Source organism: Gossypium raimondii, chromosome 3 (genome assembly GCF_025698545.1).
Source record: "Gossypium raimondii isolate GPD5lz chromosome 3, ASM2569854v1, whole genome shotgun sequence".
Taxonomy (NCBI): Eukaryota; Viridiplantae; Streptophyta; class Magnoliopsida; order Malvales; family Malvaceae; genus Gossypium; species Gossypium raimondii.
In genome coordinates this window covers 1,518,702-1,579,649 of record NC_068567.1, presented here as the reverse complement: position 1 = coordinate 1,579,649, position 60,948 = coordinate 1,518,702, and the positions used below count along the sequence as shown (strand labels likewise).

At 33.2% G+C, this 60,948-nt stretch overlaps 4 protein-coding genes and 1 long non-coding RNA gene across 6 annotated transcripts; 4 read left to right on the top strand and 1 right to left on the bottom strand.

Moving 5' to 3' along the window:
- The first annotated feature begins 239 nt into the window (after positions 1-239).
- LOC105796409 (uncharacterized) lies at positions 240-2,389 on the top strand. Its single transcript, XM_012626122.2, has one exon. It carries the CDS (start codon positions 240-242, stop codon positions 2,202-2,204), a length of 1,965 nt encoding a protein of 654 aa, XP_012481576.1. The 3' UTR covers positions 2,205-2,389.
- A 2,014-nt stretch (positions 2,390-4,403) lies between these two features.
- Positions 4,404-12,111, top strand: LOC105796408 (uncharacterized). 2 transcript variants are annotated; one of them, XM_052627904.1, is made up of 2 exons: positions 4,404-4,604; positions 9,137-12,111. In XM_052627904.1, the coding sequence occupies exons 1-2, from the start codon at positions 4,504-4,506 to the stop codon at positions 11,781-11,783; spliced, it is 2,748 nt and encodes a 915-aa protein (XP_052483864.1). In that variant the 5' UTR covers positions 4,404-4,503; the 3' UTR covers positions 11,784-12,111. The 2 variants fall into 2 exon arrangements, with proteins under 2 accessions (XP_052483864.1, XP_052483865.1); XM_052627905.1 differs by lacking the exon at positions 4,404-4,604 and having other exon boundaries at positions 8,843-9,203; positions 9,483-12,111.
- A 2,544-nt stretch (positions 12,112-14,655) lies between these two features.
- LOC128039656 (uncharacterized) lies at positions 14,656-16,409 on the bottom strand. The gene is made up of 3 exons (XR_008194106.1): positions 16,310-16,409; positions 15,793-15,867; positions 14,656-14,853 (listed from the first exon to the last, which is right to left on the bottom strand). It is a non-coding gene; the product is annotated as an uncharacterized LOC128039656 (long non-coding RNA).
- Positions 16,410-31,757: 15,348 nt separating this feature from the next.
- Positions 31,758-34,504, top strand: LOC105796403 (uncharacterized). The gene is made up of 3 exons (XM_052628359.1): positions 31,758-31,871; positions 31,925-32,317; positions 32,417-34,504. The coding sequence occupies exons 1-3, from the start codon at positions 31,758-31,760 to the stop codon at positions 34,502-34,504; spliced, it is 2,595 nt and encodes an 864-aa protein (XP_052484319.1).
- Positions 34,505-39,409: 4,905 nt separating this feature from the next.
- LOC105796407 (uncharacterized) lies at positions 39,410-41,452 on the top strand. The gene has a single exon (XM_012626120.2). It carries the CDS (start codon positions 39,410-39,412, stop codon positions 41,450-41,452), a length of 2,043 nt encoding a protein of 680 aa, XP_012481574.1.
- Positions 41,453-60,948: the final 19,496 nt, after the last annotated feature.

The following is a 60,948-nucleotide window of genomic DNA, read 5'->3' as shown; positions in this document are numbered from 1 at the left end:
ATTATTGAATTTTAATTATCACCACTTTATTACTAATAAAATACAAATAAAATTAGAAAGTTAAATATAAAAATAAATATAAAAACCCACTCATTCAAGCAAAGTATCAATGCAAAGAGTCATGGAAAGAAATATACTTTGGAGTCTCTCTCTTCCATATTTCTGCTTTACTTTGATTATTGAGTTTCACTGTTTTTTTCTTCCTACGTTAACGAAAAGAAGCCAAAGAGGAAAGAGAAATGGAGGAGTCAAACAATTATGGGCACCAACATCCCCTGCTTCTTATGTTGAATCAAGACCAGCTGATCAACTATGGCAGTGGAGTAGCTGACTGCTCGAGGTGTGGGGAGAAGGTGTCTGCACCATGTTTTTGCTGTGTGGAGCATTGTGGGTTTTATCTTCACAAGGTATGTGCCGAGGCACCTTTGGAGCTTAATCATCCTTTTCATCCTCATCATCCTCTTCTTCTTATGCAAAATGCACCTTATTCTTCTGGACGGTACATTTGCAATTTTTGCGGTGAACGCGGTAATGATTTTGTTTATCACTGCTCTTGCCCTTTTGACTTTCATATTAAATGTGCTTTGTTTACATTTAATATTGCTGAGAATAATTTGAAAGAGCTTGACCATGTTGCCCTTCAACATCCACTGGTTTTCACTGAAAATGGTGATGAAGAACTTGAAGATGTTGCTAAGTGCTTTGTGTGTTGGGAACCATTAGCAAAGTATACACACTTTTCTCCTGACTGTGGATTTAATTTACATGAGAAATGCGCTAAACTTCCTTTCAAACTGAATCATATGTGCCATCGTAAGCATCCTCTTGTTCTACAATTTAATAGCGAAGGACTCTCTTGCAAGGTATGCCAAGAAACTCGACAGATAAATATTGGATTTGTGTATGGTTGTTCGCCTTGTAATTTCTCTATTCACATTGAATGTGTATCACCATCACCTATTATTGAAGATAAAAGTCACCAACATCCATTCTCTTTGATCTTGAGACAAGCTCCATTCATTTGTGATGCTTGTGGCACCGAAGGAAATCATGCTGCCTATGCATGCTGCACATGCAACATTATCGTCCATAAAAAATGCATTTCATTGCCACACATTATCAAAAGCAGGTGGCATCACCATCCTGTTTCTCACACATACGTCCTTCACAAAGAACATTTTGAAAGACTGGATTGCATGATATGTCATATTGAGGTCAACACAGAGTATGGAAGTTACTACTGTGTAGATTGCAATATCATCTTCCATGTGAATTGTGCAACTAGAGATCTAGATTTTTTTTATGTTGTTTCACCAGAAAATGAAGATGAGAAGCCTCTTGATATATCTTTGAACTCCATCACTAATGTTCTTGAGAGGAATGATGCAGGAGAAGCCACAATGATAGAACATTTCAAGCATAACCACTACTTAACCTTAAGCGACAAAATCAGGGAGTATGGTAATAAATGTTGTGATGGGTGCATGTTGCTGATCTCAGATTCATTCTACTATTGCTCTGAGTGTGAATTCTTTCTTCATAAAGCTTGCGCCGAATTACCAAAGATGAAGCCTATTTGGTATCATTCATGCCAATTAGCAACCCTTGTCCTGACTTCAGACCACATTTTCAGATGTGAAATATGTGATTTCCTTTCTAATGGTTTTGCCTACAAATGCAATGAATGTGGAAGCCACACGTGCCTTCGATGTCAAGCTATTCCTCCTGATGCTCTATCATGTCCAGGACATGAACATCCCCTTCTTTTCTATTTTGATTTTGGTGGGCGGTGTAGTGCTTGTGGTTTGGATATAGAGCCCGCATATAGCTGCAAGGATTGCAATTATTCTGTAGATCATTTTTGTATGCTACTACCAACTAGAGTCAGTCACAAATGCGATGAGCATCTTCTTGCACTCACTTATCACGACATTCATGATTATTCAAAACATCATTACTGTGACATTTGTGAGCAAAAAAGAGATCTGAAGCGCTGGTTTTATCATTGCACAACTTGCGACACATCTGCCCATGTGAAATGCGTTCTCGGTGAATATCCATTTATCAAAACTGGGAGCATCTACAAAGAAGGGGATCATCCGCACCCTGTCACATTTGTAAAGAAGATAAAGCACTACCCTAAATGCACCAAATGTGGAGAGCCCTGTGAGGAGCTGGCTCTTGAATGTGCAGAACCAGAGTGAAACTATCTCGTTCACTGGAAATGTATGAACCCATATGCCTCTGGAAGTAGATTCTGGGAAGGTAAAGATTTTTAATTGTTTTTTCAGTTGTAAGTTGAAATAATGTAATTTAACCAATTGATTGGGTTGAAACTTGTGTGGTTTGGATTGCTTATTGTTGGTTTTTATTCTTTAATTCCAGTGCTTTCACTTTAGCTCTTCTCATTCCTCTTTCACTTTGAATCTATGTTACTCGGATTTGGGCAAACACGAGTATGTGTTTGCATAAATATGTTCATGTTTTAAAACTATTTTTCATATACAAGTATTTCTGACTTGGAGCAATGGCCGGAAACACAAGATTTAGGGTAAATTCCTACTTTTCTGAATGTTGCATGTTTTGGAAATCTAGTGAAGACAAAAGGCAATGATTGTTTAGACAATTAGGGCAAAACTATGCTATTTACAATCATATGAGCAGAGCTTTCTTGCCATGAAAGTAAATGAGGACATTGATGAATTATTATTGAAGGCACACATTTTGCAACCCCAAACCTGTTTCCATTGCCAAGTGCATTAAATGTGATTTTAAGTGTTTATTTTTTAATTTATAAATTAATATATTTTTACAATCATGTTTTTACTAATTAAATAAAGATTAGCCTCAAATTTTAATATTCTTTGCATATTTTATTTTCTTTCTCTTTGATTTTCTTCACATTAAAAAGTTTCCATATAATAAACTTTGTTATTTGAATATATATTTTAAATAAATTAAAATTTTATGATTATCTATATGACACTTTTAGAAAAAAATTGATTTATTATTATTTGTAATTAATTCAATTATATTCAATGGTTTTGTAAGTTTAAATATTTTATTAATAAATGGTATATAAATAAATTATTACATAAACTAATGTTACTTTTTTATTATCACATTATAATTAATAGTGGATCAAATATTATTTAATTATTTTTCTTTACCATAAAACAACTCTATTTTATTTTTCATGAATTTTTTGAAGTTTAATTATTATTTTTAATTGTCAACATTTATTTAGAGTAGTGGATAAATTTCTTTTTTTGTCAATAATTTTTTCTCTGTTTAATATATTTTGTACTTAAAAGTTAAAAGATTGTATTAGAAGGGAGAAAATATTAATGTTTTTTAAAATCGGATTGGTGGTCGAATCGATCAGACAATTGGTTCATTGGTCTGGTCGGTTTAACCGGTTCAATTAAAAAATTATTAAAAATTCAAAAAATTTAAAAAATATATTCAAAATACTGATTTAATCGGTTTCCAGCTGGTTCAATTGGTCCAACCGTTGGTTCAATCGATTTTTAGTTGGTTCAACTAATTCGTACTGGTTCCCGATCTAACTACTCAAAACCACTTTTTAGATTGACTGGTCCGGTTCAAGCAACATTGAATATTGTTATTAAATTAAACTTTGAAAAGTGTAAAAGTGTCAAAATTAAAATTATTCAAGTGAAAAGAAATGAACAAAATTAAAAAAAAACCAAAGAAAATAGAAGTGAAGGAAATATCAACCTTAAATTTAAATAATATTTTAAAAAAATTAAATATATATACATTGATACATGAGTAATGAAAATTATTTTGTTGTTTAAAAAAAAAGTGAATAGTTTATGAAAAATGATGTAGGTTTTAGGTATAAAAAAGACATGGCGCAGGCACAGGCACAGGCACAGGCACAGGCACAGGCACAGGCACAGGGTACTCAGCTCAAAACCCAATACCCAATCCCTAATGCATAACACTAACGCTAATTACAATCACTTTTTTATACTGATATCACTTTGACCAATGCTTATTTTATAACAATTTGAGTTTTCACACTCAAACTTTTCTAATTGTAAGTTTTAAGTAAAAAAAAGACATGGCAGTGGCACATGGTACTCAGCTCAAAACCCAATACCCAATCACTAATTACAATCACTTTTTTATACTGAAATCAGTCAATTTAACGTTAACCATTGCTTATTTTATTACAATTTGAGTTCTAATCTTGTTTTAAAAAAATTATTCGACTCAAATATAAATTTAAATAATAAAAAATCATTTAAAGTTAGTTATAATATGTATTAACTTTAATATAATGTATTTTATTACTTTTATACAATGAAATAAATCAAGAGGTTTTGTATAGCGGAGCTTGATTCGGGATCTTTACTATAAGCTCCCCTACTTCCTGAGTCATTATCTTTCTTCGCTTGTAATCTTGTTTTCCCATTCAAACTTTGCTCCCAAAGTCGAGCTTTTCCTTTATTTATATTGCTTGGGGAAGGAGAAATGGAGGAGTCTAACAATTATGGCCACCAACATCCCCTGCTTCTTATCTTGAATCAAGACCAGCTGATCCACAATCAAAGTGGTGTAACTCATTGCTCCAGGTGCGGGGAGGAGGTGTCTGCTCCATGTTTTTGCTGTGTGGAGCACTGTGGGTTTTATCTTCACAAGTCATGTGGCGACGCACCTTTGGAGCTTAATCATCCTTTTCATCCTCATCATCCTCTTCTTCTTCTGCAAGAGCCACCATCTTCTTACACAAGGTGTATTTGCGATTTCTGTGATAAAACATGTGAGAAATTCATTTATCACTGCTCTTGCGGATTGGACTTTCATATTAAATGTGCTTTGTTTACATTTAATGTTGCTGAGGATAATTTGAAAGAGCTTGACCATGTTGCCCTTCAACATCCTTTGATTTCCACTGGCAATGGTGATGAAGAACTTGAAGATGTTAGTAAGTGCTTTGGATGTCGGGAACCATTAGCAAAGTATACACACTTTTCTCCTGACTGTAGATTTAATTTACATGAAAAATGCGCTAAGCTTCCTTTCAAACTGAATCATAAGTGCCATCACAAGCATCCTCTTACTCTACAATTTAATAGCGAACGACTCTCTTGCAAGATATGCCAAGTAAAAAGGCGAAGAGGATTTGTTTATGGTTGTTCTCCGTGTAAGTTTGTTGTTCACATTGAATGTGTATCAGAATCTTTAGATCTTGTTGTTGAAGATAAAAGGCATGAACATCCTTTCACTTTGTTGCTAAGAGGATCATCATTCATTTGTGATGCATGTGGTACTGAAGGAAGTTACGCTTCCTACATATGTTGTACATGTAACATTATGGTCCATAAAAAGTGCACTTCATTGCCACGCATCATCAAAAGCAAGTGGCATGATCATCGCCTTTTTCACAAATATTTCCTTCGCATAGAAGATTTTAGAGTTTTGGATTGCATAATATGTCATGATGAAGTTAGTACAGACTATGGTAGTTACTATTGTTCAGAGTGCGATGTTATATTCCATGTGAAGTGTGCAATGAAGAATGAAAATTCATATGAAATAGTAGAAAATGAAGATGAGGAATCTGCTGATGTTAGCTCCATAACCAAGGTTCTTGAATGGAATGATGCTGGAGAAGCCACAGTAATAGAACATTTCAAGCATATTCATTACTTAATATTAAGTGACAGAGTAGGCGAGTATGATGATAAATGTTGTGATGGGTGCTTGTTACCGATCGTGGCTTCATTTTACTATTGTACACAGTGTGGTTTCTTTCTCCATAAAGTTTGCGCCGAGTTACCAAAAGTAAAGCATGTTTGGCATCGACGTTGCCGACCAGCATTAGTCCTTACTTCAAATGAAGTATTTGAGTGTGTACAATGTCTTTGGTTGTCTAATGCTTTTGCCTATAAATGTGAAGAATGTGAGCAATGTACATGCCTTCAATGTATAATTGCTCTTACACCTGGTGCTCGCACATGTCTAGGACATAAACATCCTCTTTTTTTCTACCCCGAATATAAAGGGCGATGTGTTGCTTGTGGTGAGGATGATATCAAAGGGTTGTTCCGTGTAAGGATTGCGATTTTTCTTTGGATCATAAATGCTTTTCGTTGCCTATTACATCCCAACACAAAAATGATCAACATCTTCTTTCACTCGCTTACTGTCATGATAACAGTTATTCAGAAAGCCATTTTTGTGATGTATGTGAAGAAAGTCGAGATCCAAATCTTTGGTTTTATCATTGTGCAACATGTGATACTTCTGCTCATGTCGATTGCGTCCTTGGTAGATATCCATTCTTCAAACTCGGGAGTATCTTTGAACTACCTGAGGTTCATGAGCACCCTCTCACTAATGTTAAGAAGATTTATTACTATCCGAACTGCAGTAAGTGTGGTGAGCCCTGTTTAGATTTGGCTTTGGAATGTACTGGATGCAACTTCATTGTCCATGGTGAGTGTCTGTGATAACAAGTTCACTTCTTGAGATTCGGAGGACTAAGGTGGCGTTGAGGTGACTATAGTCCAAAACTACAACTTAACACAGAGAATGGTCCTGACATTATTACATGTAATGCTGATTGTAATTATTATGCATGGTAGGGTTTCCTATTGTAAGGGAAGCATGTTTTGAGTTGGAATATGATTGCCTTTTGATTATTCAAACTATAGTACTCTGATTTCTGTGTGTTATTTACTTAAAATGTATGCATGCATGCCTTGTGAAGTAAATGCTTTGGAAAGTTTTTTATTTAGATAAAGGAATGTCTGAAACCCATAATTGGAATTGCCACCAAATCTCATTTACATCTGCCAAAAATTGGGAAATTAGAAGGAATACAGTAATGCTACACAACATTTTGATAATGCAATAATAAATAAAAACATAAATTGCAAATTAAATAAAACTATAACATTCTTTTTCATATTTATATTTCTATTCAATAAGTAAAATTAAAACAATTTAATGTATTATGTTAGAAAAAAAGACATGGCAGTGGCACATGGTACTCAGCTCACAACCCAATACCCAATCCTAACACTAATTACATTCACTATTTTATACTAAAATCAGTTAAATTAACGTTAACCATTGCTTATTTTTTTTACAATTTGAGTCCTAATCTTGTTTTCTTAAAAAATTATTCGACTTAAATATAAATTTAAAGAACAAAAATTGGATAATTTATGGGTAATATGTAACTAAACCCAGAAAATACTCATAATCTTATTTAAAATACCTTGATCATTTTACAATAAAAGTTTTCCATATTTCAACACTCATCTTTTTATTTTGTTTCATCGAATTTAAAAAAAAACAATTAAGCTTAAATCCCACTTTAGACTAAATTCAATTTCCACTTTAGACTAAATTCAACTCTCTAATTTTACTCAAATCCCTAAATTTTTAATTTTTACAATTTAGTCCCTAATACTCAAAACTTATAATTTATTTTACAATTCAATCCCTTTTCATTTCTAACTTAAAATCTATCAATTTAATCCCAAATACTTAAATTATTCAACATGAGCAACATCTAAAAATTCAGTATTTTCTAAAATTTCAACATAGGTTAAGTAGTATTTAATACTAGGATTCTAAAACATAAAAATTACAAGAAAAGGACTAAATTGACTTACCAATTAAGCTTTGAACCCTTGAAAACCCTAATTTTTTCCTCCTTTTCTTTCTCTCTTTTCTTCTCTATTTCGTTCTACTTTGTTCTTTTTTTCTATTTTTTCTTTCATTTATTTTATGTTTTAATTATTATAAAAATATAATATAATAATATTAATAAGTAAGTAATAGTTATTATAAATGTTTGTATTTAAATGTTACACATTTCATTACCAATACCACACACTTGTTAATTTGAGGTTTAATTGCTTATTTAGTCCATTCACTTTTCTTTAATCTATAATTTAACTTTCTCCCTATATGCAATCTAGTCTTTACACCTAATTACTCTTAAATTAAGCAAATTCACCTAATCAAAATCTAATTAACCACACAACTAGCTTCGTAAATATTTTTATTAAATATTTACGGATCCGTTTTTTGAAAACGAAGACCCAAAAATACACTTTCGATACCCGTGACTATCGGGTCATTACATTGCATACATAAATAATCATATTTATCTAATATAAAAATAAATAAATTAATTTATTTTTTTAAATGTGCATGATTAAATTAAAAATTAAAGTTTGAAGTTTACATTTGAACCACAATTAGAGTTTCACGTGTATAATTACATCAAATTAAAGTTCATATATACAATTACACATTAGATCAAAGTTCATATATAATTTTAAGATTTATTCCTAAAAATATTATATTAATTATATATATTAAATAATTATAATTATATTTATATTAAATCACCAATCTAATAATAATTAAATCCATTATATTTATGATAGTAATTTTTAATATAAATATTTTTGAATGCGTTAGAAAACCTTTTTTAGCTTTTTTAATGTATTTAATATATTTATTACACGTGACTCCCAATAATTTTTCAATTTGATATTTTTGACAAAAACAATCCATACAGAAAAAAAAAAAAAAATCTCAGATAGTAAAGAGAGATTTAAAGTGATTTTATTAGCCTTCCCATTTAATCAAAAAAGTGAAGTTTGTAACAAAGTAAAGAAAGAAAAAGATAGCCAAACTTTTCCCGACAACTCATTAATTGCTCTTGTATGTATTCGCTGAAAGTTGGTAGAGTTGTTCAAAGTCCTTGTTGTGTTGTGATTATTTAATATTTTTGACATGATTGGTTCACTACAATATTATAAATCTCATAAATATCAAATCAACCCACCATGAACAGCATGTGTAATCTTGAATAAAAGTATTCACTAGCTAATTGAGTTGACCTCTGCCTCTAAATATCAAATGCTCTCCCATTTCCTGAATCATTATCTTTCTTCACTTGTAATCTTGTTTTCCCATTCAAACTTTGCTCCCAGAGTCGAGCTTTTCCTTTATTTATATTGCTTGGGGAAGGAGAAATGGAGGAGTCTAACAATTATGGCCACCAACATCCCCTGCTTCTTATGTTGAATCAAGACCAGCTGATCCACAATCAAAGTGGTGTAACTGATTGCTCCAGGTGTGGGGAGAAGGTGTCTGCTCCATGTTTTTGCTGTGCGGAGCACTGTGGGTTTTATCTTCACAAGGTATGTGCCGAGGCACCTTTGGAGCTTAATCATCCTTTTCATCCTCATCATCCTCTTCTTCTTATGCAAAATGCACCTTATTCATCTGGACGGTACATTTGCAATTTTTGCGATAAAGGCGGTAATGAGTTTGTTTATCACTGCTCTTGCCATTTTGACTTTCATATTAAATGTGCTCTGTTTACATTTAATATTGCTGAGAATAATTTGAAAGAGCTTGAGCATGTTGCCCTTCAAGATAAAGAACTTGAAGATGATAATAAGTGCTTTGGGTGCCAGGAACCATTAACAAATTATACACACTTTTCTCCTGACTGTGGATTTAATTTACATGAGAAATGCGCTGAGCTTCCTTTCAAACTGAATCATGGGTGCCATCGCAAGCATCCTCTTGTTCTACAATTTAATAGCCAACGGCTCTCTTGCAAGATATGTCGAGTAACAAGGCGAAGTACGGAAAGTGGATTTTTTTATGGTTGTTCTCCTTGTAAGTTTGTTGTTCACATTGAATGTGCATCACAATCACCATTACAAGTTATTAAGAGTACAAATCATGAACATCCATTCACCTTGTTTAATGGGCACCAACATCCCCTGCTTCTTATGTTGAATCAAGAGCAGCTGATCGACAATCAAGGCGGTGTAACTGATTGCTCCAGGTGTGGGGAGAAGGTGTCTGCTCCATGTTTTTACTGTGCGGAGCACTGTGGGTTTTATCTTCACAAGGTATGTGCCGAGGCACCTTTGGCGCTTAATCACCCTTTTCATCTCAACCATCCTCTTCTTCTTATGCAAAAGTCACCTCATTTATCTGGAGCGTACTTTTGCACATTCTGCCATGAATTTGGTGACAAGTCTGTTTATCACTGCTCTAGTTGTGAATTGGACTTTCATATTAAATGTGCTTTGTTTACACTTAATATTGCTGAGAATAATTTGAAAGAGCTTGAGCATGTTGCCCTTCATGATCCATTGATTTCCACTGAAAATGGTGATAAAAAACTCAAAGATGTTAGTAAGTGCTTTGGATGTTGGGAACCATTAGCAATGTATACACACTTTTCTCCTGATTGTGGATTTAATTTACATGAGAAATGCGCTGAGCTTCCTTTCAAACTCAATCATGTGTACCATCGCAAGCATCCTCTTGTTCTACAATTTAATAGCAAACGGCTCTCTTGCAAGATATGCCAAGTACCAAGGCGAAGAGGATTTGTTTATGGTTGTTCTCCTTGTAAGTTTGTTGTTCACATTGAATGTGCATCACAATCGTCATTACAAGTTATTAAGAATACAAATCATGAACATCCATTCACCTTGTTTTTGAGACAAGTTCCATTCACTTGTGATGCGTGTGGCACTGAAGGAAATCATGTTTCCTATACATGTGGTACATGCAACATTATAATCCATAAAAATTGCATTTCATTGCCTCGCATTATCAAAAGTAAGTGGCATGACCATCCCCTTATTCACACATATTTCCATCACATAGAAGATTTTAGGGTTTTGGATTGCCTAATATGCCATGATGAAGTCAATACAGAGCATGGTAGTTACTATTGTTCAAAGTGTGATGTTATATTCCACGTGAAGTGTGCAATGAAGGATAAAGATTCATATGAAATAGTAGAAAACGAAGATGAGATGCCCCATGAAAGTTCCATCAGTGTTATTGAGAGGAACGATGCTGGAGAAGCTACAAAAATAAAGCATTTCAAGCATATGCATAATCTAATGTTAGGTCCCTTTGTTGGAGGATATGAAAATAGTTGCAACGGGTGTATGTTGCCACTCTCGGATCCATTTTATTACTGTTCAGAATGTGTTTTTTTTCTTCATAAAGCGTGTGCCGAGTTAACTAAGATGAAGAATGTTTGGCATCATCATTGCCAAGAGCCTCTTGCCCTTATTTCTGACAAAGCTTTTGAGTGTCAAGAATGTTGGCACATATCTAATGCCTTTGCTTATGAATGTTGTGGATGTGAGGAAAATAAATGTCTCCGATGTGTGATTGCTCTTACTCCTGGTGCTCGAACATGTTTGAAACATGTTCACCCCCTCTATTTCTACAGAGACTACGAAGGTCAGTGCAATGCTTGTGGTGATACAACAAGGGGATATGGGGCATTTTGTTGTAAGGACTGCAATTTTGTGCTAGATCTTGGATGTTTTTCACTTCCAATTACAGCTCGTCACAAATGCGATGAGCATCTTCTTTCACTCACTGATAATGATGATAATAGTTATTCAGAGAGTCATCATTGTGATATCTGCGAAGAAAGTCGAGATGTAAATCGTTGGTTTTATCATTGTACAACATGTGATACTTCTGCTCATGTTGGTTGTGTTCTTGGAAGCTATCCATTCCTCAAACTCGGGAGCATCTATGAAGAAACAAATCATCCACATCCACTCATCATTGTGAAGAAGAAGTATTACTATCCTGATTGTGATAAATGTAGTAAGCCTTGTGAAGATGTGGCTCTTGAATGCTCAAAGTTGGAGTGCAAATATATTGTCCACTGGGATTGTGTAGCACCCTATTTTCTACGGCAGTGGTGGAAGTGGGGCATGTAGCAATTCAGATGTAATCATATTTGAAACGTGCCACTTCATTTGCAGGAAAACTCAAGATTGGAAAACAGGGTTTGAAACTTTGATCTTTGCCTTATTACTTGTGATGTTAGTTGTTGCTGTCATTATAATTTGAGTTTTTCAACTTTTTATGTTGTAAATAAATGTCATGTAACAATCTGAAGCGGAAACTTGTGTAGTTTGCATTTGTGTTTGATTGTTGATTTTAGAATTTCTTATAATTTGGCAGTGTGATTGTACTTACCTGTGATTGATGCTTCTCTTAATAGCTCTTTGTTTGTTTATATAAGTTTTACTTGTTCTGAAGTCATTTATCTCTTTTGCTGCACATTCAAATTATGTTTAACCTTTGATTATGTATTTGTTGTGGATGCTTCAGCTCTAAGTATTTGATAAAGTAACAAGGACTTGTCTCTTTCAAAAAAACACAAACCTGTCTTTTAATGATATATTTCGCATATTAAAATTTTATTGCACAAATTATTAGAATAAAATATTGGAGCATAATTACAGAATTTATGAAGCTTCATCATACCTTAACCCTTTTATTGCCTTCGCAAATAATTTTGAAAAGACAAACTTCAACAGGCTTCGTCAATCTTGCTATTGCTGCTTCTGTAACAGGTAAAGTGATATTACTACAATTCCAAATAAAATTGAAGGATTAGTTTTTTTTTTCCATAAAAATATATATATATTATAGGGAAGAATATTAAGACAAAAAATGCAAAGCCGAGAAAGGTCATCATGATCCACACAATTTCACAACAGCTCAAACCAGTAATCAATGGAAGGAGTGATTATGGCCCAAACACTGCAATAACTTAACCAAGAATGACAATAAACATGGATCCCAGCTGCCAGCTTCTACTTTGGGATTCCATTCCTATTAGTAGCCATCCATCTTTGAAAAGTCAAAAAAATCCCACAAATTAAGGCACTAATAATTTGGTTTGAAATTGGCATGGAATAATTGTAATTTTTGGTCCCTAATTGTATAAGGACTTTGCAAATTGATCCTTGAGCTTCAACTATAAATAGGCCTAATTATTTCTCATTTCAAACATCCCACACTTGTCATTCTCTACTTAAGGCAATTATTCTCTCTCCCTATTTGTAAACTTTCACTTGTATTTTAGAGTGAAATATATTTGATAGTGCCCGAGGACGTAGGCAAAATTTGCTGAACCTCGTTAAATTGTTGTGTTCTTTATTGTTTATTTTGCATATTTTGTGAGTGTGATTGTAGTGATTTATTGTGCCATTAAATTACGATAAAGGGATATTCTGGCTAGGAAAGATCTGGTACTTAAGCGATCCTCGTGATCCACCCCTCTTTCCTGGGAATTGAACTTAGTGTGATTTTTTAGTACAATAATTTTACTCTTTTACACGCTTTCGCGTAACAATTGGTATCAGAGCTAGATTCGTACTTGGGGAATACAACCGTTTACGATACTATTTACGTATATAGTATTGTTCATCCACGGCACTCACGTAGACGATACTGTTCACGTATACAGTAGTTGGGATTGAGGAGAAAAATGGCAGAGGCATCGTCATCAAAAAAGACTACCGTGATCAATACAAAATTTGAAGTAGAGAAATTTGATGGTACCAATAATTTTGGTATGTGGCAATGTGAGATCCTGGATGTCTTATGTCAGCAAGAGCTGGATATAGCCCTTGAAGAAAAACCTGATAAGATGGATGACAAGGAGTGGGCCAAGATCAATAGACAAGCATGTGGTACAATCCGCCTATGTTTGGCCAAAGAGCAGAAGTACTCTGTCATGAGGGAGACATCAGCGAAGAAGTTGTGGGATACACTGGAAGAAAAGTTTCTAACGAAAAGTCTTGAAAATAGGTTTTATATGAAAAAGAAACTTTTTCGGTTCACGTATGCACCCGATATGTCGATGAATGACCATGTGAACTCATTCAATAAAATTTTAGCAGACTTGCTAAATTTGGATGAGAAATTTGAAGATGAAGACAAGGCATTATTGTTGTTGAATTCTCTTCCTGATGAATATGATCATCTTACCACCACATTGCTTCATGGGAAGGATACACTCACATTTGATGCAGTCTGTAGTGCGTTGTTGTAACACCCCTTAACCCCGAACTGTCGCCGGAACAGGGTTACGAGGCATTACCGGACGTATCAAACAATTTACAACAATTCTTAAATAAATAATCAACATATTAAATTAAATCATAAAATTTATTAGTTTGTTTACCAATTGACTTCATTACTTAACTTATCTTACTAATTCGGAACATAAAAAAATTTACTTTGAAAATTAGTTTCACTATTCAAAGCAAACTTGTCCAATCGTTCAGCAGTTACTAAATTAATTATAACTCGAGCTACTGGACTCGAAATTTAATTCCGTAAATTTTACCTGAAACTAGACTCATATATCTACTTACAATAAAATTTTTAGAATTTTTGGTTTAGCTAATTAGTACAGTTTATTAGTTAAAGTCTCCCCTGTTTCGCCATTCGACTGTTCTGACCTCTTATTACTAAAAATAAAATTTCTCATTATAGGATTTTTATATAGTGTTCCCACTTGTTCCTACCGAAAATAGACTCATTAAAGAATCTAAGCATGTAAATTTAAATTCATAACTATTTTTGTAAAATTTTCAGTGATTTTCTAAACTCATAACAGGGGACTCCAAAAACAGTTTTGACCCTGTCTCACTAAAATTCACATATCTTAAAATATAAATTTCCTTTCTCTAAAACGTCATTTTTCCATGAAAATAGACTCAACAAGCTTTCATTCCATATATCATTCGCCTTATAAATCATTATATACTATCCTAGGTGATTTTTCAAAGTCACGTCACTGTGCTGCCTGAATTCTGTTTCTTTGTAAAATTTTACCCTTTCATGATTTCCATGTATAATTTATCACCTAAACTTTTATACACAACATATGTACATGCCACATTACCAAAAGAAAATATACATCACCAAAATTATGCTGAAGTCGGGATTGATCTGGATGCTGAACCGGGACCTTTGGCTTCTATCGACCTGCGCACGGAAACAACCGTACGCTGAGTATTGCATACTCAGTGGTATTACCATAATTCAAATTATAATAGAAATAAAGAATTATAAGTACCAAGCATGTAACTATTCGATTTCTTAAATATCAATTAATTTATAAACTTTCATTAATTAACAATAACAATACAATTTTTAGCTGTTATTCAATTTCAATCACATATCACACGTAATAATTTCAATCACTACATAGACATTAAAGTCATGCCTTTCATTTTCAATCTCAACATCAATCCACAATTTTTAAATTTTTGCATTTTAATTATTCACCCTATTAACAATTTGGACATTGACGGATACACGGATTCCAACCCAAACACACCAGTACGACACATTGTGCCTAAAACGGTACATAGTACCTGATCAGTATACGACACATAAGTGCCTGAAACGACACACGAGGTGCCTGATACGACACATAAAGTGCCTGAGATACGACACATAAAGTGCCTGGTCGGCAAAGCCGATAAACCCCGTACTCTTCCAAATCCTATGGCATGTCAATTATATCCGACTCAGCCCGACTAGTTAATAGGGTATTTAAATCACAATTTCTCTCATTTTCAATTCAATCATTTTTCCACCTTTCATTCGATAATTAATTTACAAATTCACACATTTTCACAACTCAATACATTTCCATTCAATTTAATATCAGTCAGAATTCGATTCAATTTCACTTTCCGCTTTCAATAAACAAGCAATTCAAATATTAATTCATATCAATTATTCAATTTAATTCACACTAATAATAATAATAATAATAATAATAATAATAATAATAATAATAATAATAATAATAATAATAATAATAATAATACTACTTACCTCACATTCCATTTACCAACTTCATAAATTAAAATCTAACATTTAATAATAAATAACTTGAATTATAGTAATACAAACCGTGATTTTCTTGCGTTTACTCCTCGATAATCTTCTCTTTTCCTTTTCGTGCCGATGCCTTGGGCTCTTTGTTAGCTATGAAAATAATAATAATTTATACTATTAATTACAGCACTAATTATGACAAATAATTGAATTTCTATTCAATTTCTTTCTTATTCTTAATTTAATCCTAACTAAATTCACTTACTTTCCTAATTCAATTCACACTCTATTTCTATTTAAATTTCATCCAAACTCAAATTTAACTATAAATTTTTCACCATATTTCACTAATTTCGAATTTTCCTCAATTTAATCCCTACAATTCAAAACTTATAGTTTAGTTCACAATTTAATCCTTTTAGCAAATCTAGCTAGAAACTCTATCAAATAAACCTTCAATTCCATCATTTATTCAACATAAATCCTACTAAAAATCTATTAACTTTCAAATTTTCAACTTAAATCCAAGAGTATTTCACTCTAGGATTCCAATAACATCAAATTTATGAGAATATGACTTGATTTAACTTACCTATTGAACTTCAAGCTTCAAATCCCTAGTTTTCCCTTTTTTTCTTTCTTTCTCCCCTGTTTCTTCTCTGTTTCGTCTCTTCTATTCTGTTTCTTTTCTTCCTTTGTTTCTTTCTTTTATTTTTATTTGTTTTTCTTTTACTTTTTGTTATAATAATATAATATAATATAATAATATTTTTTTAACACATAAAAATCTCAGATTTTTATACTTATGCCGCCTCAACTTTGGTAATTGGCATAATTGCCTATTTAGTCCCTACTATTTTCTTTAATCTATAATTAAACTTTCACTTCTATTGCAATTTAATCCTTTTTGCTATTTACTCTTAACTAGGCTAAATTCACCTTTCTAAATCCTAATTAAACACACAACTAGTCTAGTAAATATTTCTAATAATTATTTTTGAACTTAATTTACTAAGACGGAGGCCCGATATTATACTTTTCCAATGCCCGTGAATTTTGGGTCATTACAATTGTATAGATCTGAGACTCGAAAGAAAAATAAAAGAGATCACAGAGATACAACTACAGAAGTCTTAACAGTAAGAGGTCGTTCACATAGCAACAAACCTGGTAGAAGGGGTAAGTCCAAAGGGAGACCCGCCAAAGATGAATGTGCTTTTTGTCGTGAGAAAGGGCATTGGAAAAAGAATTGTCCTAAGTTACAAAAGGGCAAGACTATTTCTAATGCATGTGTAGCGGAGCATGATGAGGAGTCAGACTTTAGCTTGGTTGGCATGGCAATGACATGTCACACGGATGAGTGGATCTTGGATTCGGGATGTACTTACCATATGTGTCCTAATAAGGACTGGTTTTCTAGTCTTGAAGAACTAGAAGGTGGGGTTATTTTTATGGGCAATGATAGTGCCTGTAAGACAATGGGAGTAGGTACAATCAAATTGAAGAATCACGATGACTCAATCCAAGTCCTGACAGATGTTCGCTATGTACCTAGCTTGAAGAAAAATCTCATCTCATTAGGGCCTTAGAATCTAAAGGGCTCACAGTCACTTTGAGAGATGGATTACTAAAGGTAGTAGCTGGGGTATTGACGGTGATGAAAGGCACTAGAAGAAATAACTTGTACTATTTAAATGGAAGTATAGTTATTGGATCAACATCAACAGTTTCTGTGAAAGATGCAAATTCAGAGGCTACCAGGTTATGGCATATGCGATTAGGACATGCTGGTGAAAAAGCTTTGCAGACTTTGGCGAAGCAAGGCTTGATGAAAGGTGTAAATTCTTGCAAATTGGAATTCTGTGAACATTGTGTTCTGGGCAAGCAGACGAGGGTAAAATTTGGTTCTGCAATTCACAATACGAAAGGAATTCTGGACTACGTTCACAGTGACGTATGAGGACCTACCAAAGTGACTTCTTTGGGAGGTATGCACTATTTTGTTACTTTTGTTGATGATTATTCAAGAAAAGTATGGGTGTATCTAATGAAAAGAAAAAATGAAGTTTTGGATGCATTTCTGAAGTGGAAGAAGATGGTGGAGACTCAGACTGGTCGAAAGGTCAAACGACTTCGATCAGATAATGGTACTGAGTACAAAAATGATCCATTTCTTCAAGTATGTCAAGATGAGGGCATTGTGCGACACTTCACTGTTCGAGATACACCACAGCAGAATGGGGTGGCAGAATGTATGAATCGGACTATACTGGAGAAAGTTCGATGTATGTTGTCCAATGCTGGGTTGGGCAATGAATTTTAGGCTGAGGCAGTTACATATGCATGCCATCTAATTAACCGGTTGCCATCAGCTGCAATAAATGGAAAAAAATCCTATAGAGATGTGGACTGGTAAACCTGCTACTGATTATGATTCTTTACATGTTTTTGGTTCCACTGCATATTATCATGTAAAAGAATCTAAGTTAGACCCAAGAGCAAAGAAAGCATTATTCATGGGTATAACTGGTGGAGTAAAAGGATACCGTCTCTGGTGTCCTGATACAAGGAAGATTGTTTTCAGTAGAGATGTGACTTTTGATGAATCAACCATGATGAAGAACAAAGATTCACAAAAGGATGACAAAACCAGTGGTACTTTGCAGCAGGTGGAGCTTGAAAAGGTTAATGATGATCCAGCTAATATTGAAGAAACAAATGATGAAGAAGTTTCAACCCAAGAACTTCTATAGCAACAATATTCAATTGCAAATAGGAGGCCAAGAAGAGAGATGCGTAAGCCTGCTCGCTTTGATGATATGGTGGCCTATGCACTTCCAATTACAGATGATGATGTTCCTTCTACTTACACAGAAGCAATAAGTAACCCTGATGGTGTAAAGTGGAAGCAAGCTATGAATGAAGAAATGCAGTCTCTTCATAAAAATAAGACTTGGGAGTTGGTGACACTGCCCAAGGGAAAGAAGGCAATTGGATGCAAATGGGTATATGCAAAGAAGGAAGAATTTCCTGGTAAAAATGAAATTCGATACAAGGCTAGATTGGTAGCAAAGGGTTACGCTCAGAAAGAAGGAATAGACTACAATGAAGTGTTTTCTCCAGTTGTGAAGCATTCATCTATTCGAATTTTGCTAGCCTTGGTTGCGCAATATGACCTTGAACTAGTTCAGCTTGATGTGAAGACAACTTTTTTACACGGTGATTTGGAAGAGGAAATCTATATAACTCGGCCTGATGGATTCAAGGTTGCTGATAAAGAAAATTGGGTTTGCAAACTGACGAAGTCGCTTTATGGATTGAAACAATCTCCGAGGCAGTGGTACAAGCGATTTGATCAGTTCATGAAAGGGCAAAGGTACACAAGAAGTAAATTTGATCATTGCGTGTATTTTCAGAAGCTACAAGTAGGAACTTTCATATACTTGCTCTTATATGTTGATGATATGCTGATAGCATCTAAGAGCAAAGTTGAGATTGAAAGATTGAAGACTCAACTCAATCTCGAGTTTGAAATGAAAGATCTAGGTGAAGCTAAGAAGATTCTTGGCATGGAAATATGTAGAGATAGAGCTCATGACAGAGTTAGCTTGTCTCAGAAGCAGTATTTGAAGAAAGTACTACAGCAGTTTGGCATGAACGAGCAGACCAAATCTGTAAGTACCCCGTTGGCTTCTCATTTTAAGCTTTCTGCACAACTATCTCCTTCGACGAATACGGAACAAGAACACATGTTACAAGTTCCGTATGCTAATGCAGTAGGTAGCTTGATGTATGCAATGGTGTGTACAAGACCCGACATTTCACAGGCAGTTAGTATAGTGAGCAGGTATATGTATAATCCTGGAAAAGGACATTGGCAAGCTGTGAAATGGATTCTACGGTATATTTTGAAGACCGTGGATGTTGGATTACTGTTCAAGCAGGATACTACACTTGGTAAAGGTGTTATTGGGTACGTTGATTCTGACTATGCCGGTGATTTGGACAAACGAAGATCAACCACCGGTTATGTGTTTACACTTGCTGGAGGACCAATAAGTTGGAAGTCTACACTACAGTCTACAGTTGCGTTGTCAACTACAGAAGCCGAATACATGGCTGTAACAGAGGCTGTAAAGGAAGCTATTTGGTTACAAGGTGTGGTTAAAACCTTGGGATTGGTTCAGGAGCATATTAATGTGTATTGTGATATTCAAAGTGCTATTCATTTAGCAAAGAATCAAGTCTATCATGCACGTACAAAGCATTTCGACGTACGATTCCATTTTGTGCGGGAAATTATTAATGAGGGGAAAATTCATCTTCAGAAGATTAAGACTGCAGATAATCCCGCAGATATGATGACCAAGGTGGTAACAACAATCAAGTTCGAACATTGTTTGAACTTGATCAATATTCTGCAAGTTTAACAGTTGAAGAAGGCGCTATCAAGTATTGTTGTCAAAGGCAGAAAGAATTGTGTGAAGATAAGATTATCCTAATAGAATCTTCAAGGTGGAGATTATCCTAAGCCATCCATCTTTGAAAAGTCAAAGATATTGGTGGGCACCAAAAATCCTACAAATTAAGGCACTAATAATTTGGTTTGAAATTTGGCATGGAATAATTGCAATTTTTGGTCCCTAATTGTATAGGGACTTTGCAAGTTGATCCTTGAGCTTCAACTATAAATAGGCCTAATTATTTCTCATTTCAAACATCCCACACTTTCCATTCTCTACTTAAGGCAATTGTTCTCTCTCCCTATTTGTAAACTTTCACTTGTATTTTAGAGTGAAATATATTTGATAGTGCCCGAGGACGTAGGCAAAATTTGCTGAACCTCGTTAAATTGTTGTGTTCTTTATTGTTTATTTTGCATATTTTGTGAGTGTGATTGTAGTGATTTATTGTGCTATTAAATTACGATAGAGGGATATTCTGGCTAGGAAAGATCTGGTACTTAAGCGATCCTCGTGATCCACCCCTCTTTCCTGGGAATTGAACTTAGTATGATTTTTTAGTACAATAATTTTACTCTTTTACACGCTTCCGCGCAACAATTCCCCTCACCTATTGTTTTGGCTATATTCGCATCTCTTTTTTACTCTCTCATATTGCAATCTTGTATGTAATTTCCTTACTCCTCTTCTCTGAGAATGTGAACTTGTTAAACCTCTTTTCTATTTGATGATACATTCAAATGTATATCCAACTTTCCTATGGTAAATTACCTATTAAGATAGTCATATACGCAAATTTGGTTAATCCTCTTCTATAGTAAACTGTAAAATAAATTAAAAATTAAAAAAAAATATTAATTTCTATTCAAACAACTCATACCATATATTAAAGCAATAAAAAAATTGTATCAAACAAAATAATTTGCATGTCATAACAAATTATTTTATGACCCTTCCTATAACATCATCCATAATCCCTTTCTAATTATTTAATGACATGTCAGTATTTTTTTTTCATGTCATTGATACATAATAATCATGGTAATTTTTTATCTTGAACCTCAAACCCTGAACTCAAACCTCGAACTCTAAACTTGAGCCTCGAACTCCGAACCCTAAATCTCAAACCTCATAGTTAATGGTTCGAGATTTGGTTTCAAAGTTCAGAGTTTAAACTGAAAAAAATTACCAAAATTATGTGTCAATGACATGGAAAAATTTGTTGAAATATCATCAAATAATTGAAAAGAGACTATATAATCACATGTCATACTAAACGGTCAAAAGTCCTAACTCCCTCTCCAATCAGAGTGTTTATAATATCTTTTCAACCTAAATTTGGCTACAGAAACTTGATTTAGGTCATAAAACCCATAAAAGACCAAAATGCTCTTGGAACACGACCACAACGTGGAACTTCAAGTCAAAACGAGGCGATTCGAAGTTGGGGTGCCAACGTAGGTAACTCCTTTCTTGTGCTGGGGCGGTGGATGAGGCAGGGGTGTCAAATTGTTGTGCCAAGGCTCTAAACTCTTCATTTTCAGCTACGCTTTGCCTCGGTTCTTCGTTTGATCTTCTGATGGTCTCAAAACCTGACCCTTAAGCTTCTGTGCACCTCTTTCAAATTCAAAAACACTAAAATGATTACCGCTCCAAATGGGCAAATAAATGATTGGAAAAAAATTGAAAGATTAGTTTTATTTTGTTCAGTACAAATGATATATTATATGGTAGAATATGAAAACCAGAAACAAAATTGCAAAGCAGAGAATGGTCATCCACGCTAGTACATAATTTCACTACAGCTCAAACCAGCAGTAATAAACCAACAATTAACTGTAGTCGAGAGAAATAGTAATTAATAGAAGCTACAAATAGGATTGTATCCACAGATATTGATAATAAATTTATTTCTTCAAGCAAAAACAATTAAAATAAATTAGAAAGGGATTTATTTATGAAATAGAAAACTGAAATTAAATTAAACAATTAAATTTAAATTGAAAACTTAAATGGAAAAAAAATAAAAATTAAAAGTTTTGGAAAAATCGATGAGAAAAAGTTCTAGTCAAAGGTAAATCCCTGTTTGATTTTTGAATTCGATTATCGGCCCAAAGGTATTTTAAACACCTTTGGTAAATTAGTTCTAGTTGCTAACTCAGTGTCGGGTAACCAATCTCTCCTAGCCTGTTTGGTAATCAAGAGATGAGTCATTTAAAATTATTTCTCTAACTGATAAATAACCCTATAGCTCAGCGCCCAATATTCAACTTAACGACAACATTAAGAATGAGAGAGATCTACTTCTAACTAAAAAACTCACCTCAGTGAGGTTCATTTAAGTTAGATCACACATTCACACCACATAAAGAAAAAGTATGACATAAACAAGCCATGCAGTTCATCACTAGTATTAGAATGAATTGAACAATTACGAATTTAACTATTCTAATTTACAAGACAATCATTCTAAGATTTGAAAATACATGGATTGTTTGAAAAGAGCACAGATACCACCTTGCGTTTGTGAAGAACTGAATGTTCATCGTACAAATAAACATACAAGACATTTTTTATTAATAACATAAAACTTGACCAAAGTGAAAGGTTTCCATATAAGCAACATGAGGTAGAGGATCGTATAGTGTGGATTCACGACAAGGGAGGGGTATTCTCAGTTAAAAAGTTGTCGCAATTGCTGGCTTATGGTGGAATGGAAGCTGTTGGATTCCCATTTGATAGAATTTGGAGTCTGGAAGCTCCTCCAAGGGTGCGTAACTTCTTGTGGATGTTGGCGATTAATCGCATTCCAACAAAAGATTTTTTGATAAGTCGTGGGATACAAATTGATTCATCAAACAGGGGCTACCGATGGTGTGATTGATTTTCGGAAAAGACTAACCATTTGTTTTTTGAATGTTCGTTTATCAAAAGCTTCTGGTCTCGCATTTTTAGCTGGTGAGATTTAGTTTGGAAGGATGTGACAAATGTTGATGAATTCTGTTCTGTGTGTTGGAGTGTGAAGTTGACAGGTATTCAAAAGAGTCTATGGTTATTGGTAATTGCGGCTTCGTGTTGGATAGTATGGCTAGCTCGAAACGAGAAGGTGTCTGAAAGGTCGATGGCTACAATTGATTCTTTAATCTTTCAATAAAAAATGAGATCATTGATGTGGGCTAGATTGGTACATGATGATTGTGTTTTTCCAGAGGTTGATTGGTGGGGACCTAAGGATTGCAGGTTGGGTAGAAAATTGGGGAGAGATAGGGATTGTGTTTGGGATTCTCCTCCTACGGGTTGGTTGAAATTTAACATGGCTTGAGTAGTTGTGGAGGAGGTTGTGGGCTGTGGAGGGGTGTTGAGGGACGAAAAGGGAGTGGTCTCGGCTCATTTTTATTGATTTTAATGCGGAAGGTAAATGTTCCTCTGATTGTAGAGTTTGAATTGACTAATGTTTATGATTGGCTGAAGTATAGACGTTTACGACCATGGTCGATAAGAAAATTATTTGCGGATATTGAAAGAGGATTACGGCATTTGGTGGAGATAAAGTTTGGCTAATTCATTGGCAAACGCTGGACTGTCCAGGAATCACTTTTTTAATGCTTATTGGTAATCTGTTGTTTCTTGGTGATTTGTGTTAGTGCAGTCTGCTAGCTGTTATTTTTCTTTGTAGGTTGTACTGCTGTTTTTTGCAGCTCTGTCGATCAGACATGAGCTGAAATTTTTATTACTCCATTTTACTTGTAATCAATTGATTGAACTAAAAAAATTATAACGAATACTTATTGATTTGATTTTCATGATAACGTAATGTTGGAGGACGCCCCAATCCTTTAGCATTCCAACCAAGGTAAATCATTGCCTTTTGTTAATTTCTTCTATTATTAGAATAAAGAAACTATTACAGATTTACTGGAGCCCATCGATAGTGATGGTATTGTTCTCTTCACCTATGTTAATTTCTTCTACTTATTAGAATAAAGAAATTATTACAGATTAATTTACTTTAATTGATTGTATATTATTCTAAATGCCAAATAATGATTTTTTCTTAAAAGGACATTAAAATAATAGTAAGAGATGATTTTATATCCAAAGAATCATCAAATATTAATGAGTAAGAAAAGATTGAAGTCACAATTTTACCCAAAAAAAAGTTAAAAAATAAAAAATATATAAGGACTAATTAACGAGTGAGTGGCGATAATGTAATTAATTGATAATATTAGTCATCATAAAAATTTGTCAAAGTTCAATGATCATTACTTAAATAAGTGAGCAATTTTATAGTTTATCCATGAAATTAAACCATTTAATTTGTCGTTGGTAATGATATATGCAACTCAATTTTAATAAAATTATTATAGTTAAGTTTCAACAGTCAACATAATATTATTGTTGTTGTTGCTTATTGTAGAAGTAAATGGTGAGAGGAAGCTTGACAATTACCTTTTTTAATGAAATCAAAGCGTTGTTATTCTATCAATTTGCGATTGTTATTATTATTTGAATTGGAAAATATGAGATAATATATAGAAATTGAAATAAATATAGGGATAAAGATCTATTACTCTTTCCTGCATGGATGCAGTCAAAGCCAAAGATAAGATTTGGTTAGAGAACTAAGAAAAAGGTTTAATCACAAGTCAGCTAGTGTATTATTATAAAAATAAATAAATAATAGAAGATGGTGCATCAATGATGTTGAATTTCTTGATTCTATATAGCTGACCCTTTCAAGTTTATTTGAAACCATACCCTGATGCCACCATTAAGCTATCCTACCTTGTTTTTGCTTTTGGGGTTTCATTTTAATCTTTTGCTACTTGGAAAGAGACAGAGAGGAAGGAGAAATGGAGGAGTCAAAGAATTATGGGCACCACCATCCATTGTTACTGTTGGATGAAGAGCAGCTAATCAACAATAAAAGTGGAGTGGCTGACTGCTTGTTGGAACAAAGAACAAGGATGAATGAAACAAGCAATTTCTTGAGCTAGAAGGCTCGATGCTTGCTGTGCAAACAAAACAAAATTGAGCTTAAAGAACTAAAGAAAAGCAATGAATTATGAGAGCATTGGATGATAAATTCTTTGATGAATTTTCATATATATGAAAAATGGCATAATGCCAATACATATACCAAACATAAGTTGGTCAAGAGAAGCAAAAAAATGATCACCTAAACACTACCTACTACCACTAAGTACATTGAAACTTGTTAAACTTAACTTGTACACTTTGCAAAGTTGATTTATCAGCTCAAACATTACCTAATTACATCAAGTACATTGACAACTTAGTTAATTCAAATCAAACTAACAAAACACTCCTCCTTGGCTTGCATGCTGCAAACTCCGAATTTGACTCTCAAATGCTCAAACCTCGACACACTAAGGGGTTTTGTCAGGATATCAACAAGTTGATCATCAGAACTGCAATGAATCAGTTTCACTTATTGAGCTTGTTCCATTTCCCTAACAAAATGAAACTTAATTTTGAAGTGCTTTGTTCTTCTATGGAACACTGGATTCTTTGCAATTGCAACGGCAGACTCATTATCACATTTGATCTCTATTGCTTCCTTTTGGTGTATATTCAAATCTGCCATGATTTTTCTTAGCCAAATGGCTTGGTTAATAGTACTAGCAGCTGCTACATACTTTACTTCAGCTGTTGATTGAGCAACAATAGTTTGCTTCTTTGAACTCCAACAAAAAATAGCTGAACCAAAGGTAAACAGATACCCAAAGGTGCTGTTCATATCATCTAACGATCCAGCCTAATCACTATCAGCATATCCAAGCAGCTTCATGCTTTCAGCCTTGGTGAACATCATTCCAAAGCTTAGTGTACCTTTGATGTACCTAAGAACTTTTTTTACAGCTTAGAAATGCTTCACATCGCAGCAATGCATGAATCAAGACAGCAAACTTACAACAAATATAATGTCTGGTCTGGTGGTAGTCAAATAAAGTTGGCATCCAATCAAACTCCTATAGATTGATTCACAAACCTTCTCAAAATCAGCTTGGCTTGACAGATTTTCTCCAACTACAACTGGTGTGCTTGTTGCCTTGCAATTCAACATAGAGAATTTGTTCAAAATCTTCAAGGCAAATGCCTTTTGACTTAAGAAGATCCCTTGCTGAGTTTGAGACACTTCCATGCCAAGGAAGTAGGATATTTGTCCCAAACCAAACATCTCAAACTTTTTCTCAATTTTGCCTTTGAAATCAGCCAGCATTTCTTAACTTTCTCCTGTCACCAGTGGGTCATCAACATACAGGGACACTATGAGCTGTGTTTTATTGCCTTTCTTCTTCACATACAGGGTTGGTTCACTGATGCTTCTCTCGAACCCCAAGCTAGCTAGGTAGCTATCGATTCTGTCATACCAGGCTTTTGGTGTTTGTTTCAAGCCATACAAGGCCTTTTTCAGTTTGTCCACTTTGTCCTCTTCACCAACAACTTTGAAACTTTCAAGCTGTTCGACATAAATCTCTTCTTCAAGAAAACCATTTAGGAAAGCTAACTTTACATAGAGTTGATGTATCTGACTTTAACCTAACCTGCGCACTGAAAATAAACCATACACTGAGTATAAACTCAGTGGTATTTCTATAATCCGAATGCTTAAAAGTAAAATAATATAACAAACAATAACTATAGTCATAGAATTATACAATTCATAAATAAGGTATTTATAACACATTCAATTTTTAATCATTTGCCACCCGAGATAGCTTTTCACAATATGAACACAATCATTTGAACAACAATATTATTCATTCATATTCAATTCATAAATACACAAATCATGTGTCTCTAACCATATTTCAAATCACCACTCAATATCAATCATAACACTATTTTTGTAATGACCCATTTTCAGTAAATTAGAATAGTGGTTTCAGTAACCACAAAACCGAGCTAGAAAGAAAATTTATTTTAATATTGTGGTATGGTCTATATTATGATAGGAAGGTTGCATGAAAATTTTGATAATAAAATTTTATTGATTATATGGTAAAATTTATTTAAATAGATTAAATAAAAAATGCATTTTCGGACTTCGTTCCGTAAATCGATTCGTAAATATTTATAATAAATATTTACGAAGTTAGTTAATGTCTAATCATGTTTTGACTAGGAGAATTTGATGTAATTGGAAGAAATTAGGAAAAGGGATTAGATTGAGATAAGTGTGAAAGTTTAATTATAAATTAAAGAAAGTTAAAAGGACCAAATAGGAATTATGCCTTTTTCAAAAATTGAGGCGGCATAATGAATGAAATATCTAAGATATTTTCTTAATTTAAAATATATATTATATATTATGTTATTTAATTAATAAGTAAGTTGTTATATTATATTATTATTATATATAAAACAAAAGAAATGAAATGAAAAGAAAGAAACAGAATAGAATTTGAAACGGAACAGGGGAGAAACAGGGAGAAAGAAAGAAAGAAAAAGTACAGAAGAAAATTAGGGTTTTTAAGGTTCAATTTCAAATTGGTAAGTCAAATTAAGTCTTTTCTTGAAATTTTCGAGTTTTTATGATTCTAGATCAAAATACTATTAGGTATATGTTGAAATTTTGAAAGTTAGTAGAAATTTTTTATGTAGTTTATATTGAATTAGTGGATGAATTAGAGATTGAATTGAAGGAAATTAAAACTAGGATTGGGAAAAGGATTAAATTGAGAAATAAGTTATAAGTTTAATGTAAAATTGTAAGAAATTCGAAATTAAGGGTTATTAGTGAAAATTTGAGAGTTAAGTCAAGTTGTAAGTAGAATTTAAGTAAAAATAAGGTATAGATTGTGATAGAAATAGAAATAATTTTAGTTATGAATTAAATTGAAATATTAGCTAAGGTAAGAAATTATGAAATTATTATATCATATATGTTTATTTTATTAAATAATATAGGTAAGTTATTTGATTGTTTTTCTAATATATAAATGTTATGTGTTTTATATGAAATTGAAGAGAAAGAAAAGAAAGGAAAGGACCTAATTGAAGAAAAGGAAAAGAGAAGGCTAAGGAGTGAAGGAAGACATCATCTCAACCTTTTGTTGTAAGTACTACAAGATTATTTTTTGTAGAAATTATTTATTTTAAATGCCTATATTATAGTTTAGAATTATTTAGAAATAAAATAAAATAAAGTAAAATAAAAGATTATGGAACTATGAAATTTGTAAAGAAAATTATAGATGGAAAATATAAGGAGGTATATTGTTTGAACATTAAGTAAATGTTGTGACAAAAGTATATATATGTGAAAATGGTGTGATAATTGTGAATTGTGAAATGTGCACTAAATTGTAATGATGGAGAAATGAGAAATCTTTTTGTTGAAATAATTCTATAAAGTATTTAAATGAATGAGATTTAGTTTTAATGCCCAAGTAGATGGAATTTAGAACTACCAGGATATTAATGGCATGCCATTAAGGAACTTTAGCGCGCTCTCTGATTATTAGCACGTTGGTGCTCTCTGATTATTAGCACGTTGGTGCTCTCTGATTATTAGCACGTCAGTGCTCTCTGTTTAGCACATCTGTGCTCTCTGTATAGCACTTTAGTGCTCTCTGTTCATTAGTGCATAATAATGCACCTCTGTATTTGTTCCGTATATCCGGTGTGTTCTATAAAAATCTACTTTGGGCTAAGATTATGATTTGTGGATAAAAGCGAGTCATTAATATGCTAAGGTAAGTTTTATGAAGCTTATACGTACGTAAATATGTAATAACAGAATGAGTTTGAAATATTTTGTTTAGATTTATTTATCTTTTTATTCTTGTAGTGCTTACTAAGCCTTCACCGGCTTAACGCATTTAATTTTAACGCGTAGGTATAGTTTGACTCGAAGAGATAAAGTCAGGATAAAAGATCTCTCATCTCATCACATCCTCAAGAGCTTCAAAAGTAGGTACCATATTTTGAATTAAAATGGCATGTACATAGACAGTCAGTTATGCTTCCATGTGTTAGGAACTAAAATGTAAGCTCTTGAACTTCTATCTATTTTTAGGTACTTTACGCATTTTGGTATATATATGAAATGAATTAGTAAAACTATATGTATGTTTGCAAATATGGTTGGTAAGTTAAAATGCTATGTATAAATGTTTTAATTAAACAATATCTAGCTATAACCGTTTTAGCACCAAATGTAATAGCCTTATACTGGGTCAGTAGATTAGATCAAGTATAGGGTTGTTACAATTTTATTCAATAACCCCTATTAACCTGACACGGACTTGGACAGATACATGGATCCAACCAAAACACACCCAGTGCCTCATCGGATAATTCGAAACAATAAGTTGACACCCAGTGTCTCATCGGCCATGCCGAAGTAAATTGGTACCCAGTACCTCATCGAATTTATCCGAAGTAATAATTTGACACCTACTGTCTCATCGACTCGAAGTCGAAGTATCCCTGAACTCTTCCAATCTTATGGCATGCCATTTATATCTGACTCAGTCCGATACAGTTAATAGGGTTTCAATTCACTTTTCTAATGCCACAATTATCTAATACTCAATTATCACATAAATCACAATTTCACATACATTCAATTCAATATAAAAAATGCTAACACTTACCTTATTTACTTACCATAAACATTTAAATCAAAATACAACAATTAATAATTAATCGGATTATAGAAATACAAACCAGAATTTCTGAGCTACTCCTCATCGACTTTATCTTTTCCTTTTTTAGTCGAAGTTTCCGGTACAGCGTTAGCTACGGAAATTAAAACAATTAAAATTCATCAATACAATATAATTTCACATTGAATATTTCAATTTTTATTCAAATTTTGTCTAAATTCCAATTTAGTCCCTAAATCGAGACTAACTTTATTTCTTCAAAACTAATTCCATATTTTCATTCAATTTCCACGTTAGACTAAATTCAACTCTCTAATTTCACTCAAATACTTAAATTTTTAATTTTTTACAATTTAGTCCCTAATACTCAAAACTTATAATTTATTTTACAATTCAATCCCTTTTCATTTCTAACTTAAAATTCTATCAATTTAATCCCAAATACTTAAATTATTCAACATGAACAACATCTAAAAATTCAATATTTTCTTAAATTTCAACATAGGTTAAGTAGTATTTAATACTAGGATTCTAAAACATAAAATTACAAGAAAATAGACTAAATTGACTTACCAATTAAGTTTTAAACCCTTGAAAACCCTAATTTTTTTCTCCTTTTCATTCTCTTTTCTTCTCTATTTCGTTCTACTTTGATCTTTTTTCTATTCTTTTCTTTCATTTATTTTATGTTTTAATTATTATAACAATCTAATATAATAATATAATAATATTTACTTAAATAATAAGTAAGTAATAATAATTATAAATGTTTGTATTTAAATGTTACACATTTCATTACCAATACTACACACTTGTTAATTTGAGGTTTAATTGCTTATTTAGTCCATTCACTTTTCTTTAATCTATAATTTAACTTTCTCCCTATATGTAATCTAGTCCTTACACCTAATTACTCTTAAATTAAGCAAATTCACCTAATCAAAATCTAATTAACCACACAACTAACTTCGTAAATATTTTTATTAAATATTTACGGATCCGTTTTCCGAAAACGAAGACCTGAAAATTGACTTTTTGATACCCGTGACTATCGGGTCGTTACATTGCATACATAAATAATTATATTTATCTAATATAAAAATAAATTAATTTATTTATTTTTTTAAATGTGCATGATTAAATCAAAATTAAAGTTTGAAGTTTACATTTGAACCACAATTAGAGTTTCACGTGTATAATTACATCAAATTAAAGTTCATATATATAATTACACATTAGGTCAAAGTTCATATATAGTTTTAAGATTTATTTCTAAAAATATTATATTAATTATATATATTAAATAATTATAATTATAATTATATTAAATCACCAATCCAATAATAATTAAATCCATTATATTTATGATAGTAATTTTTAATATAAATATTTTTGAATGCGTTGGAAAACCTTTTTTAGCTTTTTTTATGCATTTAATGTATTATATATATTTAAGATATGCACGATGATAAATCATGAAGTATTTATTACTTTAGATATAAAACGTGACTCCCAATAATTTTTCAGTTTGATATTTTGGCAAAAACAATCCTTACAGAAAAAAAAATCTCAGATAGTAAAGAGATTTAAAGTGATTTTATTAGCCTTCCCATTTAATCAAAAAAGTCCTTGTTGTGTTGTGATCATTTAATATTTTTGACATTATTGGTTCACTACAATATTTGAAGACTGAAACTGTAAACAAAATTGATTTAAATAAATCTCATAAATATCAAATCAACCCACCATGGACGGCATGTGTAATCTAGAATAAAAGCATTGACTATCTAATTGAGTTGACCTCTGCCTCTAAATATCAAATGCTCTCCCATTTCCTGAATCATTATCTTTCTTCACATGTAATCTTATTTTCCCATTCAAACTTTGCTCCCAGAGTCGAGCTTTTCCTTTATTTATATTGCTTGGGGAAGGAGAAATGGAGGAGTCTAACAATTATGGCCACCAACATCCCCTGCTTCTTATGTTGAATCAAGACCAGCTGATCCACCATCAAAGTGGTGTAACTGATTGCTCCAGGTGTGGGGAGAAGGTGTCTGCTCCATGTTTTTGCTGTGCGGAGCACTGTGGGTTTTATCTCACAAGGTATGTGCCGAGGCACCTTTGGAGCTTAATCATCCTTTTCATCCTCATCATCCTCTTCTTCTTATGCAAAATGCACCTTATTCATCTGGACGGTACATTTGCAATTTTTGCGATAAAGGCGGTAATGAGTTTGTTTATCACTGCTCTTGCCCTTTTGACTTTCATATTAAATGTGCTTTGTTTACATTTAATATTGCTGAGAATAATTTGAAAGAGCTTGAGCATGTTGCCCTTCAAGATGAAGAACTTGAAGATGATAATAAGTGCTTTGGGTGCCAGGAACCATTAACAAATTATACGCACTTTTCTCCTGACTGTGGATTTAATTTACATGAGAAATGCGCTGAGCTTCCTTTCAAACTGAATCATGGGTGCCATCCCAAGCATCCTCTTGTTCTACAATTTAATAGCCAACGGCTCTCTTGCAAGATATGTTGAGTAACAAGGCGAAGTACGGAAAGTGGATTTTTTTATGGTTGTTCTCCTTGTAAGTTTGTTGTTCACATTGAATGTGCATCGCAATCACCATTACAAGTTATTAAGAGTACAAATTATGAACATCCATTCACCTTGTTTAATGGGCACCAATATCCCCTGCTTCTTATGTTGAATCAAGAGCAGCTGATCGACAATCAAGGCGGTGTAACTGATTGCTCCAGGTGTGGGGAGAAGGTGTCTGCTCCATGTTTTTACTGTGCGGAGCACTGTGGGTTTTATCTTCACAAGGTATGTGCCGAGGCACCTTTGGAGCTTCATCACCCTTTTCATCTCAACCATCCTCTTCTTCTTATGCAAAAGTCACCTCATTTATCTGGAGCGTACTTTTGCACATTCTGCCATGAATTTGGTGACAAGTCTGTTTATCACTGCTCTAGTTGTGAATTGGACTTTCATATTAAATGTGCTTTGTTTACACTTAATATTGCTGAGAATAATTTGAAAGAGCTTGAGCATGTTGCCCTTCATGATCCATTGATTTCCACTGAAAATGGTGATAAAAAACTCAAAGATGTTAGTAAGTGCTTTGGATGTTGGGAACCATTAGCAATGTATACACACTTTTCTCCTGATTGTGGATTTAATTTACATGAGAAATGCGCTGAGCTTCCTTTCAAACTCAATCATGTGTACCATCGCAAGCATCCTCTTGTTCTACAATTTAATAGCAAACGACTCTCTTGCAAGATATGCCAAGTACCCAGGCGAAGAGGATTTGTGTATGGTTGTTCTCCTTGTAAGTTTGTTGTTCACATTGAATGTGCATCACAATCATCATTACAAGTTATTAAGAATACAAATCATGAACATCCATTCACCTTGTTTTTGAGACAAGTTCCATTCACTTGTGATGCGTGTGGCTCTGAAGGAAATCATGTTTCCTATACATGTGGTACATGCAACATTATAATCCATAAAAATTGCATTTCATTGCCTCGCATTATCAAAAGTAAGTGGCATGACCATCCCCTTATTCACACATATTTCCATCACCTAGAAGATTTTAGGGTTTTGGATTGCCTAATATGCCATGATGAAGTCAATACAGAGCATGGTAGTTACTATTGTTCAAAGTGTGATGTTATATTCCATGTGAAGTGTGCAATGAAGGATAAAGATTCATATGAAATAGTAGAAAATGAAGATGAGATGCCCCATGAAAGTTCCATCAGTGTTATTGAGAGGAACGATGCTGGAGAAGCTACAAAAATAAAGCATTTCAAGCATATGCATAATCTAATGTTAGGTCCCTTTGTTGGAGGATATGAAAATAGTTGCAACGGGTGTATGTTGCCAATCTCGGATCCATTTTATTACTGTTCAGAATGTGTTTTTTTTCTTCATAAAGCGTGTGCCGAGTTAACTAAGATGAAGAATGTTTGGCATCATCATTGCCAAGAGCCTCTTGCCCTTATTTCTGACAAAGCTTTTGAGTGTCAAGAATGTTGGCACATATCTAATGCCTTTGCTTATGAATGTTCTGGATGTGAGGAAAATAAATGTCTCCGATGTGTGATTGTTCTTACTCCTGGTGCTCGAACATGTTTGAAACATGTTCACCCACTCTATTTCTACAGAGACTACGAAGGTCAGTGCAATGCTTGTGGTGATACAACAAGGGGATATGGGGCATTTTGTTGTAAGGACTGGAATTTTGTGCTAGATCTTGGATGTTTTTCACTTCCAATTACAGCTCGTCACAAATGCGATGAGCACCTTCTTTCACTCACTGATAATGATGGTAATAGTTATTCAGAGAGTCATCATTGTGATATCTGCGAAGAAAGTCGAGATCCAAATCGTTGGTTTTATCATTGTACAACATGTGATACTTCTGCTCATGTTGGTTGTGTTCTTGGAAGCTATCCATTCCTCAAACTCGGGAGCATCTATGAAGAAACAAATCATCCACATCCACTCATCATTGTGAAGAAGAAGTATTACTATCTTGATTGTAATAAATGCGGTAAGCCTTGTGAAGATGTGGCTCTTGAATGCTCCAAGTTGGAGTGCAAATATATTGTCCACTGGGATTGTGTAGCACCCTATTTTCTACGGCAGTGGTGGAAGTGGGGCATGTAGCAATTCAGATGTAATCATATTTGAAACGTGCCACTTCATTTGCAGGAAAACTCAAGATTGGAAAACAGGGTTTGATCTTTACCTTGTTACTTGTGATGTTAGTTGTTGTTGTCATTATAATTTGATTTTTTCAACTGTTTATGTTCTAAATAAATGTCATGTAATAATCTAAGCTGAAACTTGTATAGTTTGCATTTGTGTTTGATTGTTGATTTTAGAATTTCTTATAATTTGGCAGTGTGATTGTACTTACATGTGATTGATGCTTCTCGTAATAGCTCTTTGTTTGTTTATATAAGTTTACTTGTTCTGAAGTTATTTATCTCTTTTGCTGCACATTCAAATTATGGTTAACGTATGATTATGTATTTGTTGTGGATGCTTCAGCTCTATGTATTTGATAAAGTAACAAGGACTTGTCTCTTTCAAAAAAACACAAACCTGTCTTTTAATGATATATTTCGCATATTAAAATTTTATTGCACAAATTATTAGAATAAAATATTGGAGCATAATTACAGAATTTATGAAGCTTCATCATACCTTAACCCTATTATTGCCTTCGCAAATAATTTTGAAAAGACAAACTTCAACAGGCTTCGTCAATCTAGCTATTGCTGCTTCTGCAACAGGTAAAAGTGAAATTACTACAATTCCAAATAAAATTGAAGGATTAGTTTTTTTTCTTTTTTTTACCATAAAAAATATATATTATAGGGAAGAATATTAAGACAAAAAATGCAAAGCCGAGAAAGGTCATCATCATGCACACAATTTCACAGCAGCTCAAACCAGTAATCAATGGAAGGAGTGATTATGGCCCAAACACTGCAATAGCTTAACCAAGAATGACAATAAACATGGATCCCAGCTGCCAGCTTCTACTTTGGGATTCCATTCCCCACACCTATTGTTTTGGCTATATTCGCATCTCTTTTTTACTCTCTCATATCGCAATCTTGTATGTAATTTCCTTACTCCTCTTCTCTGAGAATGGGATAAACCTCTTTTCTATTTGATGATACATTCAAATGTATATCCAACTTTCCTATGGTAAATTACCCTATTAAGATAGTCATATACGCAAATTTGGTTAATCCTCTTCTATAGTAAACTGTAAAATAAATTAAAAAATAAAAAATATTAATTTCTATTCAAACAATTCATACCATATATTAAAGCAATAAAAAATTTGTATCAAACAAAATAATTTGCATGTCATAACAAATTATTTTGTAATCCCTTTCTAATTATTTAATGACATGTCAGTAATTTTTTTATGTTATTGACACATAATAATTATTGTAATTTTTTTATCTTGAACCCCAAACCCATAACCCAAACCTCGAACCTTGAACCCAAATCTCGAACTCTAAACCTAAGTCTCAAACCCCGAACCCTAAATCTCGAACCTCATAGTTAATGGTTAATGGTTCGAGGTTCGGTTTCAAAGTTCAGACTTTAGATTAAAAAAAAATTACTAAAATTATGTGTCACTGACATGAAAATAACTGAATTTTGATTTTTGAAGTCCAAAAAAACACCCTGATTTCTAATATGAAAATAAATGAACTGAAATGACTACTGTGCCAAATGGGCAAATAAATGATTGGAAAAAAATTGAAAGATTAGTTTTATTTTGCTCAGTACAAAATATATATTATATGGAAGAATACGAAAACCAGAAACAAAATTGCAAAGCAGAGAAAGGTCATCCACTCTAGTACATAATTTCACAACCGCTCAAACCAGTAATCAACCATCAATTAACTGTAGTCGAGATCTATAAAAATAAAAAAGAGTAATTTGTAGAAGTAACAAGTAGGGCCGTATCTACGTATATCGATAATAACTTTATTTCTTTAAACAAAAACAATAAAAATAAATTAGAAAGTTTTTTTTATGAAATAGAAAATTAAAATTAAATTAACAATTAAACTTAAATTGAAAAAAAAAAAACTAAAAGTTTTGAAAAAATCAATGAGAAAAAGTTCTGACCAAAGGTAAATCTCTGTTTGATTTTTGAATTCGATTATCAACGCAAATGTATCTTCAACACTTTTAGTAAATTAGTTCTAGTTGTTGACTTAGCGTCGGGCAACCAATTTGTTATTACCTGTTCGGTAATCAAGAGACAGCTCGTTTGAAATATTTTCCTAACTGATGAATAATCATGTAACTTAGTGCCAAAGATTTAACTTAACAACAACATTAAGAACAGGAGAGACCTATACTTCTAACCAACAAACTCACCCCAAGTTCATTTAAGTTAGATCACACATTCACAACACATAAACGTAAAATACAATATAAAAAAGTTATTCAATTCGTCACTACTATTTGAATGAATTGAACAATTATGGATTTAACTATTCTAATTGATAAGACAACTGTTTTAAGCTATCAAATATGGATAGAGATTCAAAAAATCAAAGCAGTTGTAATTAAAACAAAATATGCATGAATATCAAAGAATAAAGAAGAGTTAACGCCTTAAACTAAAAAAATGAGAGTTTAGCAAGCCATAAAATCAAATGAATAAGCTATTTAATCTCTAAACGGTCAAAAGTCCTAACTCCCTCACCAATCAGAGTGTTTATAATATCTTTTCAACCTAAATTTGGCTACAGAAACTTGATTTAGGTCATAAAACCCATAAAAGACCAAAATGCTCTTAGAACACGACCAAAACGTGGAACTTCAAGTCAAAACGAGGCGATACGAAGTTGGGGTGCCAACGTAGGTAACTCCTTTCTTGTGCTGGGGCGCTGGATGAGGCAGGGGTGTCAAATTGTTGTGCCAAGGCTCTAAACTCTTCATTTTCAGCTACGCTTTGCCTCGGTTCTTCGTTTGGTCTTCTGATGGTCTCAAAACCTGACCCTTTAAGCTTCTGTGCACCTATTTCAAATTCAAAAACACTAAAATGGTTACCGCTCCAAATGGGCAAATAAATGATTGGAAAAAATTGAAAGATTAGTTTTATTTTGTTCAGTACAAATTATATATTATATGGTAGAATATGAAAACCAGAAACAAAATTGCAATGCAGAGAATGGTCATCCACGCTAGTACATAATTTCACTACAGCTCAAACCAGCAGTAATAAACCAACAATTAACTGTAGTCGAGAGAAATAGTAATTAATAGAAGCTACAAATAGGATTGTATCCACAGATATTGATAATAATTTTATTTCTTCAAGCAAAAACAATTAAAATAAATTAGAAAGGGATTTATTTATGAAATAGAAAACTGAAATTAAATTAAACAATTAAATTTAAATTGAAAAATTAAATGGAAAAAAAATAAAAATTAAAAGTTTTGGAAAAACCGATGAGAAAAAGTTCTAGTCAAAGGTAAATCCCTGTTCGATTTTTTAATTCGATTATCGGCCCAAAAGTGTTTTAAACACCTTTAGTAAATTAGTTCTAGTTGCTAACTCAGTGTCGGGTAACCAATCTCTCCTAGCCTGTTTGGTAATCAAGAGATGAGTCATTTAAAATTATTTCTCTAATCGATAAATAACCCTCTAGCTCAGCGCCCAATATTCAACTTAACGACAGCATTAAGAATGAGAGAGACCTACTTCTAACTAAAAAACTCACCTCACCGGGTTTCATTTAAGTTAGATCACACATTCACTCCACATAAACAAAAACTATGACATAAATAAGCTATGCAGTTCATCACTAGTATTAGAATGAATTGAACAATTACGGATTTAACTATTCTAATTGACAAGACAATCATTCTAAGATTTGAAAATACATGGATTGTTTGAAAAGAGCTCCCATACCACCTTGCGTTTTTTCTTTGTAGGTTGTACTGCTGTTTTTTGCAGCTCTGTCGATTAGACATGAGCTGAAATTTTTATTACTCCATTTTACTTGTAATCAATTGATTGAACTAAAAAAATTATAACGAATATTTATTGATTTGATTTTCAAGGTAACGCAATGTTGGAGGACGCCCCAATCCTTTAGCATTCCAATCAAGGTAAATCCTTGCCTTTGTTAGTTTCTTCTACTTATTAGAATAAAGAAATTATTACAGATTAATTTACTTTAATTGATTGTATATTATTCTAAATGCCAAATAATGATTTTTTCTTAAAAGGACATTAAAAATAATTGTAAGAGATGATTTTATATCCAAAGAATCATCAAATATTAATGAGTAAGAAAAGATTGAATTCACAATTTTACCAAAAATAAATAAATAAAGTTAAAAATAAAAAAAATATAGGAACTAATTAACGAGTGAGTGACGATAATGTAATTAATTGATAATATTAATGATCATAAAGAATTTATTAAAGTTAAATGAGTGAGCAATTTTATAGTTTATCCATGAAATTAAACCATTTAATTTGTCGTTGGTAATGATATATGCAACTCCAATTTTAATAAAATTATTATCGTTAAGTTTCAACAGTCAACATAATATTATTGTCGTTGTTGCATGTTGTAGAAGTAAATGGTGAGAGGAAGCTTGACAATTACCTTTTTTATGAAATCAAAGCGTTGTTATTCTATCAATTTGCGATTGTTATTATTATTTGAATTGGAAAATATGAGATAATATCTAGAAATTGAAATAAATATAGAGATAAAGATCTATTACTCTTTCCTGCATGGATGCAGTCAAAGTCAAAGATAAGATTTGGTTGGAGAACTAAAAAAAAGGTTTAATCACAAGTCAGCTAGTGTATTATTATAAAAATAAATAAATAATAGAAGATGGTGCATCAATGATCTTGAATTTCTTGATTCTATATAGCTGGCCCTTTCAAGTTTCTTTGAAACCTTACTCTGATGCCGCCATTAAGCTATCCTACCTTATTTTTGCTTTTGGGGTTTCATTTTAATCTTTTGCTACTTGGAAAGAGACAGAGAGGAAGGAGAAATGGAGGAGTTAAAGAATTATGGGCACCACCATTCATTGTTACTGTTGGATGAAGAGCAGCTGATCAACAATCAAAGGGGAGTGGCTGACTGCTCCAAGTGTGGGGAGAAAGTGTCTACTCCATGTTTTAGCTGTGCGGAGTATTGTGGGTTTTACCTTCACAAGGTATGTGCCGCCGCACCTTTGGAGATTAATCACCCTTTCCATCGTGATCATCCTCTTGTTCTTATGCAAAAGCCACCCTATTCATTTGGAACGTACATTTGCGATTTCTGTGATAAAACATGTGAAAAGTTCTTTTATCATTGCCCTGACTTGGACTTTCATATTAAATGTGCTTTGTTTACGTTTAATATTGCTGAAAATAACCTGAAGGAGCTTGAGCACTTCGTCTGTCAAGATCCATTGGTTTCCACTAAAAATGATGATGAAGAACTTGAAGAAGTTCGTAAGTGCTTTGGGTGTTGGGAGCCATTAGCAAATTATACACACTTTTCTCCTTATTGTGGATTTAATTTACATAAGAAATGTGCTGAGCTTCCTCTCGAGTTGAGTAATATATGCCATTGCCAACATCGCCTTGTTTTACAATTTAATAGTGAACGACTTTCTTGCAAGATATGTAAACTAACCCAGAAAAGAGGATTTGTTTATGGTTGTTCGTCTTGTAAGCTTGTATTTCACATAGAATGTTTATCACCACCTCTTGATCTTGCTATTGAAGACGAAAGCCATCAACACACATTCACAAGACTTTTGAGACGAGTGCCATATATTTGCGATGCATGTGGTATCGAAGGAATTTACAATGCCTACATATGTTGTACATGCAACATTATGGTCCATAAAAGGTGCACTTCATTGCCTCGTATCATCAAAAGCAAGTGGCATGATCATTGCATTTTTCACAAATATTTCCTTCGAAATGATTTTAAAAGTTCAAGTTGCACTATTTGTCATGATGAGGTCAATCCAAAGCACGGGAGTTATTCTTGTTCATATTGCAATATTAAATTCCATCTACGTTGCGTTACAGAAGAAAAAAGTTTATATTCTGTAGTTTCACTTGAAAATGAATATGAGATATCAAATGGAGGTTTGGAAATTTTGTCGGATAAATCCGTTGAGTCCGCCACTTGTGTATTTGAGAGGAACGACGCTGGGGAAGCTACAAAAATAAAACATTTCAAGCATCTACATGATCTAAAGTTAAGTCCCTTCGTTGGAGGGTATGAAAACAATTGTGACGGTTGTATGTTACCAATCTCGGAGCCATTTTACTACTGTTTAGAATGTGTGTTTTTTCTTCATAAAGTTTGTGCTGAGTTACCTAAGGTGAAGCATGTTTGGCATCATCCTTGCCAGCAACCTCTCAGCCTTATTTCAAACAAAGCTTTTTGTTGTGGAATGTGTTGGCACGTGTCTAATGCCTTTGCTTATGAATGCTGTAAATGTGAGACAAAGATATGTCTCCGATGTATGATTGCTTTTACACCTGGTGCTCGAACATGTTTGAAACATGAACACCCTCTCTTTTTCTATAGAGACTACAAAGGCCGGTGCAATGCTTGTAGTCTTCCTACATGGGCGGCATTTTGTTGTAAGGATTGCAATTTTGTGCTACATCGTGGATGTTTTTCACTTCCAATTACAGCTCATCATAAATGCGATGTGCATCTTCTTTCACTTACTGATCATGATGATAACAGTTATTCAGAAAGTCATTATTGCGATATCTGTGAAGAAAGTCGAGATCCAAACCGTTGGTTTTATCATTGTGCGGCATGTGATACTTCTGCTCATATTGGTTGTGTTCTTGGACAATATCCATTCTTCAAACTAGGAAGCATCCATGAAGATAAGGATCATCCACACCCACTCACCATTGTGAAGAAGATTTATTACTACCCTGAATGTGATAAATGTGGCAAGCTTTGTGAAGATTTGGCTCTTGAATGCTCAAAGTCTGATTGCAAATATATTATCCACTGGAATTGTGCAACATCCCGTTCTCTACAACGTTGGTGGGAATGGTTGCTATAGCAATTCTGATAAAATATTTGAAAAATGCCCCTTCTTTTTGCAGGAAAATTCGAGTGTAAAATAGAATTTGATCTTTAGCTTGTTACTTGTAATGTTAGCTACTGTTGTCATTGTAATTTGATTTTTTCAATTTTTAAGTTTTAAATAAATAAGTTGGAATTTGTGAAGTTTGCTGTGATATTTGATGGTTGAATTTATAATTGCTTGTAATTGGATAGCGTGGTTGTACTTACATGAAAACTACAATAATAAGGTTGTTGCTTGATGCTTTATATTCACTCAATAGCTCTTTGTTGCTTTATATAAGTTTACTTGAAAACTGAATTATTTCTTGTGATTATTTTCTCTCATTCTTAAAATGCACATTTAAAGTATATTTGTGTTTCATTATGTATTTGTTGTGAGTGTTTTAGCTCTATGTATATATGTTTAACATGAAAGAATGTGGACCATCTTGAATTACTATTTTGTTGGCAAAAAAGTGATGTAGACTAAAGTGAGATTTTTTTCTAATGGGATACATCTTAAATTAACAGTTGTTACAAGACATAAAAGCGATTATTTTCTCCGTTGAATTAGGACACATCATTAAGTGAAAATATGTGTTGGTGACTTGAACTGGTTAATTCAATTAACAAAGAGAGAGAAGATTTGTATTCCGTAAAAAAAATAGTGCAATTTAGCCAAAATTCCCGTAAGTTGTTGGCAAGGATATTGCGGGTGGACCTTGGAGTTCTTGGAATTTGTGGTTTTGAACCTTCCAAATTAATTGAAATGGAGAAAGACGATAATGTGAGAAAAATTAAAAAATGAAATTAGATCACTTAGATATATTCACAATCTTACAAGGATGAATGTTTTATATTATGTGAAAGATGTTAGTTCCCATGGACGTGGGTGAAGGGATATGGATGGCTGCGAACAAATGGTGGTGACGGTGAAATGAAAACGAAGCAATAATGTTGCCGACGAAGAAGAAAAAGATGAAGAAACAAGTACGGTGGATGAAAGAAGTTCCAGCCAATGGGTTGTTGTAGTTATTTATAAATTGGGCCTTGTTTAAATAGGTATAGGTTGAGTTTTGGTTTTTTATACTTCTTGTAAGTTGTTTCCTTTTTGGTTTTTGGGAAAACGATGGTAGTTGTTGTGTTTTTATTTATTTATTATTTTTTATAATGGGTTGTTGTTTCATTTTTTTTACTTTTGGTGTTGTAATTGTATACAAATACAAAATGACTAATCAATTGTGGATGTTGCAACTATTAATGGTAAGTGGGAGAGAGAGTTATTCTAATGCATAGACTATCACACTATGAGATCTGGTGTTTGAAAGGAAGGCTGCAATTCAATGGTGTTTGAATTGACCCATTAATGGTTTTGGATGATTGTATTTGAAGCACAGTTACATTGAAAGTAAATCAATCAGGAAAATTGTAAGAGTCCATTCTTCAATGGTTTCGGAAAAAAGTGTTTTTGGAACATCAGGCCGTAAATATTGTTATTAATATTTACAAGATTATTAGAAAGTTTAGTTAGGATTTAGTCTTTTAATTTCGTTAATTAAATAGTTAATTTTGGTATAAAGATTAAATTGTAAAAAATAGTAAAAATTAAATTACTATAGATTTATAAGTGAAAAACTTAAATTAAGGACCAATTGGAATTCTAGTGGACAGTTTGGTTAAATTTTATATGTTATTATAATTTATAATTAAAATAACATAAAATGTTATAATTAAAAGAAACGAGTAGGTGTCGAAACCGTTTTTTTGAAAAAACAAAAATTTAGTTGTCGACGTCGAAACCGTTTTTTTGAAAAAACAAAAAATTTAGTTGTCGACTTTTAGAAAACAAAATTGGAGTCGTCACCGATCCTTTATTAAGGTGTGATCGGCTCACCTTAAAAATTATTTTGGTCTACGAATTTTGCGAAAATGAGTTCGGGAGTCAATTATGCACGAGGAAGGGTTAGCACCCTCGTAACACCCAAAATCGGTACCAAATTGATTATTCAGTTGAATGCGCGCACAACAGCGGAGGACCAAAGGGAAAATTATTCCCGCCTTCCAAAACGCGGCACATCGAGGGTCCAAATTGAAACAAAAATAAAACATGCAGCCCAAATTTAAAAAAAAAAGGTAAAACAGGTTTGATTGAAACGTATTGCAAAATGGAGGGACCGATTGCGCAAATCTCCTATTTGGCCAGAACGCGCGGATCCTCCCCTTCGGGTCGGGTCACCGCGCGAGTCAAGGCCATCTAAACGGCGCCGTTTTGTTGCGTTATTTAAAATAGATTTTCTAAAAAAAAACCTAACTGCAGCAGTAAAACAAAAGCAGAGATTTCTCTGCTAGGGTTTTAAACCCTTTTCCACCGCCGCTCTCGGCCTACGGCCGATTCAAATCCCAGCCCTCCAACTTCGATTCCAAACGAAGCAGGCCTAGGGCGTCGACGGCGAATCCGTAGGTAAGAAACCCCTCCTTCTATACTGCTATTTAAAAAAAATAGAAAAATAAGCATAATAAAAAGAAAAAAAGAATCGCAATCACCTTTTAATCTTAAAATTCTTTTGTATTCTCTCTGTATTTCTTTGCATCTCCCTCCTTAATGTACAGATCTAGGCCTTTTATAGCCTAAGAAAATATATTAATTTACAATGTTCTTCTTTGTGGACTCTTAGTCCGTTTTTTTCAGGAGTTCGTGGAGATTTTAGCGCGCGCAGAGGTGGTCAACTCCGAGTTCTGCGGCGCTTGGAGAGTATGCTGGAGGCTGGGTTTACTGCGGTGCTGCCTGCTACTCTAGGGTTTCTGAAGGCTTGTTAGTGGTGTTGGGCCATTTAGTTTGTTGGGCCTGTAAAGAAATAACTGGGCTATGCCCGATTTATTTGTGCGGGCCAGAGCTAGTTGGGCCTGCTACAGTAGGTATGGTGGAGGAAGAGAAAAAACATTTGTTCATCTTCCTCCCTTCCACTAATTTCTCCAATGAAGAGAAACTCTCTAGGGCTTTGAAGCTTTCAACACTTATTTAGGTATTCCAATTTAGCCCTTTTTGTAATTTTTATGTTTTTTTTATATCACGGGAGCTTGATTTAGCTAAACCAAGTATTAATTTGTGAAACTGTTAAAGTTTTGAAATGTTTTAGTTGATTATTTTTGAAGCTTTTGATGTTAAATGGTTACATGTGAAGCTTAGATGCTAAGTAGGACTAAATTGTAAAGTGAGATTTTGATAGTTTTGTTATAAAGAACTGAAGTGTGAAATTTATAAATAGTGGGATGAAAATATATGCTCTATGCTGCTAGTGAGTTAGTTAAGGATGAATTTGAGATCGATTCTGAAATCGAGGCTCAAATTTGATAATTATGGCAATTTCGGTTCTAGGGACTAAATTGAATAAATAGTAACACCTCAAAGAAATTTTTTAATATAAAATTAAAAGGTCACATGCATGTAATTAGACATTATAAGGTAATTGAAATTGATAATTTGAAATTAATTATCATATAGATCAAGATTTGAAGCAAGTTGAAGATAATTGAAAAAGGAAAAATTATTGAATAGTCCCTACAATTCAACTCATTAGCTTTTTTTGTAAGTTCATACGGTATGTGCATATTTAAATTTTCATGTAATTGTACTATGAATGTATGTATGTTTAATATATTTTGAATTGTTTGCAAAATGGTAAAACAATGTGAGACTTGGATTAAAATGTAAAGAATTATTGATCTATGTATAAATGAAGCTTGTGTGAATGTAGAAATGAATAGGATACAGTTGGCATGTCAATAGGGTTAGATTTGCGCTTATATGTATTTGCACTTCGGTGCCTTTGTTTACACTTTGGTGCCTCTATATAGTACTATGGTGCTCTTTGGTGTGATGTAGGTACCCGAGTATTCGAAGCTACTTGCTATAGTTCATCGGGCTAATATGATTTGATTATAAATGGTAAATGATATGAATGAAAGTATTATACCTATGTGAATGGATTAAATTGAATAATATGTCAAATGTTGAAATATTCTACTATTTGGCAATGAGATGAACTCACCTATCCCTTGTGAATTGTTATGTCAAGTTTATAATATTATGTTAATTGTTTTTATTGCATGTTTTTGGGTCCAAGGTAAGTTTACATGTATTTTACCTATGAGCTTACTAAGCATATGAAATGCTTACTCTGTTTCGTTTTTTGTTTTCTATAGTTAACATTTTGCTGAACATGTCGATCAGATCAAGTTGCGGCATACACTATCCAGCTTCTGATTGGTAGTTTTTTAAGTGTTCCGAACACGATTATGTGAGTTTTCTTTGTACATATGTCTACTTTTAATGTCCTTGAGTTTGAACTAGGAACAATGTGGATTTTTGGATGCTTGATCATGATGTTTAAAAGAGTACATAAAGGTAACTTGACATGTTATGCTTAAAGTATATGAATGGTGTTTAGTGTGAGATTATTGTACATAAATGTATGGTGTTGGATTGAGTCATAATTGAAATGCATGAGTGATAAATGTTGGAGGTGAAATGGTTGGAATGAGATGTTGATTTGGTTTATGTTTTCTTGTTTGAATGTATAGAAGTTTTATGCATAGATAAATGAACATTTGGTATATGTTTGGTATGATTTGGTGCAAGTTTAAAGGTTCAAGTATGCATACATGTGTTAAAAGTTTATGTTGTTTGTAACAAGTTTAAAAATGACATGTTTTGTACCACATGGGCTGGCACACGGAGGAGTGCCACACGACCTTGTGACCACTGGAATATAGGAGTCTTTTGAGCCACACGGTTCCGTGATTGTTACACTACTGTTTGACTACTGTAGAAAAATTGATGCTTTTGTTTGAAATAGTTGTAGAGAGAGTGTGTTGAGGGTAGTAAACTTGAACAACATAGTTCATCATGTATGGATAATGGAAAAGAGACCTTGCACACAAGAATGCATTATGCACTTTGCTGATGTCGGCAACATTCAAGCCCTAGTTATGTTAGGAACTTCACTCTTCCCAAAACAAGGCAAAATGGTATAGGGTGAAGTGATTTTGAGGCACACAATTACAATGAAAGAAACTCTTCCAGTGGTTGTCTATACATTAGTTGTATGTTTAATTGTGGAAGGTGTAGCAAAGATGTTACAGTTTTTTTGAAAAATATCCAAATAGAAAGATAAGGATCAGATGTAGGAATTTGTTGTTGGGAGATATTGAATGTGGATGGTGTTACCATATATAATAAGGATAATTACATGTTATTATTTGCTATCATGATAGGTTAGCCCAAATTAAAAGTGATCTAATTTAGTTAAAGTTTTATTGGACTTTAGTTATTAAATAAAGTATGGGTCAAATATGTGTCGATATTCTAGTAATTGAGTTCTAATCAAATTCTAATTAATGATGGGCTAATTAGGAATTAGAACTAATATGCCAAGGTTATAAATATTAAGGTTATGGTCCCAAATTACATAACAATATATCTTTTCTAATATTTTATCCTTAGAAAAGAGAAAGTAAATTATTCTTTAAATTTTTTGTGTGTTAATTTGGAAGATCAAATCCCTAAGATCTGTAGATTTCAAGGAATTCATGGACTCAGGTACGCTTCCACATTTAATTTTGTCTTGATGACTTAACATGATAGATCCTAGTTTATTAAATTTTATTTCAGATTTATTTTATAATTTTAACAAGTGGCATCCGAGCCTCGTCATGTTGAATTATTGAGAACGAATTGATTCTCTATTAATTTTGATTGATTCGATTTTCAAATTTCATACATATGATATTTCATGTTGAATTTTTAAAATTCATGATAAATTTCTTTTATGAGTCAATCCTAAAAGGTTTATACATAGAAGATTTAACTTTTCCTTTGAAATTGAAATTACTGTAGACTAAACCTACGTAATTTCTACTTTCAATTTTGATATTGTCTTTTGTAAATTAGTGTCTTTCAATTCACAATGACCTAACCCAGGTGATTTTGACTTCAATTGATTTGGTCCGATAATTTATTACCTATCTATGAATATTATTCTTATAAGATATAATTTAATGCTTGGCTATTAAAACGTGATTGATAATTTATCATTAATGGTGATTGGTTATTAATCATTAATTTTTCATGGATTTATTATCATAACATTTTTATTATGTTTTGGCTAAATATATCAGTTTGATTATGTTAGCAATATTTATGATTTTTTATACGACGAATTTTCATGTTATTATATCAATTCCTTTAAGAATCAAGTTTTGTTTATAAGAAAAAAAATAGTAAGATCGGCGGCTCCAATTACCTTAAAGGTTATAAGTTTTTTTGTTGATTGGTTACATGAATTTATATTTGGTGGTTATGGGTTTTTAAAAAAATATTTGTGTGTACAAAGAAGTTTTATGATGATGTCATTAATAATGAATATAAATTTTAGTTTACATGAAATATGTAAGGCAAACCAATTTATTTTTATTATATAATTGTGTGTATATATATTATATGCATATCAATAATTTTGAGGATTAATGCATGATTATAGTTGGCGTGAACAGTGTTTATAACCATTATTCAACAAGATATCTTTTATAATTTAATTGGTGAAATTAAGTTTTGATGGATATCATTGAAGTTTTTTTTTTTATTATAGTTACATATTCAATTTTATGGGCGCTTTGGTACAAGATAAATTAATCTTTAATGTTTAATGTTTTGCATCATAGTTGCTATTGAAATTTACCAATTTGTGACGCTTATTTTGATTCCTTTTCTTGATGCATAATTGCTTATTTTAAAGTTATTAATATTAGTCATGATTTCAATTATCTATGCTGCCAAGATATAAACATATATACATTTAGTTTTATGTTTGGTCAAATAATATTGGGGTTTGACATATTATTATTTCTATTATCAGTTGAATTATATTGATATAGTCTATGGTATGAATTATGGGGTATGTCAACTATTATGATTTTATTTCGAGATATATTGACTTGAAGTTTTTATTTCAAGTATTCATTTGAATCTCTGTTTAATCATAAATACAAGTTTGGATTTACGTGATATATGTAAGGTAAGTTTTTTCTATTTGATTTTAAATATCCGTATATCGTGAATTACTTTGGTGTTTTGTCTATACCAAAATTATGAATACATGTGATTGTTAATTATTTGGCATTGAATCACTACATTATTTCTATTGGGTTTTGACATATATGGTTAAAATATATACATCAGTTAAAGATTAGATTTTCGGGGTTTTTATTAGCTAATTATACAACCTTATTTTGGGTTTTTAGGAAACTATATAGCAATAAAAAATATTTAGTTTTGACCTCTAACTATTATGAAATTTTTAAATTTGAATATTGGTATGCTTATATATATTTTAAAGTAACTTAATTGAAGTAATAAGTCACCAAAGTAATTTTTTTTGTATAAATTATTTTTTTTTTAAAAGTAAGAGGTTGTGTGCATGTAACTTAAGTTATGTTAATATTGATTGGCCCAAATGAAAGTTGTGCAGGCCCAAATATGCCCAGGCCCATGTGTAAAAATAATAATAAACAGCAACAAATAAAAAAACAATCCAATATTTGAAGGCCCATTTGCGTGGCCCAATTACATTAACCCTAGCCCAGTCTAGAAACCCTAGCCCTTTCCGCTCCCACGCCCAGCAGTCTCCAGCGCCTCCAGCAAACCCAGCTGCCGCACGACGCACACCCCTCAGCGTTTTGCGCCTCACGTGCATGTGCACTCCGCAACGGCCTCCGAACTTGCGAAAAGAGGCATACAAACATAGCAATAATAGCAACAAACGCAACAAAATTTGGAGGGGGTTTTGTATTTTGTATTTTTTTATTTTTTTTATTTTCGGTTATAAAAACCGATTTGAAACGTTTTAAGGGGGATTTTTTTTTGGACAGTGTAAAAGAGACGAAAATAGAAGGGGAAAAGAGGAGAAATACAAAGGGGATTTGTTTTTTTCCGAAGGTTTTTACATTGTAGCGTTGATTACTTTTTTTGTTTATATATTTCTTTTTTATTTTCTTTTATTTTCTCATTTTTATTTTACCTAAAATAACAAAGAAAAGAAAGAGGACTTTACATCGCTCGTCGCAGACGCCGGACCATTGCCGTCTCCGTCGCGATCGGGCGGGCATGAAATTTGACAATGTGGCAACAACTGGTGTGAAACCCTAGCAGAGAGCAAAAGGGGGGGATGTAGCGTTTTTTTTGTTTTAAAATGAGTTATAAAATTTTTAAAAGAAAATTGGGTTTTATTGAAACCGCTAACCAAGCGGCACTTTTTAAGGGTCGATCTGTAGCGTTGACCGACCAAGGCAAGGTCCGCGCGTCCTGACCTTAAAGGGTCCATTTGTGGCGTGCTTCAATCAGACCTATTTTAGTTTTTAAATTTGGGCCTCAGGTTTTATTTCTGTTTTGATTTGGTCTCTTGAGGCGCAGCATTTTGGAGGATGGGATTAATTTCCCTTTTAGTCCCCCATTGTTGATCGCGCGCTCAAGTTGATCCTTTGATTTATTTTCAGATTTACCCCTAGTTTTTCGTCCTTAAGTTCAATTTGGTCCATTTTTTTTCGAAGTTATATTACTATTTAATTTATTATTATTATTTGTTAATTTTATTTTATTATACTATTGTTACTTATTATTATTAATACTATATTTATTATTTTACATAAAAATACGCTTTTTTATATATAGTTTATATATTTTAATTTTAAAAACGTTTTATTTTTGTAAATATACTTGTTTTAAAAACACTTTTCACTTTTTAATGTATAATTCTATATTTTTTATGAATATTATTTTCCTTATTTTATAAATATATATATGTATAAATATACCTACATTTAAAAAAACTTTTTATAAATACATACACATGTTTTGTACATATAAGCATTTTATATATATAAGCATTTTATATATACTTTTATATCTTAATTTTAATTTTTTTACTTTTGTAAATATATATACGTATACATACATTTTTATCTTTCAACTTTTATATATTTTATATTATATATATTTATACATTTCTTTTATTCTGTAAATATATACACACATGCATATTTTTATACCTTTATTTTATTTTTACAATTTTTATGTGCAAATATGCATACATTTCTTAGAAATCATTATAAGTTTTGTTTTATGTATTTCATTCTTTTGTGTATACTAATATGTATTGTCTATTTAGGCGTACACACATTTTAGGTTTTCATACATTGTGCTTATATGTATATGTATTATGTGAATATCTATACATGTGTAGTTTAAATTAAAGTATTTGTTCATAATTGTATAACAACGTTTTCAACATACCTTTTAGAAAATATACTTTTGGTTCCAATAAGACCTTAAAATCAATTTCTTGTAATTTAAAGGCTTTTAAAATAAAAGGGATATTCAAAGTTAGGGATTTTCTGAGAAAATTGAGCCCTAATGTATTAGGTTCCGATTTTTTTTGTAATCTTAAATTACCGAGAATATTGTTTATTTAAAATGCCTGAGTAAAAAATCATTTTCAGGAACTTAACTTGTTGTGTCCTAACGTATTGGGTGTGGCATGTTACTTCTTCAAAATGAAGATTTTTCGTATAAAATGAAAATGATATTCAAAGTTCGGGAATTTTAAGAAATCGTACACTAACGTATTGGGACTCGATTTCTTTACATGACTTGAACGATTGATTATCCTTTTCAGATTTCATTATTTGAGTTGTTTTTTAAAAATCTTTTAGCGCTCGACACCAAGATATTAAATAATCAATTTGGTACCGATTTTGGGTGTTATGAGGGTGCTAACCCTTTCTCGCACGTAACTGACTCCCGGACTCATTTTCTCAAACTTCGTAGACCAAATAATTTTTAAGGTGGGCCGATCACACCTCAATAAATGATTGGTGGCGACTCTAATTTTTGTTTCTTTAAATAAAGTCGACAACTAAAAACTTTGTTTTCAAAAAGGGGTTTCAACAGCTTGGCGACTCCACTGGAGACTTAGAGAGTCGAGCCATAAATTGATTATGTTTGTCTTGGTGTCGAGAATCAAAATTTTTAAAAATTTATGAGTTGCCTTCGCACTCATTGATTTTTATCATGGTGCGTTGGCTACTTTGCATTTCGCATTACATGGTCAGTTTTACCCTTTAAGTGGGAGCGAGAAACTAGTCCTTTGTGAGGTTTTCACCTTCGTGCAGGGTAGTAGACTGCTTCCGGGATACATCCGTACCTATGTCTTCCTGAGATTTTCATCTCCGTGTAGCCATAGGGAAATGTATCCCCCTGAATCAAACTCGATCCACATGAGCCTATAATGGGTGAGGATTGAGGAATCTGCTGGTTTGGGTACCCTTACTCTAGAAACTAAACCTCATATAGTGAGCTTTAGGAACTTGCCCTAGGTAGAGCTATACCAAACCCTAGTGGATTCCTGAATAGATGTTATTGCTATTTCATGTTTGTATTGGATTATATCTTTTTGGTGTGATACTGACTTGGATTTATTTTGTTTTGATTGCATGACATCATGATTACATTGCATTGCATCATAGAAAAGAGGTATTGATTCACGTTCGGTTGCTAAATAGAGAGCTTGTCATGGAAAACAAATTTCTTGATAAAGTGGAAGACAATACGGTTCTCTGAATATCGTCTAAGAAAACGTGATGGGAAAAATGTAACAAGAGGAACCGTATATATTTTCGCTTTATGTAAAGAGATTTGTTTTCTAGTGAAGTTTTCTAGTAAAGAATTGAACATGAATCAACGTCTCTTTTTGCATTCATTTCATGCATTTGCATCACATTACATCATATGCATTAAACACCGTTATAGGATTCTGATTAATTAAAATCATCGCTCAGTTATCCTGGAAACCAACCAACCTACCAAACACCGTTACGACACTCGAGCAAAGGTTAAAGATATGGATCAGATATTGGAAAAGCTCGAACAGTACCAGAAGGAGATGCAGGACCGACTTCAGCTACAAGTGCAAGAGCAGTTGGACAAAATGCAACAGGATATGGCTGAAAAGATGCAGAAATCCCAAAATGACATTATGGCAAAGCTAACCCAACTGTCAATTGGGGGATTGATAAAGGAAAGGGCCCCATGGCAGATGTCGAAGAGGGAAATGATGATGAACCTCACTATCCTCCAGGTTTCACCCCTCCACATGTGCGAACTCAAGCTGAATACTTGCGCAAATCTACTGTCACAATCAGGCCTCAGCAGTTTTAGGCCGGTGCTTCAAATTTTCAAGCTGGATCGGGCTCTAACCCCAGGAGCTACCCTGTTAACTCTGCCATTCCTGACTTCGATGAAATGACAAAAAAGGAAAAAATAAATGAAGAGTTGCCAAAGCAACTAGAAGAAAGGTGCAAATGGCTCGAGGATAAGTTCAAGGCGATGGAGGTCACTGAAAGCTATCGAGGGATTGACGCTAAAGAGCTGAGTTTAGTTCCAGATTTGGTACTTCCTCATAAGTTTAAGATGTCAGAATTCGAGAAGTACAATGGGACAACTTGCCTAGAGGCTCATATCACCATGTTCTGCAGGCGAATGGCTAGATAAGTTAACAATGACCAGCTATTGATACATTGTTTCCAAGATAGCCTCGCAGGAGCAGCATCTAAATGGTATAATCAACTGAGCCGTAGCATGATTGGTTCATAGAGGGATTTAGCACAAGCGTTGATGAAACAGTACAGTCGTGTAACAGATATGGTGCCTAACAGAATCACCCTCCAAAATATGGAAAAGAAGCCGAACGAGAGCTTTAGGCAATATGCACAAAGGTGGAGGGAGGTAGCCGTTCAAGTTCAACCACCACTATTAGAAAGAGAAACAACAATGCTCTTTGTCAATACGCTGAAAGCCCCATTCATTACGCATATGTTAGGAAGTGCTACAAAAAGATTTTCTGACATAGTTATGAATGGTGAAATGATTGAAAATGCTATAAGAAACGGGAAAATTGATGCAGAGGAGAGTAATAAGAGGTCAGTCTTAAGGAGAAGGGAAGATGAGGTGAACAACACGGGTTACTCTGGATCAGTTACTGTGAGTCAGCCAAGAAAGGTGGCTACTAACCAACAAGGTTCATCGAGACGGGAAGCTGGTACATGATAAACACAAAGAGGCCCTAATTTACGTCAATTCCGGTGTCCTATAGAGAGCTCTATCAAAGTTTGTTTGAGGCACGTGTTGTTTCCCCTTTTCCTGTGAAGCCTTTGCAACCTCCGTATCCCAAATGGTATGATGCAAACGCACAATGTGAATACCATGCGAGAATTATGGGACACTCGATCGAGAATTGCACTGCCTTCAAAAAGTAAGTCGAAAGACTCATCAACATGGGTATTGTAAAGTTGGTGACTCGCCTAGTGCAAAAAATTCGTTACCCAATCATGATTGATAATGGAGGGAATGCAATGTATAGATAAGTGGTGAGATTCTCACATGGACGCCATATGTGCAGACACAAATAAAAGGGCCCTTGTTAGATATCCACCTAGGAGGTGTTATAAATAATGGGACTGCAGAGGAAACCCTATAGTTTTTAGAGTCTTTTAGAGTAATGTTCGGAACACACTTGTTGCCTTAGCCTAGAGGCAATAAGAACTTCTTTGTGAAATAGACTCATTTCTGAACATTATTATTTTAATAAAATGCATCATTGTAATAATCTCTGGGCAAATACTCTTTCATTCTTTACGATTCTTTCATTCTTTTAGATTTTTCTGCCAAACCGTTCATTCATTCATTTATATTATTCTTTGTATATTCTTTGGTACCCACTATGGGTCCCCAGATATCAATGACATGAGTGACGCTGCTACAGACTCAGAATCTCCTGTTGAGTGAGGCATGCGTTTAGGGGGATCTCATGACTTTGAAGATGACATGGATTGTAGCCTATCTCCAGACTTGAGGAGGGTAATAGAGTAAGAGGATAAGACAGATCCTACCTCACAAGGAATCATTGGAAACTGTGAGCTTGGTAAAAATCAAAATTGACATAACCACAAAGACGAAGCGGGACCTTATGAGTTACCCTAAGATTTCAATGATATCTTCACATAGTCATACCCAGATATGCTCGGGTTAAGTACCGGCTTTATAATCTGAATAACAGCATGATGTCAGAGATTTGTAGTATGTTTAACTTTAATGTTGTGAACGATGCAGTGAAATTTCTTTACTGGGGCAATGTCCTTCGCTTTGGATTATCATAGCTTTGCTCATTGAAGTCGAATTGCCAGTTCTCTGCATATTTTATCCTAAGAGGAAGATCCGAAGGTTCGTCCCAGAAAATTTCACAAGGGGGGCTAATCCTTCTTATACAAAAAGATTTTAGAGGAAGATGGATGCCAAATTAAGAAAGGTCCATATGTTATAAAGAAAGCCTTTTCTGGGAAGCTTTGATCTTGAGTGAGATGGATGGTAAAGATTTTCCAAGCCCTGTAAACTCAGATTTAGTTAAGAAGTACTTTTCCTAAAAGGAGGACCAATGTGAAAGCCTACAAAGGGTGCTTTGAGTCAAAAAAAAAAAGAAAAAAGAAAAAAAGAAAGTGGAGAGGCCAAGGTGAAAACCCACAAAGGGCACCTTGAGACCAAAGGGGATTTGAGTTGAAAACCCGAAAAAGGCAGCTCAAATGTTGATCAAAATGGCATTTGAAATTATCAGAGTAGCTCAAATACTGATCAGAATGGGGCATGTAGTGGTCTTGCTATACCTGAATCAACAAGAAAGGGTAGGTGGCATATTGGGGCATTGACAAAGTGCTATAGATTTCCTAAACACGTGTTAAACTCAAAAAGGTTTTTGGAAAGTTTGTACACAGAAGTTCAAGCTGCGATATCTGGGGCACCTAATCCTTGTACTATTTTTGTTATTCTTGGAACACTTCATTCATTTCCAAAATACGCATTCCTAAGTCAATTTCCTTGTTATTCATCTTTATTATCTTTGATAATTTATTCATTTCGAGCTATGCTCAGATCCAACTTTCTTCTTATCCATTATTTTTACAAGCATGTTGCATTAGAATAATGATTAATAGACTAATAAAATTTCACAATGGAAGCTATGCATATTACTCTAGAAGTTTCTAAATAATATAGGAATCTCAAACAGGACTATTGTTTAGAACGCACCAGGTTGGAAATCCGATAAAGATGAGTCTAAATTAAGACTATCCTTTTGAATTTTCTTGTCTAAACAAAGTGGCAGGATGTTGTGTTGGTGACAAAGCTTCAATGAACAAGCAAGTAATGGTCACTGTATAATAATAAGTTGTTCTTGGAGAAAATTCTTCATTTGTGCATGAGCATTTGGTATGACACCCTGAGAATGGTGTAAGAGACCAAAGAGTTTCACATCCTGTGTCCTTGAATTGTGTTAGCAGAGGATTGAGAAAAGGCCAAATCTTTTACTCTTGGGTTACAACAGGAGAAAGATGGTGCAAATTTTGGCATCCCAGTGGATCAAACTTGGAGGTTTACAATGGGGGCAATCTGGTCAAGTGTTTCTTTGGAGACGCTAGCTGAGCAAAAAGGCGCTATAGCACATTAGCGTTGAAGCCTTAACAAACTCGGAGTAATAATAACTCAAGCGTTAAAATATCTTTTCATGACATTCTGCATTCATTCAAATGTCATCCATACATGTCTAGTTAGGAGCATTTGAGTCATTCTGATCATGACATCCTAATCATTAGGCATAATTAGATTCATAAAGTGAATTATACAGGTCATGTTCCCTAGAGGACAGATCGGAGAAATCATAAAGCCTTACCTCCCTGACCAACAGTGGAGCAGGTTGAAAAGAAAATAGATCTTGTCTTCATGTATTGGCGTGAAGTAGATAAAAAATAAGCAGATATTGTCTTCCCATATTGGTGGCGAAGTAGATCGAATAAAGCAGATCTTGTCTTCATGTATTGGCGTAAAGTACATAAAAAAAAGCAGATCTTGTCTTCCCATACTGGCGGCGAAGTAGATCGAAGAAAACAGATCTTGTCTTCATGTATTGGCGTGAAGTAGATCAAAAACAGCAGATCTTGTCTTCCCATACTGGTGGCGAAGTAGATCGAAGAAAACAGATCTTGTCTTCATGTATTGGCGTGAAGTAGATAAAAAACAAGCAGATCTTGTCTTCCCATATTGGTGGTGAAGTAGATCAAAGAAAGCAGATCTTGTCTTCATGTATTGGCGTGAAATAGATCAAAATTAGTAGATCTTGTGTTCCCATACTAGTGGCAGAGTAGATAAAAGATAGCAGATCTTGTCTTCATGTATTGGCGTAAAATCAAAGATCGAAGTCTTATCTCCCTGAAGTTGCAGTGGAGCAGACAAAAGTAACCAATCCTATCTCCTTGAAGTTGCAATGAAGTGGATTAAAATCACAGATCTTATCTCTCTGAAGTTGCAGTAGAGCAAATCACGTCAAGATTTAACTTTTGGTTGTAGCAGAATAAGTTGAAGCTATAAGTCTTATTTCCCTGAAGTTGCAGTGGAGCAGATTAAAGATAGCAAATTTTGTTCTTTTGAGAAGCTACAACGCATGAATCCTATCTCCCCGACATTACAAGGGAATAGATTGAAGCACCAGTTCCTATACCTCTGAAGATGCAGCAGGAAGGAACGAGTCTACCTGAAGAAGAGAAGCATTGAAGAAGTTGAGCCTCAACAAGACCGGGCACAATTGGGCCTTGTAGTCTTTGCTCTGCTCTCGTTACACGACAATGAGCAAAGAGGGACAGCTGTGCAGGCCCAAATATGCCCAGACCCATGTGTAAAAAAAAATAAACAGAAACAAATAAAAAACAGTTTAATATTTGAAGGCCCATTTGCGTGGCCCAATTACATTAACCCCAGCCCAATCTAGAAAACCTAGCCCTTTCCGCTCCCACGCCCGAGCTCAAAGACCTCCAAAGAAACCCAACCGCCAGACGACGCGCACCCTTCATGTTTTATACCTCACGTGCATCAAGCACTCATAATCGCCTCCGAACCTGCGAAAAGAGGCATACAAACACAGCAATAATAGCAACAAACGCAACAAAATTTGGAGGGGGTTTTGTATTATTTATTTATTTATTTATTTTTGGTTATAAAAATCGATTTGAAATGTTTTAAGGGGGATTTTTTTTGGACAGTGTAAAAGAGATGAAAATAGAAGGGGAAAAGAGAAGAAATACAAAGGGGATTTGTTTTTTTTCGAAGGTTTTTACATTGTAGCGTTGATTACTTTTTTTGTTTATATATTTATTTTTTATTTTCTTTTATTTTTTCATTTTTATTTTACCTAAAATAACAAAGAAAAGAAAGAGGACTTTACCTCGCTCGTCGCAGACGCCGGGCCACTGCAGTCTCCGTCACGATCAGGGCGCGGGCATGGGCTGAGCGACGGCACTGCGGCCTAGGTGTGAAACCCTAGCAGAGAGCAAAAGGGGGGGATGTAGCGTTTTTTTTATTTTAAAATGAGTTATAAAATTTTAAAAAGAAAATTAGGTTTTATTGAAACCGCGAAACGACACCGTTTTAAGAGGTCAGGATCCGCGCGTTGACCCGACCCGAAGGCAGGGTCTGCGCGTCCTGACCTTAAAGGGTCCATTTGAGCAATCGGTCCCTCGTGTTTGTGGCGTGCTTCAATCAGACCTATTTTAGTTTTTAAATTTGGGCCTCAGGTTTTATTTCTGTTTTGATTTGGTCTCTTGAGGCGCAACATTTTGGAGGATGGGATTAATTTCCCTTTTAGTCCCCCGTTGTTGATTGCGCGCTCAAGTTGATCCTTTGATTTATTTTCAGATTTACCCCTAGTTTTTCGTCCTTAAGTTCAATTTGGTCCATTTTTTTTCGAAGTTATATTACTATTTAATTTATTATTATTTTTTGTTATTTTTATTTTATTATACTATTGTTACTTATTATTATTAATACTATATTTATTATTTTACATAAAAATACGCTTTTTTATATATAGTTTATATATTTTAATTTTAAAAACGTTTTATTTTGTAAATATACTTGTTTTAAAAACACTTTTCACTTTTTTAATGTATAATTCTATATTTTTTATGAATATTATTTTCCTTATTTTATAAATATATATATGTATATGTATAAATATACCTACATTTAAAAAAAACTTTTTATAAATACATACATATGTTTTGTAAATAGAAGCATTTTATATATACTTTTATATCTTAATTTTAATTTTTTATTTTTGTAAATATATATACGTATACATACATTTTTATCTTTCAACTTTGATATATTTTAAATTATATATATATTTATACATTTCTTTTATTTTGTAAATATATACACACATGCATATTTTTATACCTTTATTTTTATTTTTACGATTTTTATGTGCAAATATGCATACATTTCTTAGAAATCATTATAAGTTTCGTTTTATGTATTTCATTCTTTTGTGTATACTAATATGTATTGTCTATTTAGGCGTACACACATTTTCAGATTTTCATACATTGTGCTTATATGTATATGTATTATGTGAATATCTATACATGTGTAGTTTAAATTAAAGTATTTGTTCATAATTGTATAGCAATGTTTTTCAACATACCTTTTAGAAAATATACTTCTGATTTCATTAAGACCTTAAAATCAATTTTTTGTAATTCAAAGGCTTTTAAAATAAAAGGGATATTCAAAGTTAGGGGTTTTCTGAGAAAATTGAGCCCTAACGTATTGGGTTCCGATTTTTTTTGTTAATATTAAATTACCGAGAATATTCTTTATTTAAAATGCCTGAGTAAAAAATCATTTTCAGGAACTTAACTTGTTGTGTCCTAACTTATTGGGCGTGGCATGTTACTTCTTCAAAATGAAGATTTTTCGTATAAAATGAAAATGATATTCAAAGTTCAAGAATTTTAAGAAATCGTACCCTAACGTATTGGGACTCGATTTCTTTACATGACTTGAACGATTGATTATCCTTTTCATATTTCATTATTTGAGTTGTTTTTTAAAAATCTTTTAGCCCTCGACACCAAGACATTAAATAATCAATTTGGTACCGATTTTGGGCGTTACGAGGGTGCTAACCCTTCCGCGTACGTAACTGACTCCCGGACTCGTTTTCTCAAACTTCGTAGACCAAATAATTTTTAAGGTGGGCCGATCACACTTCAATAAAGGATCGGTGACGACTCTAATTTTTGTTTCTTTAAACAAAGTCGACAACTAAAAACTTTGTTTTCAAAAAGGGGTTTCGACAAAAGTTAATAATATTACATGTGCAACTATTATAATAAACATGTGACAATTATTCGGTTTTACATGTGAGTAATAAATTGGCCTCAAGGAAGATTTATGGTTCGACATGTTCTTATTGTTAATGTTTGATTATTATACTAATATATCACTTACAAGTTAATATTTTGTCTAAAGATGAAATATTAATGGAGTGTCTGATATGATGAGGTTTACCTTTATTCAAATTATTTTGGTATAAATTTGAAGTCTTATGTGAAGTTATTTATGGTCAATGATTTATTCAATTATTATTATATTTGCCAACATCATTGTATGTTGTTTTGGGATAAATATATACATATATATACTATTATCTTTTAATTTGATTGAAAGATGAAATTAAAAGAAATATTTTGAAACAAATAAATTCATATTTTTGGCTTTAGGTTTTAATTAAGGATGTAATTAATATTTGGCAGAATTTCAACAACATCTGTCGTGATAAATGTGTGACAATTGTAAGGTACTGTATGTGAGCAATATGTTAGTCCAATGATTAATTCATTGTTTGACATAATTTATTGTCAATGTTTGATTGCTATAACAAGAGTACCGCTTACTGTTAATATTACTGTCCAAAGACTTGATATTAATGTTGTGTTTGGTATCTTGAGATGGGATTAGCCATTATCTTAAATTCATTATTTACTTATTAATATTGATGTGAGCTTATTTTTATTTTTGTTATATATTCAAATAATTCATCTTCTACTACCACAATATCTACTCACATAAATTCTATATCCATGCTTAACGTGACTAATTTCAATGAATGGAAAAGGCACTTACTTATAGTGTTTGGTTGTATGAACATAGGCATTGCACTAAGGGAATAACAAACCGCACTTCTCACTACGGAAAACACCCCTTATGTTAAAAGGAATTTTGAGAGGTGGGATCATTCAAATTGCACGAGTCTAATGATCATGAAGCACAACATTTTAGAAGCCTTTAGGTGCATAGAATCTAAACAGATTACTCAGGCCAAGGTTTCCTTGACGAAATTGAGAAACATTTTGCTAAAAACGATAAGGTTGAAATAACATCATTTCTAACTTCTTTAATGTCTATAAAGTATAAGGGTCAAGGAAAGAGATCTAAGGGCTATGAGTTTTATGATCCCACAATAGGAATATTTTTGAGATAAGAATTGCAACATTCTT

What these genes read in the sequence shown, in the direction of transcription:
- LOC105796408 (XM_052627904.1), top strand. Translation starts at nt 4,504, where the DNA reads ATGGAGGAGTCTAACAATTATGGCCACCAACATCCCCTGCTTCTTATC. An exon ending in GGTGTAACTCATTGCTCCAG is followed by an intron (nt 4,605 to 9,136) that starts GTGCGGGGAGGA and finishes TGATTGCTCCAG; the next exon opens with GTGTGGGGAGAAGGTGTCTG.
- LOC105796407 (XM_012626120.2), top strand. Translation starts at nt 39,410, where the DNA reads ATGGAGGAGTTAAAGAATTATGGGCACCACCATTCATTGTTACTGTTG.
- LOC105796403 (XM_052628359.1), top strand. Translation starts at nt 31,758, where the DNA reads ATGGAGGAGTCTAACAATTATGGCCACCAACATCCCCTGCTTCTTATG. An exon ending in GCTCCAGGTGTGGGGAGAAG is followed by an intron (nt 31,872 to 31,924) that starts GTGTCTGCTCCA and finishes TTATCTCACAAG; the next exon opens with GTATGTGCCGAGGCACCTTT. An exon ending in GCCATCCCAAGCATCCTCTT is followed by an intron (nt 32,318 to 32,416) that starts GTTCTACAATTT and finishes TCTCCTTGTAAG; the next exon opens with TTTGTTGTTCACATTGAATG.
- LOC105796409 (XM_012626122.2), top strand. Translation starts at nt 240, where the DNA reads ATGGAGGAGTCAAACAATTATGGGCACCAACATCCCCTGCTTCTTATG.